Here is a 72,089-nt window from a genome sequence, read left to right as displayed (position 1 = left end):
AAGGGCAGCGCTTTTTCTCCTAATCTTGGGACAAACCTGCTCAAAGCTGCGACTCGCCCAGTCAGCTGCTGTATCTCCTTAAGCTTGGTTGGTTTTCTCATCATCAGGATAGCCTGTATTTTTTCTGGATTAGCCTCGATTCCCCTGGCTGACACTAAGTAGTTGGGTTCAACTTGAGACGATATTTGTCAAGGTTGTCGAAGGTTTCCCTAAGATCATCGATCAGAGATGACCCTTGCTTTGTTGTTATGACCACATCGTCGATGTATACTTGGACATTCTTTCCGATCTGAGTGGCGAGGCACTTCTGCATCATCCTCTGATACGTTGCTCCCGCGTTTTTCAACCTGAAGGGCATTGTTCTGTAGCAGAATACGCCATACGGGGTTATGAAAGCTGTTTTGACTTCATCATCTTCTTTTAAGCGGATCTGATTATAACCAGAATACGCGTCGAGGAAGGAAAGACGTTCGCAACCTACCGTGGAATCGATAATTTGGTCGATCCTCGGTAGGAGAAAGTGATCCTTTGGACAATGTTTATTGAGACACGTGAAATCGATGCACATGTGAAGGACTTCAGTGTTTTTCTTCGGGACCAGCACTGGGTTAGCGACCAATGTGGCCTCCGTGTGCAGCTCCTTGATGAAACCCGCTTCGTTGAGTCGACGGATCTCAGATAGCATGGCTTTGCGGTTTGGCTCGGAGAATCGCCGCAAAGGTTGTCGAATTGGTCTAGCTCTTGGGTCTAGATTGAGGGGGTGCTCAGAAAGTTCCCTGGGTACTCCTGGCATGTCAGCTGGACACCATGCGAAGATTTCCCAGCGCTCACGGAGAAACTTGACGAGCGCACTTCCCTATGCGAGGTCCAAGTTGGAAGCGATGGATGTCATCTTTTTTGGATCTATCGGGTGGATCTGTACTTCCTTGGAATCTTTGGAGGTGTCGAAAGCTTGCTCTTGCAAGGATCTTCCTCTGTCAGGTAACACGTCATAGTTGGTGGTGAGCTTGGATGCTTCGTATTCAGCCTGCATCCCGAAGGTTTCGGAAAGCTTGTGGAAATCCTTGTCGCACTTGTCTGCCAGAGCGAAACTTCCTTTGACTGTTATTGGTCCCTTAGGTCCAGGGATCCTCCACAATAGGTATGTATAATGCGGCACAGCCATGAACCTGGCATATGCGGGTCGCCCCAAGAGAGCATGATATTGGGATGGCCAGTCAATAACCTCGAACTCCAGCTTCTCCTTCCTGAAGTTTTCTCGTGTTCCAAACTGCACATCCAGTGCAATCTTGCCCATGGGATAATTTGGTTTCTCGGGTGTGATACCATGAAAATGCGTATCCGTTGGTGTCAAGTTTGCCAGAGAAATATTCATCTTCTGCAGTGTGTCTGCGTATATGAGATTTAAACTGTTTCCTCCATCTATGAATATGCACGAAACCTCAAATCCCGCGATCACCGCTGGTAAGATCATAGCTGACTGCCCTGGTCGTGGAACTTGCGGTGGATGATTGACATAGGCATGCCAAACAGGCATACCGAAGAAGGTACCCGGGATATATGGCAAGGATATGAAGCCCATGACTTGAAGTTTTCAGAGCCCAGAAGACCAATATCTCGATAAGGAATATAGAGTTGTATTAGGAAATATGAATCGTGTAACAATACGGGAAAGACCCGGAGTTTGTAACTTGTATGACACAAAATCCCTCGGCTCTCCCTCCTATATAAAGGGGAGCCGAGGGGAGGAGAAATCATCGAATCTATTGTCAGCGCACACCATAATTCTCGAGTCAAGCACCTTTTCGGCTGAACCTTTGAGATCTACTTGCCCTCTACTTTCCGTGAAACCCTAACTCTACAATCTGTAGGCATTGACAAGTTAATCCCTTATCAATTGGCGCCGTCTGTGGGAATTGGAGGCTGCAAGGAGGTGATCTCGATGGCATCATCAACATCATCAACGGCAAGCAATGCGATGGACGGAGGTAAACGGATCCAACCTAATCTCGACGCTTTTGTTCCTCACCCTCCCGCCCGTTTGCATGCATATGCCGATCTGGAGGAGTCGACGAAGATGACGTTCGGGAGTTTCCACTTCCTCATCGGGAAAGAAGGATCACATCGTCTGGCACCAATTTTTTCGGGAACATTAGCGGCCGGTTCTGATTTCTCGGGATCGCCAGCATCATCAATCGAGTCAGGCGACGAGAAGGCTTCACCACCAAGCTTCATCAAGCCCGCTGCCGGTGGGGAACTCGCCGATCTGTTCGGTGACATGACTTTCAGGTCGTTCACGGATTCTGATCTGGGCAGTGACTTCGAAAGCATCGACAACCTCGACTTCATCGACAAATCTACTTCTATTAGGGAGGTCTTCGTCGATCTATACGACGGTGTCACCGACCTTGAAGATGATGAAAACAAAGTTACAATATATCACCAAGTCTGCGCAATCGGGGAATCAAGCCGCCAAGAAGACGAAGCGTCGGAGGCTTTCGATGATGTGGGCAATCCATACATCGATCCCGCAGATCTTACGCGTGGAATAGGAAACAAATATATCGGGGCTACGCCGCGAGAAAAAGTACGACTGCCGCAGGAAGCTTGGGATAGAGCTCAGAGAGCCATGAACGGTATAGAGCCAATGACTACCACGGCTACACCGGAGGCGTTGCAAGCATATCAATATAAACTCACTCGTGCTGGACGAGCTAGAAAAGCAAAGAAAGATACTCGACGAAAGAAGAGTTGCAGCTTCTGCGTCAAGTGCGCGCAGGGCCAACCTGAGTCGACAATCAGGAACTTCGGGAGATAGTCACAGGGACGCCCGCGCAAGAGCAAGATCTCGATTGGCAAACGTGCCCAAGCATGAACGAGAAAACCTGATCCAAAACCTCGACATGTCCTTTATGTCGATAGACACAAGAGGGCACATCATCCCAAAAACTCCAGAAGTAGGATATATGGCGACACATGCTTTCATCATGGCATCTAAACCACCTGCGGGAGACCCCAGGGAAGCACTGTATCAAATGGCTATGGCAGGAGTTGGCGTTATGGGGGCAGCGATAGCAGGCTCGAGTACACCACAACCCGAAAGTGCCCCAAGAAAAAATAGTTCTCGACCCACTACGGTGGCGGTGCGAGATCCTCCACGAGAAGGTGATGCGAGGAACATGGTAACCCAGGCCCGAGTCAACAGAGCACGGGAAGAGAGGCACCGCGAAAATAGAACGTGAGAACATCGACACTCACCAGCAGTTAGCGAGGAAGATTTGTGCAGACTCCCTTGTTTCACCCGATGAGTTCGTAAAACTAAAGTACCTTCTAGCTTCAAGTTACCCGACAATTACAAAAAAATTGACGGATTGCAAGATCCTGAGGATTGGGTAGTTGATTACTTGGAGACAGTGAAGCTGATGGGCGGAACCAGGGCAACGGCCATGCAGAGCATTCAGGTCCACGTGAGCGGAGCCGCAAGATCCTGGTTGAAGAAGCTACCGAAAGGATCCATCGATAGTTGGGAAACTTTCGAGGACTTGTTCGTGAGAAATTTTCATTCCACGTGCAAGAAACCTGCGTCAATAGAGCAGCTAAGGACCTGCAGGCAGAAGTTTGATGAACCAATGAGGATGTACATCCAAAGGTGGAGCATCATAAAAAATTCGGCTGAAAACGTGTCTGATGAAAGATCAATCGACGCGTTAATGGCAGGAATCCGAAGAAGAGATTTAATCGAGGAAGTGGGCAAATCCAACCCAAGAACCATAGCAGACCTCATGGATATAGCAAATCGTTGGGCTGACAGAGAAGATGCTATTCATAACAACCGGCAGAGGTCACCCGAGGAGGATCGCAACAGAAATAACAATAAAAATAAGCGACGTTTTCACCAATACACAGACTATGACGGTCCCAGCCAAGTAGCGGCTGGCTTCCGAGGAAGCAGTGGAGGAAATCATTGGGATGATTACCAGCGGAACAATGACCAGCGCAATGATCATAGAGATGCGCCGAGTTCCAGCAGACAAAATAATCGGCCTAGGTTCCCAAGGCCATACAACGTGTCACCCGAAGATCTGTTGAACGGGCCATGCCAGATGCACTTCTACCTCGACAATGAGGGAAAGAGACAGTCGGGTCATCTTCAGAAGGACTGCCGAACTTTTCAAGCTCTGCGAAGGTACGCAGAGAACACCAACACGCAAGCAGCAAATAGGGGGTACGTGTAGGGGCCAAGGAGTGAAGTTCACCTACCCACCACCCGCAATTACCAGCTCAAATCAACATCAGCTGCAACTTGCGGCACCTCCGGGCAGTAATGATGGTTTCATAGACACAACGGGAGCAGTGTTGATGATACAGAAAGGTAGACCCTCGAACAGAGCGCAGAAGTTAATATCGCGGCAGGTGTTCATGGTAGAAAAGTCGCCTCCACCAACCATCGAGTACCTTAATTGGTCGGGACGGGCAATAGGATTCACCCAAGAAGACCACCCACCTCAAGTTCCACGACCAGGGCAGTCAGCTATGATCTTACCAGCAGCGATAGCGGGATTTGAGGTTTCCCGCATATTCATAGATGGAGGAAGCAGTTTAAATCTCATATACGCAGACATGCTGCGGAAGATGAATATTTCCTTGGCAAATTTGACTCCAACAGATACGCGTTTTCATGGCATCACGCCTAAGAAGCCAAACTATCCTCTGGGAAAGATCCTACTTGACGTACAGTTTGGAACACAAGAAAACTTCAGGAAGGAGAAGCTGGAGTTCGAAGTTATCGACTGGCCATCTCAATATCATGCTCTCTTGGGATGACCCGCATATGCCAGATTCATGACTGTGCCACATTACACGTACTTATTATGGAGGATCCCCAGACCCAATGGCCCAATTACAGTCAAAGGAAGTTTCGCTCTGGCAGACAAGTGTGACAAGGACTTCCACAAGCTCTCTGAAACCTGCAGGATGCAGGCTGAAATCTGAAAGCATCCAAGCTCACCACCAACTATGACGTGCTACGTGACGGAGGAAGATCCTTGCAAGAGCAAGCTTTCGACACCTCCAAAGATTCCAAGGAAGTACAGATCCACCCGACAGATCCAAAAAAGATGACTTCCATCGTGTCCAACTTGGACAGTGCATAGGAAAGCGCGCTCGTCAAGTTCTCCGTGAGCGCTGGGAAATCTTCGCATGGTGTCCAGCTGACATGCCAGGAGTACCCAGGGAACTTGCCGAGCATCACCTCAATTTAGACCCAAGAGCTAGACCAATCCGACAACCTTTGCGGCGATTTTCCGAGCCAAACCTCAAAGCCATGCTATCTGAGATCCGTCGACTCAACGAAGCAGGTTTCATCAAGGAGCTGCACACAGAGGCCACGTGGGTTGCTAACCCCGTGTTGGTCCCGAAGAAAAACACTGAAGTCCTTCGCATGTGCGTCGATTTCACGTGTCTCAATAAACATTATCCAAAGGATCACTTTCCCCTCCCGAGGAGAAGAAAAAATGTGGCGCTAGCTACAAAAGAGAAGAAAAAAGAGACACAGGTTGTCCTACTTGACCTCCGTCCGAGCAATGCTAGCAGAAGTGGAGGACGTCGGGTCAAGGAAGGCGATGCATTTCTTCGAATGAGGCTTGGCATCCTTCACTAGAACCTTCCACTTCTCTGAGTTTATGCCCTTAGGAGTGCCAGCTTTAACCCAGTCAACTTTCTGGTCGCTGGCCGCGACAAGGGCGATGGTCCCTTCGATGCCAATCTTCAGGCTAGCCTGACGATAGGCCAAGGCCGGATCTTCCTTCGCCAGGAAATGCTGGGTGAGCTGGGAGAAGATCTCCGGCTGGGTATCCTTGGGGAAAAAGTGGGGGAAAACACGCTTCAGGGCGGCCCGTGCGGAAGAAATGTTTGTGCACGCCAAGTCACAGTTCAATTCAAGAACATCGAGAGCGTCAATAAGACGATCATCGGATTCTTGGTTCAAAGTATACTGCTCACCCATCCTCCCTGCTTTGGAAAAGCGAGGAGTTCGTCAATACTAAAGACAAACAAACACAAGCAAAAACAGAAGGAAAATGAAAGCACGGCTTACTTGTAAACCTTCGGTTCTTCGTTTCGAAGCGCTCCACTATAGCATTTTCACGCTCGACTTGCTGGGCCTCTTTGTCGCTCAAAGCGTCTTCAGCGGTTTTGAGCCTCTGGCAAAGACCTTCGACAGCAGCGGCATCTTTCTCAGCCTTTTTGCGGGTTGTCTCGCTGGTTTTGAGCTTGGCCTCCAGCGCGTCGGCACGTTCTTCGGCACGGCGGAGCGCATCTGAAAGGAAAATGTTAGAAGACACAGAGTCAAGATGGGGATATGAAACATATTAAGAGCAGTGCAGCTTTACCTCTTAAAGTGGCGGCCTCGTCGCGGAACCCGATAAATTGGGAGCCTAGGTTGACCAGCTCTTTCATTAAGGGCTGCACAAAAGTCGACAAGATAAAAAAAACATCGTCAAGGGAGAAGAATTCGACAAGCAAAAGAGATGACATGTAGGAAAAAGGGAACTTACATCCTCAAGGAGAGGAGCCGATGTACTCCCAGTGGCAAGCTCCTGTGTGCTGCTAGCCCCGATCCTAGCTTTCTTCGACTTTGGCGCTCGGGGGCTGGGCACGGGAGTTGGCGCTTCTGAGTTATACTACGGGGGAGGCGAGGTTTTCGCAGCAGCACGGTGTTCTTCGGAAAGAACCAGCGTGTTGGAGGTGCTCGTAGGAGCTGTCGGTTACTCCTCTTCTTCTCCTTCATCAGCTCTGTCAACATAGCAGTAAAGTGAAAATATGAGAGTACCGAAGGAAAAAGAGATAGACAAAGACAAAAAAGAGCAACTTACGAGCTAACAGCACCAGTCTCAGCGAAGGGGTCGAAGGCATTTTGTTCCTCCGGGGAAGATTCTTCGGCAGCTGGTTCGGCGACCTTGGACGCACCGGAATCTTTGTCATTGTTTCTTTTCCTCTTGCGCCCATCCGGAGAAGTGGCAAGAGGAGGAAAGATGGAGTGGGCAGATTCAGATTGTTGTTCTGATTCTGTATCTTTTTTAGAGGAACCCGCAGATCTTTGAGATTCCATGGCTTCACTCTCAGGAAGGGAGGATTCCTGCGAATCGTCGGTAACAACGACTTGACCATCCACCTCCCCACCTTCAGGTAGTGGGGGAAGATAGGAGAAAGTTTGGTGGTCCTGCAAGGTACAAAACAAAGAGAAGACAAGAAAATGAGCACACAAGGGAAATCAACAACAGTCAAAAAGTGGGAAACACAACCCGAAAGAAAACACTTACTTCGGGAAGAGCGTGGTTACCACTATATGGCTCCACGTGATAGGACGACGGGACTTTGTGGTTCTTGTTCAAGGAGGTAAAACAGCGGACGAGCTTTTCCAAGTCCTTCACAGAAAGGTCCTTGGAAATACGGTCGACATCCTTAGCACCTGAATACATCCAAAGAGGATTTTTGCGAGCCTGCAGAGGCTGCACCCGAATCCGAAGGAAGTAGGCAATTATTTTTACACCCGAAAGTTCTTCCCCGTAGGTATTTTGAAGCTCGTGGATGTGGGTCATCAGGGCGTCAGTAGCCGATTTTTCCTCGGCTGTGGCCTCTGTGTCCCAAGACTTGCGCCTTTGGATTTCTTCGGTAGGATCAAAGGGTGCGAGACCATACTCTTGGGCGAGAGAGGACTCATCTTGGATGTACAGCCATTTCTTGCGCCAACCTTGGACGGAGTCAGGGAACTTCACGTCGAAATAATCGATGTCGGGATGGAAGCAGATACAAACACCACCTACATTGTAGGTGACATTCCTCGAATTGTTGCGCCAGAGGTAGAAGATGCATTTCCAAAGGCCCCAATGAGGATGGATGCCAAGGATACACTCGCAAAGAGTGATAAAAATAGAAATGTGGAGGAGAGAGTTTGGGGTCGGCTGATGTAGCTGGATCCCATAGATGAACAGCAAGCCACGAAGGAATTTATGGATAGGAACGGCAAGGCCACGAACAAGGAAGTCAACGAAAGTTACCCGGAATCCAATGGGAGGATGAGGAGAGCTTTCGTCTCCGGGCATCTTCAGAGCCTCTTTCTTCAGCAGACCCATCTTCTTCATCAGCTTCTGGTCTTGGGCGGAGATCTTCGACCGTTCCCATCCTGAGACCTTGACCTTCTCCGCGGGCTCGTCGGTGCCCGGAGCATGGTTCTTGCACTGCTTCGTGCGTGGAGCCATGGCGGAAACTTTGGTGGAGAAACAAGGGGCAAGAGAGCGTGTGCGCGAGGAGCTCGAGAAGCAGCAATGGCAGAGAGAGAGATGAGATGTGCGGCGCAGCGAAGGGGGTGAATGAGGAATAAAAGATGAATTTATAGGGAGAAGATGATGCGTCCAGCCGTTGGATGAAAAGGGGAAGTGTTCCAAACCCTACCCATGTCCAAAGGGTAAAAGGGTCTTACCGCTCCAAATTTACTGAAGGGAAGTTACTTCGCGCGTGCCGGAAATTACGGAGGACGTGTGTCCCCCACTTGCGCGACGTGTCGATGGCACAGAGTTTTGGACCCACGACCCAGTGAGATGACAGGAGTCGTGGCTTCCCAAGGTGGGCATCGTGGCTATCGTCGGCAGCGACGTCATTCAAGAAAACTTCGAGTGGTTAAACAAAAATAGTGACAAAGAAACGTCGAGTTCTAAAAAAGTGCAGGGATAAAAAGGAGAATTTCGAGAGCCTATGATCAAATGCAAATATCTGTTCATATGCTCGGGGGCTACTCTTATCAGAAGTATTATCTATACTTCTGATAAGAGGATGAAGCAAAAGAAAAAATACAGAGTTGACCAAAATAGCAAAAGTTGAGCCTACAGCCAAGTGCAAACACTCGGTTGTAGCCTCGGGGGCTACTCCCATCGGGAGCGCTGGTCGTGCACCCGATGAAATATGAGGAAGAAAAAACAAGAGAATGACAAGACAATATAGAAGTACAGATGAAGAATTTTCATCGTACATCTTCGAGTTACACATAACTCGTCATGTACTCCCATCGGGAGATCAAGATATTGTCATCAGACAACTCGAAGAAATTCATAATTCCAGCAGCCGACAAAGGCATTCGACAATATATTCTCAGAGCACGTCCACCGCGGTAAAAACTCTGAATGCCGTAACATTTTATGAAGGTAAGTCCCCAGGATCCGTCCTGTGTGGCGTGGTATCGCACCCGAATGCGCTCTACCACTTCATCCGTATCAACAGATGCGAAGAAAAATCCTAGCGGACACGTTAGGTACTCCATAAAACATAACTGGGATTCGATTCACGATAAGTCCTTAAGCGGTGCGTGTCGAATTACGCCAGTATCCCAAGTTCAAGTCCAGGGACTTGAGGTTGAAGTAGGTTTATGCGGGTTTGCCACAAGAGCAGTTAACTGGTACCTGATCCGTCAGATGAACCAGCCCCATCTACCAATATCCCTGCACAAAATAAATGTTAAGCAAAAATATTTGGCTTGTTGATAAATAAGGATACAATTCAATTCTACGATGGAGATTTTACTCGACTCTACGATTCAAGAAAAATCTCGGGGGCTACGGACATAGGCATGCCAAACAGGCATACCGAAGAAGGTACCCGGGATATATGGCAAGGATATGAAGCCTATGACTCAAAGTTTTCACAGCCCAGAAGACCAATATCTCGATAAGGAATATAGAGTTGTATTAGGAAATACGAATCATGTAACAATACGGGAAAGACCTGGATTTTGTAACTTGTACAACACGAAATCCCTCGGCTCTCCCTCCTATATAAAGGGGAGCCGAGGGGAGGAGAAATCATCGAATCTATTGTCAGCGCACACCATAATTCTCGAGTCGAGCACCTTTTCGGCTGAACCTTCGAGATTTACTTGCCCTCTACTTTCCGCGAAACCCTAAGTCTACAATCTGTAGGCATTGACAAGTTAATCCCTTGTCAATGATCCTCCTGAGTGAATCCTATAGGCTGTCCCGACCAATTGAGGTACTCGATGGTTGGTGGAGGTGACTTTTCTGCCATGTACACCTGTCGCGAGATTTATTTCTGCGCCCTGTTTGAAGGCCTACCCTTCTATATCATCGACTCCGCTCCTATGGTATCTATGAAGTCGCCATTATTGCCCGGAGGTGCCGCCAGTTGCAACTGGTGTTGATTTGCGCTAGTAATTACGGGTGGTGGTGGCAGGTGAATTTCACTCCTTGGCCCCTGCACGTACCCCCTGTTTTACTTGCGTGTTGGTGTTTTCCGCGTATCTTCGTAGAGCTTGAAAAGTTCGGCAGTCCTTACGAAGATGACCCATTTGTCTCTTTCCCTCATTATCGAGGTAGAAGTGCATCTGGCATGGCCCGTTCAACAGATCTTCCGGTGACACGTTGTATGGCCTTGGGAACCTAGGCCGATTATTTTGCCTGCTTGAACTCGGCGCATCTCTATGATCATTGTGTAAGGGTACATTGCCCCTATGTGTGGTTTTGGTAATTAATGGCAACCCCTATGGACTAATGTTTTCATTGAGTTTATATGAAGGAATATTCCATAGGTTCTACTTGTACTCCATGTGTTGGATTCAAGTATGGATGCCATGAAGATAAAGGTATACCTTGTGTATTGGCATCAAGATCATCGGTATGAAGATATATATGTGATATGATCAAGAAGAAGAAATGAAGATGGAGTTCTTATGTGGAACTCAATATTAGCCATGCTCTATCTTATGTGAGTATGAGAAGATACAAGGTTGAGTTGGGCAAGTTCAAGATGAGCATCTTGAGTGGATCACATTCTTGAAGCTTGCCGTCCATTTGGTGATAATGGACATGTGAAGATGTGCATCAATAGAGCTCTCCCATCATGGTGTATGGGGGAGCATTTGTGAGTCTTCACGAAGCGACGATGATCAAGTGAGGCATTCCGGCTTGAGTGGAGTTTGAAGAGCTATCATCAAGATCAAGCGGGATGCGCAAGGCAAAGGTATGGCCTTGCTAGGTTTTCCTTTTACCAGTCTCAAGGTGGTTGATGGGAGACCGGATTATAGGATAGATAGCCGCACTATCAAGAGGGGCTTTCGGTTGGGTAACTTGATCGCATCGTCTTAGGGAGCTCAATCATTTGCATACTTTGCATATCCCTATTGATTCTTGGTGTTTCTCTGTGTGAGGGTCTTGAGCTTGTTGCTAGCTTTACAACAAGCCCAAGTTCATCGAAAACGGAATCCACATGCATCTTCTATTGCGTTTTCGAGGTTGGGTGATTTTACCGGTTATTCATGATATAAGGTTCTACCTTTTATATTCATGATAAAATCCCCTCCTACAGAGTTGTGTGTTTTCACTTTCTATTGGATAGCATTTGTTGTTATCTTCCAAACAAAATTGGTTTCATTCGAATCGGAGTTCGGGAGCATTAGTTATTAAAGAAAAAGGAAAAAGAATAAAAGAATAAAAAGAAAAGAAAAAAAGGGGGAGGGGCTGCCGGCCGGCCGACCGGCCTGCCGGGCCAAGCGCCGGCCCACCCGGCCGAAACCGGCCCGGGCGCTCGTGTCAGCCGGGCGGCATCCGGTGGGCCTCGTGGCCTGGTCCGGCCCAGTGCCGGCCACGCTCCGGCCCGCCCGGCGCCGGCTCCGGCCCGACCGGGCACACAGCCGGGGCCTCACACCCCAGCCGCGGCCCACTCCAGCTCGCCCGCGCGCGCCCTTGCCTTTCCGCCGCACAGCGCGGTGCGCAGCCCCACCCGGTCGGTGGGCCGGCCCGACCGGATGCCTGCTGGGCTCCCTCGGCGCCAGTCCGGTTGGCCGGCCTGGCAGCCGGCTGGGCACTATTCTGGCCCGTTTTTCTGCGATTTTAAGTGTTGTTTTTTCCCCAACGGTTATTTTCTCTCCCCTACTATAAATAGCCTTCTTCCACCTTGAGCAAGTTTTAGTTCTTCCCATTCTCTCTCCTCCATTGTTGCATTTGAAGAACTTGCTCTCTCTCTTGTCTCCCCCCATGATTCTTGCTCATTCTTGAGGGATCTAAGAGAGGTGATCTAGATCTACACTTCCACCAATCCATTTATCCTCTAAGTGAGGGAAACTCTTGGGATCTAGATCTTGGAGTCTTTTGTTGACTTTCCCCATTGTTCTTCCTCTCCAATCTCATCCTAGCATTTGTTGTTTGGGTGGGATTTGAGTGTGAAGGACTTGAACACCTCTAGTGTTCTTGCTTTAAATCATTGCATAGTGTTGAGCTCTCCACCACGATTAGTTTGAGTGAGAGACCGTGAGCTTGTTACTCTTGGACGGAGACCTCCTAGTTGGCTTGGTTGGTGCCCCGGTGATCTCTTCGTGGAAGATTGTGAAGGGGCCCGGTCTTCTCCTTCGTGGAGCTTGTGAAGTGGTTGTGGAGCTTGCCATCTCCGGAGCGGAGGAAAAGCTAACCATAAGGAAAGGGCCATTATCCTTCGTGGGTGTGGTTCGGAGAATAGGGTGAGCCTTCGTGGCGCGGGGAATCCTTCGTGGACCTCCACTCCTCCAAACGTGACGTACCTTCTTGCAAAGGAAGGGAACACGGGAATACATCCTCGTCTCTGCGTGCCTCGGTTATTTCTATACCCGAGCTCTCTTTCCTTGTGATAGCCATCGTGCTTGAAGTACATATATCTTGCTATCACTTGTGCTACATATATCTTGTGCCTATATTGCTTAGCTCTAGTTGCTATTATTACACTTAGTTGAGCTTAGCATATTTAGGGTTTGTGCTTGTAAACTAAACGATAGTTTAATTCCGCATTCTTACAAGACAAATCCGCAAGAGTTTTTAATTGCCTATTCACCCCCCTCTAGGCGACATCTCGATCTTACAATTGGTATCAGAGCAAGGTCTCTCCTTGTTTTAGGCTTCACCGCCTTGAGAGTAAAGATGTCGGCTAGTATAGTGCACAATGACACAATTGTCTTTAATGGCACAAATTATCTTTTATGGAGAAATTGCTTGCTTTATAAACTTCGGACCTTGTGTCCAAATATAGAGCAATTTCTAGATGTAGGTTTTTCTCCTCCGATGGATTCTCAAAATCTATCTTTAGAGGATGAGAAAAACTTACATCTTGAAGCTCAAGTATCTAATGAGCTTTTATTCTCCTTGAGACCAGATTTTCGTAGGTTCTTGATATATATAAAGCGAAAGTCGTCTCATGAGATGTGGATCAAGCTTAAGGAAATGTTTGGTGGATCCATTTCTCATTTGGTCGGTGGTGTCTCCGAGGAGCTCTCTTCTCATTCACATCATGAAGAGCTCCAAGTTGCTTCCACCTCCGGCCGTGATGAGTTATCATCTACTTCCACTTCAGGTTGCAAGACACAAGGTAATGATATGGTGAGTGGTGAGGGAAATTGCAATGTTGATATTGTGCTCAATAGTGATGACTCTTCATCTCTATCTCATTGCAATGTTCCCTCTTTGGACTTAAACACATCTAGCATTGAAAATAATCTAGATGTGTGTGTTGATAGTCCTTGCATATCATGTACAAACTCCTTACATAAATCCCATGATGATATGCTTGCCTTGTCTTGTTGCCATAATCAAAATGCTTCTATTTCCTCTAGTTGTTTGTTGACTAACAATGTAGAGGAAACCGAACACTCTATGGATCAAGACATGTTTTCAAATGAGGATTCAAGAATTTCTTCATCTTCATCCTCCGGTATGCACATGTGCCTTATGGCAAATGGATCAAAGGTATCTCCTACTTTGACTCCTAACACTTCCTCTAATGATGAGAGTGATGATGATGATAATGATGAAGACTATAATGCCTTGGTGCATAATATGGCAGTGGTATATGCTTCTCTTCATGGTAATAAAGAAGCTCGTGCTAATCTCGAACACTCTATGGAAACCTTGAATAAATATAAGGAAACCATAGTGGAGTTGGAGTCCCATGTTGAAAATGGGAGAATGAGATTCAATCTCCTCAAGCAAGAGCTAAAAGATGAGAAGCATACTAATTTTATGCTCACACAAAAAATTGAATCCTATGAGCTTGAAAATGAAAAATCTATTGATGATGCTTGTGCCACTAACTCTATTTCTTGTGAAGCATCTACCTTAGAGGAGAATGTTGAGCTTAGGGCTCAACTTGAGTTGCTAACTAGCAATTATAGGAAATTGGAAGAAAGTCATGAAAAGCTCTCGGGCTCTCATAATGATCTTCTAATCTCCTATGATGGGCTAAAATTAGCTCATGAGGCAAGTATCACTAAGGTAACATCTTGTGAGCCTCATGAGGACATTAGCACAACCTCAACTCAAAATGCTATTTTGCCATGTGCTAGTCCTTGTAATCCATCTAGTCAAACTAGTGATACACCTTGTGTTGGATTACTTGCTTTGCCTTGTTGCTCTAACAATGAAGCTTCTACTTCCTCTAGTACTTGTATTTCTACTAACCATGTAGAGGAAATCAAAGAGCTCGAGGCCCAAGTCCTTTCTTTGAAGAAAGACTTGGAAAAGCGTCATGAAGGGAAATCCGCACTTGATAAGATGCTAAGTGTGCAACAATCCCCCAATGACAAGAGTGGGCTTGGATTCAACTCCAATAATAAGAACAAGTCCAAGAACAAGAACAACAAGAAGAAGAAGGGCCAAGACAAAGTCAAGGATCCGGCCAAGTTGGTTTGCTTCAAGTGCAAGGTTGAAGGGCACCATGTTAGATCATGCCCATTGAAGAAGAAGAAGCACTTGAGTAAGAAACAACAAGGGAAACGGCAACAAGGTCAAGGTCAAGCTCAAGCTCGACCACAAGTTGAAGATAGGCCACTTCCCAAGAAGAATCAAGATATTGTTCCCCAAGAGAAGAAATCAATAAAGAAGAAAAAGGGGAACACTTGCTACTTATGCCGTAAGAAGGGGCATCTTGCTTCTTCTTGCTTAGGTGGTACCTTATCTAACCCTATAATTGTTGATGATGATTATTCTCTAGGGAAGGATAAGGATGGCAATGTGTTTGCCAAGTTTGTTGGAACTCAAAGTGGTTTCAAGAAAAGAACCATTTGGGTTGCCAAGCCTATTGTGACTAACCTCTTTGGACCCAACTTAGTTGGGGACCAACAAGCTCAAACTTGATCAATAGGTACATGTGGAGGTCATTGGAGACTTGGCTACCTCATGAAGAATTAAGGGATCTTCATATATTATATTTTGACCAAGCCAAGTCATATGGATCATCATCTATATCTTATATCCAATGTTCCTCCTTGCGGTAACTTATACTTCAACTTTTCATGTTTATTGTAAGTTACTTGCCCCCTTTGCATGTTTGGTTTGGTATCAAATATGTGTTTGTATATGTTGTATCTTACTTGCCTATCTTGTGTATTCAAGTATGCTTGTTTGACTCATCATATACTTGTGTATTGTTTTGAGCCTAATGCATCTTGATGATATCTTATTTGGCTCTCTTTGAAGTGATTAATGGAACATCCCATTTTGGGGGAGTGATATGCTTTGTGCATCTCTCTTTCTTTAAAATGTGTGTACATGGGTACCACCACTTAGTATTGATATTGCAAGATTATCTAGTCACTATGTGGTGTGTCATACTCATGAGAAATTCAAATTCTAAATGTCCATTAATCATCTCTAGTCGAATTTCAATTGCCTCTTGATTAAGAAGAAATGTTTTATCACATTATGGGGGAGTAATATGTTTTGTACATATCACAAACCTAGGAAATATGAACATATGAGGTTTTGCCACTTATAGTTGATACTCTTAATTATTTTGTTCCTAAGTGGCATATTTGCTCAAACAAGCTCCACTTCTATTAAAAATATTTTATTGGCTCATCTTATGGATTCTTGTTTGAGTAAGAAATTCTTGGTACGGTTTTCCCTCAAATACATATCTCTATATCTTATTTGGGACACCGTTTGCTTCAAGTTATTCTAATCATTGCCGTGCGTGATTGTTTTACTAATTGAAGCTATCAAGAATCTTCATCCGTGCATAGTGCTTAATTCTATATATTTATCCTATGTCCTTTATTGTGAAGTTGATCCTTACTATCCTTGTTGAAATATACCACCGGAAGTTAATTCCAATATTCTCATTGTCTTTGACAATTGATAACCTTGTATGTGGTTGAATTTATGGATCATCTTCACCTTGGATTATTTCTTATTGCCATATTTTATTTCCAACAAATCCTTGTTGCTCCCATATGTCTTCCTTGTCGCTTTGAAAAATCTTTTGATAAATCCTCTTGATTCATATCAAGTGTTTGTTTTGGAATACATACCTTTTCCTTACGGTACATTGTGCCATTGTGAAAAGTGTGGAGGGTTTGGTTTATTTGTTCGAACCTTGCTCTTTTGGGGAGTTTGCTATCACATTCCTTCTTACATATTTTATTAGCTTGAATGAGATAAATCTTTGAGCATGTTTGCTTTATTTCATCCTCTATGCTCAATGGTTTCTTCTTAGTTCATTTGTTGAACTTTGTTGAACAAATCTTTTGTGATTTGCGTCTTTGATATAATTTGGACAACAAATTTGTTTGGTGACACCTTTATGTCTTATTCAATTCATTTGGTGTTTTGTCCAAAGTATATCTTTCTTGGATCTTTAAAGTCTTTATAGCATGCTTTCTTTCTTTGATCCATTATGTAGGGTATACTCCATCAAATCCTAAATGGCTAAGATGTGCATGAAATTCAAATTTCATCTAAATATGCACATATTTATATGGAGTGTGTCCTATATATTGTGGTTAGTCTAACCATGTTGGACCCAATAAGTTTGGGGGCCAAGATGTACTTGAATGATGTTTTAGGTACATTGGAGATGCAATGGAGGCTTGTCTCATCTATAAAGAAGGTGTTGTCACCATTTGAGAATTGGAGCCAAGCTAGGATGATCGATGAACTCTTATCTACTACATCATGCCATTGCTACCTCGGTAACAAGTATCTTATTCATGCATACTCATATAGCATCCAACCTCTTGTAGGTTGCATCTTGGCATGAAATTCTTTATTTCGAAAATATTGCGGTTATTGAAAAATCATTTTAAATAAAACTTCTTATTGTACATTTGAGTAATTTGAGAAGATGCATATGATGGGAATATATATATATCATGTTTATGATTCACCTATCCCAAATATGCCCTCTAGCAATCTATTGCATATCAATTCCTCAAAGAACTCTTATGTGCAATATGGATGAAATTACGAAATAAATCCCTATTTGTGATACTTGTTGCCTTTCTCAAAATATTCCAACTAGCTTTACTTCCCTTATTGTTAGTTGTGATGTTTTTGAGATTTTCTTGGTTAAAGCTCATTCATATACCATAAGTAAAAATTGGAGCCATAGGCTATATATGCTTTATTAAGCAAACATCTTGTGGTATATTTTATGACTTCATCTTGGATATCTTGTCTTATTTATCTTATTAACCTCTTATGTGTGCATGTTCCTTTGTGGATCACTTTGTCCACTTTAGAAACTTATATACATGAGAGCGTTAATCCATCACCTTGATATCCTTGTTCTTTGCCGACCATCTTTTTATCCTTTGACTTTAAGTGGTGTTGGTAAAGAAGATTTATGAGTGCTTGGTTTATTTGTTTTTCTTCATGCACTCATATCTCGTATTTGTTGGACACAAGTTATTCTTCATATAGAGGGAGTGAGGATTCCATGTTTGTGCATATTGTATTCAAATGCAAACATTGTAAATTGTGCACGAACCTTGGGGAGCTTTCTTACTTTATTTAGAGCACCATATCTCTCTTATCTTGATATTGTTGTCCAATTGGATCTTTGATTGCTTGCCTTATTTGTTGAAGCTCTCTTCACCATGTTATCTTTATGCAATCTTTGGTCCTCAATATAGTTTGACTTCCTTCAAGTATTCATCATTGGATATGTGCACTTGATTCCACTCAAATTATGAGGAGTGCACACCTTGGGGAGGATCTCACATTATATTGGCTTTCTAAATTTTTCACCCATTTTGGCACTTGTTGCCAATGGGGGAGAAGTTTAGAGGGTTTAAGGGAACGGTTTTATACTTAAGCTTGGTTTGTGCTTAAGTGTTTTGCCTCTCATGCATTCCATATTTGTATGTCTTGCATGGTTGTATATATATAGTGAAAATTGTCCCAAAGGTTAATCTTGACAATGTATGCAATGAATTCATGTTCATCACACGTGCATACATTGTGGGGGAGCTTGCTCTATATATATTGGTTCTACTCACATCCCTTGCATTTGTTGTAGTTGTGTGAGTAGAGCCGGTTTTGATATGGGCTAGTAGCTTTGTGTTACTTGACCATATCAAATACAACCTCTTGTATACAACTTATTCTCGGATAAGTTGCGTACTTGTTTCTAATATTCATTATATAAACCCTCTTATTGTGATTGTCATCAATTACCAAAATGGGGGAGATTGTAAGGGTACATTTCCCCTATGTGTGGTTTTGGTAATTAATGACAACCCCTATGGACTAATGTTTTCATTGAGTTTATATGAAAGAATATTCCATAGGTTCTACTTGTACTCCATGTGTTGGATTCAAGTATGGATGCCATGAAGATAAAGGTATACCTTGTGTATTGGCATCAAGATCATCGGTATGAAGATATATATGTGATATGATCAAGAAGAAGAAATGAAGATGGAGTTCTTATGTGGAACTCAATATTAGCCATGCTCTATCTTATGTGAGTATGAGAAGATACAAGGTTGAGTTGGGCAAGTTCAAGATGAGCATCTTGAGTGGATCACATTCTTGAAGCTTGCCGTCCATTTGGTGATAATGGACATGTGAAGATGTGCATCAATAGAGCTCTCCCATCATGGTGTATGGGGGAGCATTTGTGAGTCTTCACGAAGCGACGATGATCAAGTGAGGCATTCCGGCTTGAGTGGAGCTTGAAGAGCTATCATCAAGATCAAGCGGGATGCGCAAGGCAAAGGTATGGCCTTGCTAGGTTTTCCTTTTACCGGTCTCAAGGTGGTTGATGGGAGACCGGATTATAGGATAGATAGCCGCACTATCAAGAGGGGCTTTCGGTTGGGTAACTTGATCGCATCATCTTAGGGAGCTCAATCATTTGCATACTTTGCATATCCCTATTGCTTCTTGGTGTTTCTCTATGTGAGGGTCTTGAGCTTGTTGCTAGCTTTACAACAAGCCCAAGTTCATCGAAAACGGAATCCACATGCATCTTCTATTGCGTTTTCGAGGTTGGGTGATTTTACCGGTTATTCATGATATAAGGTTCTACCTTATATATTCATGATAAAATCCCCTCCTATAGAGTTGTGTGTTTTCACTTTCTATTGGATAGCATTTTTTGTTATCTTCCAAACAAAATTGGTTTCATTCGAATCGGAGTTCGGGAGCATTAGTTATTAAAGAAAAAGGAAAAAGAATAAAAGAATAAAAAGAAAAGAAAAAAAGGGGGAGGGGCTGCCGGCCGAGCGGCCTGCCGGGCCAAGCGCCGGCCCACCCGGCGAAACAGGCCCGGGCGCTCGTGTCAGCCGGGCGGCATCCGGTGGGCCTCGTGGCCTGGTCCGGCCAGTGCCGGCCACGCTCGGCCCGCCGGCGCTCGGCTCGGCCCGACCGGGCACACACGGCCGGGTCTCACACCCAGGCCGCGGCCCACCCAGCTCGCCCCGCGCGCCCTTGCCTTTCCGCCGCACAGCGCGGTGCGCAGCCCCACCCGGTCGGTGGGCCAGCCCGACCGGATGCCCTGCTGGGCTCCTCAGCGCCCAGTTCGGTCGGCCGGCCTGGCAGCCGGCTGGGCACTATTCTGGCCCGTTTTTCTGCGATTTTAAGTGCTGTTTTTCCCCAACGGTTATTTTCTCTCCCCTACTATAAATAGCCTTCTTCCACCTTGAGCAAGTTTTAGTTCTTCCCATTCTCTCTCCTCCATTGTTGCATTTGAAGAACTTGCTCTCTCTCTTGTCTCCCCCCATGATTCTTGCTCATTCTTGAGGGATCTAAGAGAGGTGATCTAGATCTACACTTCCACCAATCCATTTCTCCTCTAAGTGAGGGAAACTCTTGGGATCTAGATCTTGGAGTCTTTTGTTGACTTTCCCCATTGTTCTTCCTCTCCAATCTCATCCTAGCATTTGTTGTTTGGGTGGGATTTGAGTGTGAAGGACTTGAACACCTCTAGTGTTCTTGCTTTGCACCATTGCATAGTGTTTGAGCTCTCCACCATGATTAGTTCGAGTGAGAGACCGTGAGCTTGTTACTCTTGGAGGGAGACCTCCTAGTTGGCTTGGTTGGTGCCCCGGTGATCTCTTCGTGGAAGATTGTGAAGGGGCCCGGTCTTCTCCTTTGTGGAGCTTGTGAAGTGGTTGTGGAGCTTGCCATCTCCGGAGCGGAGGAAAAGCTAACCATAAGGAAAGGGCCATTATCCTTCGTGGGTGTGGTTCGGAGAATAGGGTGAGCCTTCGTGGCGCGGGGAATCCTTCGTGGACCTCCACTCCTCCAAACATGACGTACCTTCTTGCAAAGGAAGGGAACACGGGAATACAACCTCGTCTCCGCGTGCCTCGGTTATTTCTATACCCGAGCTCTCTTTCCTTGTGATAGCCATCGTGCTTGAAGTACATATATCTTGCTATCACTTGTGCTACATATATCTTGTGCCTATATTGCTTAGCTCTAGTTGCTATTATTACACTTAGTTGAGCTTAGCATATTTAGGGTTTGTGCTTGTAAACTAAATGATAGTTTAATTCCGCATTCTTACAAGACAAATCCGCAAGAGTTTTTAATTGCCTATTCACCCCCCCCCCCCCCCTCTAGGCGACATCTCGATCTTACACATTGCGCTGGTCATTGTTCCACTGGTAATCATCCCGATGATTTCCTCCACTATTTCCTCGGAAGCTAGCCGCTACTTGGCTGGGACCGTCATAATCTGTGAAGTTGCGGAAACGTCGTCTATTTTGATTGTTATTTCTATTGCGGTCCTCCTCGGGTGACCTCTGCCATTTATTATGAACAGCATTTTCTCCGTCAGCCTAGCGATTTGCTATATCCATGAGGTCTGCTATGGTTCTTGGGTTGGATCTACCCACTTCCTCAATTAAATCTCTTCTTCGAATTCCTGCAACAAAAGCGTCGATTGCTCTTCAATCAGACACGTTCTCCGCCGAATTTTTTATGATGCTCCACCTCTGGATGTACATCCTCATTGGTTCATCCAACTTCTACCTGCAAGTTCTTAGCTGCTCTATTGATGCAGGTTTCTTGCACGTGGAACGAAAATTTCTCACGAACAAGTCCTCAAAAGTTTCCCAGCTGTCGATGGACCCTTCCGGTAGCTTCTTTAACCAGGATCTTGTAGCTCCGCTGAGGTGGACCTGAATGCTCTGCATGGCCGTTGCTCTGTTTCCGCCCATCAGTTTTACTGTTTCCAGATAATCAACTAGCCAATCCTCTGGATCTTGCAATCCGTCGAACTTTTTATAGTTGTCAGGCAACTTGAAAGTAGTGGGCGCTCGAGTTTTGCGAACCCGTCGGGTAAAGCAAGGGAGTCTGCACATGTCCTCCTCATCCACTTCTGGTGAATGTCGATGTTCTCGCGTTCTGTTTTCGCGGCTTCTCTCATCACGTGCCCTATCGATTCGGGCCTGAGTTACTGTGTTCCTCGCGTCGCCTTCTCTTGGAGGATCTCGTGCCGCCACCGCAGTGGGCCGAAGACTATTTTGTCTTGGACTATTTCTGCGTGGAGCACTTTCGGGTTGTGGTGTACTCAAGCCTGCTATCGCTGCCCCCATAACGCCGACTCCTGCCATAGCCATCTGGTACAGTGCTTCCCTAGGATCTCCTTGAGGTGGTTTAGATGCCATTATGAAGGCATGTGTCGCCATATATCCTGCTTCCGAAGTTTTTGGGATGATGTGCCCTCTCGTGTCTATCGACATAAAGGACATGTCGAGGTTTTGGATCAGGTTTTCCCGTTCATGCTCGGGCACATTTGCCAATCGTGATCTTGCTCTTGCACGGGCGTCTCTGTGACTATCTCCCGAAGTTCCTGATTGTCGACTCAGGTTGGCCCTGCGCGCACTTGACGCAGAAGCTGCAGCTCTTTTTTCATCGAGTATTTTTCTTTGTTTTTCTAGCTCTCGTCCAGCACGAGCGAGTTTATATTGATATGCTTGCAACGCCTCCAGTGTAGCCGTGGTAGTCATCTGCTCTGTACCGTTCATGGCTCTCTGAGCTCTATCCCAAGCTTCTTGCGGCAACTGTCTTTTTTCTCGCGGTGTGGCCCCGATGTATTTGTTTCATGTTCCACGCGTAAGATCTGCGGGATCGATGTATAGGTTGCACACATCATCGAAAGCCTCCGACGCTTCGTCCTCTTGGCGGCTTGCTTCCCAGATTGCGCAGATTTGGTGATATATTGTAGTTTTGTTTTCATCATCTTCAGGGTCGGTGACACCATCGTATAGATCGGCGAAGACCTCCCTAATAGAAGTAGATTTGTCGATGAAGTCGAAGTTGGTGATGCCAACGTTGTTGATGCTTTCCGAGTCACTACCCAGATCGGAATCTGTGAACGACCCGAAAGTCATGTCGCCGAACAGATCGGCGAGTTCTCCGCCGATGGCGGGCTTGGTGAAGCTTGGTGGCAAAACCTCCTCGTCACCTGACTCGATTGATGATGCTGATGATCCCGAGAAATCGGAATCGGCCGCTAACGGTCCCAAAAAAAATCGGTGCTGCGAGATGATGCGATCCTTCTTTCCCGATGAGGAAGTGGAAACTCCCGAACGTCATCTCCGTCGAATCCTCCAGATCGGCATATGCATGCAAACGGGCGGGAGGGTGAGGAACAAAACCGTCGAGATCAGGTTGGATCCGTTTTCCTCTGTCCATCGCATTGCTTGCTGTTGATGATGTTGAGGATGCCATCTAGATCACCTCCTTACAGCCTCCAATCCCCACAGACGGCGCCAATTGACAAGGTATCAACTTGTCAATGCCTACAGATTGTAGACTTAGGGTTTCGTAGAAAGTAGAGGGCAAGTAGATCTAGAAGGTTCAGCCGAAAAGGGGCTCGACTCACAAATTAGGGTGTGTGTTGACAATAGATTCGATCCTTTCTTCTCCCCTCGGCTCCCCTTTATATAGGAGGCAGAGCCGAGGGATTTCTTGTCGTACAAGTTACAAACTCTGAGAAGCCATCCGAGACTTTCCCATATTGTTACATGATTCGTGATTCCTAATACAACTCTATATTCCTTATCGAGGTTGACTGGGCTTCTGGGCCTTGAAAGCTTCGGGTCGTGGGCCTCCAGATAACCTCGGGTACCTTATTCAGCAGGCCCATTCGGCATTCCTATGTCAGCAAGTGCTATTAAAATGAATCCATGCAATGTGTTTTCTCCTTCTGTTTTAAATGGTGCAAAGCTTGATGATGTTGCAGAAGGTCATGAACGTGGTGACGCAGATGTACAGGATGTCACTGATGCAGGAATTACAGTTCCAGAATTTGATGTACCTGACGAGATCACTAGTTGGTGCAGAAATGATGATGAAGGAACACACGTTGATGTTTTAGTCATTAAAAGTCTAAGACCTGCTGAGTTCGACGAAGATCAAGTCGAATATGATGCTGATACGGATGATGATGATGAGGCTTATGTAAATGATGGCCATGTTGCTCCTTTGGGACAAGATGAATTGGATGATGACCCAAGATTCTATGTGTAGGCTGTCTCTACACTGTTTGGCTTCAATGTTTTGCCATGATCATGGACACATTTATGCGCTTGAAAGATCGTGTAACAATATAATTTGAGTTTAAATGCTCCAAAGTTTCAGTGTTTAGTATTTATGAATTTCAATGCTAAATGTACTAGTGAAATTGCGTCTTATATGAGTTCTTGATTGATTATTCAGTATTGTCACTTTTGCAACATAAGTAAATGGTAAGAGGTTCAGCTTGTGGATATACCAAATTTTAACATCATATTTATTTGTTTCTCCTGCTGACTGGTGGGACCAGAATAATTTGTTAAAAAAAATGGTGACAGAAGTGAAGATACTGGACCATATATGAACATATCTCCTAAATAAATTTCAATTATGCTCTGGTGCCAAGCCAAGGAGGTCTGTTTAAGGTTTATGGTTGCCAAAAACTTGCAAAAAATGGCTCACCGAACTGAGATACTGGACCATACATGAATTATTGTCCTAAGAAAATTGCAATATTGATAAAGGGCCACGGCCCAGGAGGCCTATTAAGCTACTCTGTGAACTTTTTCGTTGCAAAACATTTACTATTTTCGCAGCAGCAGCTGATTGTTACAGTATGGTAAACCTATTATCATACGACCCAAATTGTCGCAGTAAACAATAGTTATTGCCGCAAGACACAACTGAGGCAAAAAATCATATTTTTTTTCGTTGTAAGACCTAGCCCTAAGGCAACAGAATGGTTGCCTCGCGCAATGGAGCTTAGTTGTCGCAAAATCGCGATTGTATTCCAACCACGATACATTTTGTTGCAATAGGAGTCCTCTACCACAACAAAATGAAAATTTATCGCGACCAAAAAGAGTCGTGGAAATATGGGCGTCCTACTACCACGGCCGGAGAGTTCTTGGTAAAATTGGAATATATTCCCACGAAAAATAGACGTAGCGACAGATTTTGTGGCAATAGACCGGATTTCCTGTAGTGACCCCAACGGCGATGAGCTCTATATCCGCCGCGACGGAGGAGGCGCCTTCTACCGTGGCCGATCCTATTCACATTTGAATTTCCTGTAATATTCGCTGAACCGTCTACTTTTTCTTTGGATACGCCGAGACAATGGACGGCCATTTTGGGGTGAGCAGGCTTGAGCCTCGCCATGATGTGATGAACGAGTTGTGCTGATGGCGGCGGAACCTGTTTCATGCTGGAATTTTGCCTTGGGCCTTAGCCCATGTCCCAATACAAATTCTGAAATTCTCTTGGCCCATGTGGGAATGGCAAGGGGTGGGACTAAAGTTTAGTCCCACATTGCTAGTTGGGAGAGAGTTGGAGTGGTATATAAGGTGGGATGTTCTAGTCCTAGTAAGTGAGTGAGAAGAGAGAGAGCCCTCGCGCACTCCTCCTCCTCCGCCGCCCGCCACACCTCGCCTCGCCTCGTCACGCACGCCACGACGCGCCGCGGGTTGCGGGAATCTCGCCGAGCCGAGCTTATCTTTTTGCTGTTCGGGAAATTAATTGTGTAATCAATTATGAGTCATTAACGGACGCGTTAACGCAGCCGTTTCGTTCCAGTTTTTCTGGATCGTGTACTCGTACGTGGGCTGCGTCCCACGACCTTCCCGAACCGCACTATATAAGTGCGGACGCAAACCCTAGCATGTACGAGACACCATATGCGGCCGCCTCTTTCCAGTTCATTGCGCCGCCGCCTTCGTCTTCCTCATCCCGTCCTTCGGCGTGCACTGAGCAGCGGGATAGTAGGCCTCCGGAACCCTGCCTCTCGTAGACCTGTACGGGTGAGGGGCAATCAAGTTTTTGGGGAGCGCTCATGCGCGACTACTGGCAACACGACGTCATCCGATGACAACTTCCCGAACGACGACTTCTTCCCGGACATCAACAACCTCTTCGGCAACCTCAACATGGGCGACAACCAGGATGCTGCTGCCGCCAACATCGCTGATGCTGCGGTTGCTGCCGCCAACGCTAGACGGTACACATTTCTGTCCTCGTCGTATCAGATCTTACTGGAGTTTCTAGTACTGTTGTTTGGAGTAGATACAATAGGTTTATCTTGCCTAGATACTATATGTTCATCTACTCTGTTGATCTGCATGATTAGTTCATCTGCTGTTTATGTAGTCATGATTTATCAAGTATTGATTCAGATTAATTCATATGATAATTTGCTTATATATTCAACAATCCAAAAACCTGATTATAGGCAAATGAATTCAAGTGGCATTGCCGCTGCTACAAGGCCGCCTCCCTTTGATGGTTCGCACTATAAGAGGTGGCGCACGAGGGCAGTTCTCTGGTTTGAAAACCTGAACTGCGATAGCGCCCTTCTTGGCAAACCTGAGGGTGATCTTTCTCCTGCTCAGGAGGAAGCTTACAAGAAAGTCGATGCCATGTTTAAGGCGGCTCTCTTCAGTATTCTTGTGGACAACATTATTGACCCGTACATGACTTTTGAGCATGGTAAGGATGCGTGGGATGCACTCGAGGCCAAATTTGGGGTCTCGGATGCTGGCACTGAATTGTATGTCATGGAGCAATACTATGACTACAAGATGACTGGTGAGCGATCCGTTGTTGAGCAAGCTCATGAGATACAGTCACTTGCCAAAGAACTTGAGCAGTTTAAGTGTACCTTACCGGACAAGTTTGTGGTCGGTGGCATTATTGCCAAGCTTCCTCCTTCATGGAGGAACTTTGCTACTTCTCTGAAACATAAGAGACAAGAGTTTTCCGTTTCGGATCTCATTGGGTCTCTTCATGTGGAGGAAAAGGCGAGAGCAAAGGACACACGTGCTCGAGACTTTGAGGGAGGTTCTAGTGCCAATGTGGTACAGAAGAAAAACTTCCAATCCCACAAGTTCAAGAACAAGAATAAATCTGAAGGCAAAGGCAAGTTTGATGGCAAGAACAAGGCCTCACACTCAACCAACTTCAAGAAGAAGACTGATAAGAAGAAAGGGGCTTGCCACGTCTGTGGTGACCCTAACCATTGGGCCCCTAATTGCCCTAATCGCTATGATAAGCGTGGGAACGGCGGCAAGACCGCTAATGTTGTTATTGCTGGCGATATTGAGATGAAGGACGCTGGGTATGGTATTTCCCCTACTGTCCTTTCAGTATGTAACTCTCCTGATTGGTGGATTGATACGGGTGCCAATACACATGTATGTTCTGATGTTTCCATGTTTTCTTCTTATCAGGTCGCAAGGACTTGCTCCATGCTGATGCGAGATGGCTCACGTGCTTCTGTTCATGGTGTTGGTATGGTAAATCTGAAGTTTACTTCGGGGAAGACCATCCAGCTAAAGAATGTGCAGCACGTTCCCTCCATCAATAAAAATCTCGTCAGCGGATCGCTCTTATGTCGAGATGGTTTTAAGTTGGTTTTTGAGTCCAATAAAGTTTTAATTTCTAAGTATGGACAATTTGTTGGAAAAGGTTATGAGTGCGAAGGCTTGTTCCGCTTATCTTTATCAGACTTATGTACTCAAATTATTAATCATGTTAGCAATGATAGTGAGTCCAATATTTGGCATTCACGACTTTGTCATATTAATTTTGGGTGCATGACGCGGCTACCCAATATGAATTTAATTCTGAAATTTACTACTGTCAAGAGTTCCAAGTGTTAAGTGTGTGTGCAAGCTAAGCAACCTCGCAAGTCTCACAAGACTGCTGAGGTAAGAGATTTGTCACCGCTGGAACTCATACATTCAGATCTTTGTGAGATGAATGGCGAGTTGACAAAAGGTGGAAAAAGATACTTCATGACATTAATTGATGACTCCACTCGATATTGTTATGTGTACCTTCTGAAATCTAAAGATGAAGCTTTTAATCACTTCAAAATTTATAAAGCTGAAGCAGAAAACCAACTTGATCGAAAGATTAAACGGCTTAGGTCTGATCGTGGTGGAGAGTATTTTTCCAATGAGTTTGATTCTTTTTGTGCGGAGCATGGTATTATACTTGAGAGGACGCCTCCCTACTCACCTCAATCTAATGGGGTGGCCGAAAGAAAGAACCGTACTCTAACTGATTTGGTTAACGCCATGTTAGATATATCGGGTCTATCCAAGGTATGGTGGGGGGAGGCGATAATGACCGCATGTCATGTCCTAAACCGTGTTCCCACAAAGAACAAAACCATTACTCCATTTGAGGAATGGGAAAGGAAAAGGCTGAAACTCTCCTACTTACGTACTTGGGGTTGCTTGGCGAAAGTAAATGTGCCAATACCCAAGAAGCGCAAGCTTGGACCAAAAACCGTGGATTGTGTTTTTCTGGGATATGCATTTCATAGCATTGGCTATAGATTTTTGATAGTGAAATCTGAGGTATCCGACATGCATGTTGGTACAATTATGGAGTCGAATGATGTGACTTTCTTTGAGGACATCTTTCCCATGAAAGACATGTCTAGCTCATCAAATCAGGAGATGCCTAGTTCATCAAGTCAGGAGTTAGTTACAATTCCTGAACCTACCATTGCGATAGAACACTATGATAATCCTGTGGAGGACGACAATGAAGCTCCCAAAAGGAGCAAGAGACAGAGGACTGCAAAGTCCTTTGGTCATGATTTCATTGTGTACCTCGTGGATGATACTCCCACTTCTATTTCAGAAGCCTATGCATCTCAGGATGCTGACTACTGGAAGGAAGCTGTCCGTAGCGAGATGGATTCCATCTTAGCTAATGGAACTTGGGAGGTTACTGATCGTCCTTATGGGTGCAAACCTGTAGGATGCAAGTGGGTGTTCAAGAAAAAGCTTAGGCCCGATGGTACTATTGAAAAGTACAAGGCACGACTTGTGGCCAAGGGTTATACTCAGAAAGAAGGCGAAGACTTCTTTGATACATACTCACATGTAGCTCGACTGACCACTATTCGAGTACTACTTTCCTTGGTTGCCTCACATGGTCTTCTCGTTCATCAAATGGATGTTAAGACAACTTTCCTAAATGGAGAGCTCGATGAGGAAATTTATATGGAGCAGCCTGATGGATTTGTAGTAGATGGTCAAGAAGGAAAGGTGTGTAAGTTGTTGAAGTCTTTGTATGGTCTTAAGCAAGCACCTAAGCAGTGGCATGAGAAGTTCGAAAGAACCTTAACCGCTGAAGGCTTTGTTGTAAACGAAGCTGACAAGTGTGTATACTATCGCTATGGTGGGGGCGAGGGAGTTATCCTCTGTCTCTATGTTGATGACATATTGATATTTGGGACCAGCCTTATTGTCATTAAAGAGGTCAAAGAGTTCCTATCTCGTTGCTTTGGGATGAAGGACTTAGGAGTAGCTGATGTAATCTTAAACATCAAGCTTCTCAAGGATGACGATGGTGGGATTACATTGCTTCAATCCCACTACGTGGAAAAGATATTGAGTCACTTCGGGTATAGCGACTGCAAGTCTTCTCCAACGCCTTATAATCCTAGTGTGATAATTTGAAAGAACAAAAGAGCTGCTAGAGATCAATTGAGATATTCTCAAATCATTGGCTCGCTTATGTATTTAGCCAGCTCCACGAGGCCTGACATTTCCTTTGCTGTAAGCAAATTGGCTCAATTTGTATCAAGACCTAGAGATGTTCATTGGCGTGCTCTTGAGAGAGTGTTGCGCTATTTGAAAGGCACTGCGAGCTATGGTATTCACTACACTGGGTATCCGAGGGTACTTGAGGGTTATAGTGATTCCAATTGGATTTCTGATGCTGATGAGACTAAGGCCACGAGTGGTTATTTGTTTACACTTGGTCGTGGCACTGTTTCCTGAAAGTCTTGCAAGCGGACCATCTTAACGAGGTCAACAATGGAAGCAGAACTCACAGCACTAGACACTGCCACTATTGAAGCAGAGTGGCTTCGTTAGCTCATGATGGACTTACCTGTGGTTGAGAAACCAATACCCGCTATTCCTATGAACTGTGATAATCAAACTGTGATCGTCAAAGTAAACAGTTCTAAGGATAATATGAAGTCATCAAGGCATGTGTAACATTCCAAAAATTTCAAATCAATAAAGAGACACTTTCCCATATTTCAAATTTTGGAACTAACAAAAACTTTAAATATGTGCATAGTACAAATGCATATATGTTGTGATCTTGCCATGATGCTTGCTTGAGTGTTTACCAAAGTTGCTAAAACCCTAAACCATGAAACTTGATCAAAGAGAAACAAAAGAAAAAAAGAAAAGAAAAATCAAAATATCACCACATATGTGTTTATGGCCATTTTTGCCAAATCTTAACCTAGGCCATTTTGACTTGTGCCAATGGTTTGGAAATGTTACTAAACACTTAAGAATCACTTTTGAATCAAAGAAATGCAAAGCAAAGCAAAAGAAATAGCAAAACCCACTCACATGTGATAATGGTCATATGTGACATTTTTAACAGGATACCCACTTTGAGCCCCTGTATTAAGCAATTCTTAAACCAAACTCTCCCAACTCTTTGCACCTCATCCAAGACCTCATCAAGTGGAACAACTTTGGTAAAAACCAAAATAACAAATTCTTTTTCCATTGCTTAATATAAGCAAGCAAAGATGCAACCTCAAATCAGATTCTAGATCATACCCATTTTGGATTTCACAAAACCTTGTCCATTTTGCAAACCAACACCACCACTGTGTGCCAAACATTAGTTGATTCACACCCATGAAATATTTTGCCAAAATTCAAATTTTAGTTTCTTGCGGCCATTTCATCGAACACTTGGTGGGCAGGAACCAAATAAAACATAAACCACTATTTCAAATAGTGCTTTGGCCAAATTTTGATTTCCATTTGATCTTCCCCTGTCCCTTGGTCCCCTCCAACATCTTGCCCCACCTTGACACCCTGGACATTGCACAATATGGCATGGCCATGTCCATGCCGGCCATGAATGGCATGGCACCATGCCAACCCTAGCATCTCCCCCCTCTAGCCATGCCCACCTTGTCCCCCTGCTCCCCCTTGCTTCACTGGCCCTGCCTATACTTGCCCTTGGCCAAGGAGAGCATGACATGACCCAGAACGCAACGTGTCCGCGGCGCCCAGAACGCGCCAGAGCGTGCATGGACACGCCCTGGACACGACAGAGCCCGCGCTCGACCCGTCGCCTCCGCCCTCGCCTCGCCATCAGCGCCCGCCCTGAGCATCGCCACAGTACCAGGAACACCACGGACACCCTCTTTTCCCCAACCGCAGCCCACCGTCGACGGAGAAGGAAACGAAACCCGCCACGGCCGCGCAGACCCTCGCTTGCCCCCGACCATGTTAGGCACCGCCCAGCCATGCCATGACCACCAGGAGGACCACCAGGACACGCTGAATAGCTCCGCGTCCTCGCCCACTCCTCTCTGCACTGTAGCACCGTCGCCATGGTCGACCTGCCCGTGCCGAGCCGCCCCCTCTCACCCGCTATAAAAGGAGCGCTCCCCCGTGCTCAATCGCCACACCAATCGCCTCCCCTCCTCTCACAACCCCTCCTCGAGCATCGCCCCGCCTCAATTTAGCCCGTAGACCACCAATTGCTTACCGGAGTACCGCGGAGCCGCCGCAGAAGGAGCCGGAGCTAGGAGCCACCCCAGGAGACACCGCCGGTACCAGGAGCTTCGCCGTCGTCGACAACCTCGCCCTGCATCAACACCGACCATCACCGAACCTCCGGTGAGTCGCCAACCCCCTGGTGCTCACTGCCAGTGTGCTCGTGCTCGTCATCGACGACGATGCACGCCAGCCGTTAGATCTGATTCTAATCCAATGCTCCCCCTCATGCGTACCGTTTCCGTGTTTTAAAACCCGCTGACAGGTGGAGCCCACCCGTCAGGTGGCCTGCTCGTGCGAGACACGTATCTGGGCCAGCCCATTTTCTTTTCTCTCCCTGGCCCATTAACTTTTCCCGCCTAAGCCCACGATTTGAATTCTGTTTAATTCGTTTAAATCAAATCCAATACTGGTGCTGTTTTCAAAATTAAATAACTTCAAATCTACGAACCCAAATTGGGTGATTCCAATTTTATGTGAAAGCTTATGAAATTATCTAGCAAACCCCACTAGTCTCAAACCCTAGTTCCTTGTAGATCAAGTGCACCAAAAATAGCAAGTCAGTAACTTTTCCAAATTCAACCAATTTTATAAAATCAATCATAATTCATTTTGAGTTGATTCCAATTCTCATAATTCACATTTCAAAAACTCTAATTGTTTATGCACAAATATGATATAGTTGTTTCATATGATCATGGGCTAGATTCAAATAAGGACTATGTAGTCATTTCTAGCCCTTTTAAATTATTTTCAAATTTAGGATTTTAAATCTATGAGGTGTAGTACCTCATTTAAATCATCTTCCCAAGTAATGTGAGGTGAGGTGATGACCTTAGCTACATTGCCTCATACTTCCTTAATTGTGGATATTAAATCTTAGTATGTATAAATGAGAGGAAATTATTTTCTTAACCATAATGAAGTAAAACCCTAATGATTAAGTGGAGTGATGATTGTGATGAGGCTAGGTCATCTTGAGTGAGCCATTAGGGCTAAGTAGCCTCATTAAGTATTGATTGGTGTTTGTTGCCTCGTATCCGTTGATAGACGCTAGTACCGAAGGCTACGAGGAGGAGGAGGAGGTCTTCTACGGAGAAGAAGAAGAACACTTTGATCAGCACACCAACCAAGGCAAGCTCTACTAATGCCAAGCTACTAGTGCAAGATACCATGGGCACTAGTATTGTTGTTTAAAGATTTATTCTCCCAAGCCCAAGTTTATATCTTACAATCTTTTACTTGGTTTATCAAAGCTTATTTTTATAGTTAACTTTGGTCTGAGTTTAGATTACTAGAGCATCAAACTTAGCCTAGATAGCTAAAACTTAGTTAGCACCTCTCATGACTAGTGGCTAGTGCTAAAACTAAAGTTGACTACTCTAGGTGGGAACTGGTGATTTCAAATGAATTGAAAACCTTGGAATGATGAGTCATTCTATTGAAAGTTTTGAAGGTGAATATGACCACTGAATGACAAGGTGATTTTGACAAAAACTGATGGTTGGGTTCGGATGCGATACCATTTCCAACTTTAGAGTACCCCCACAATACCTGATAATGGGTAAGGCTTTAGCTGGAAATTTATGTACTGTAGTATGGGTTCCCTCTGAACAAGCATTATAGAGGTTATGCTGAGGTTGCCTCCGTTGAAAATAAAATGACGTGAAAAAGAGATGAATGTCCTACCCAAGCCCTCTGCAGTTCCTAGGATGGCAGTTTGCCATCACTAGGAGGCCAAGCTCATAGGGGAGGTGCCTATACTAGGGTATATAATTGAAAAGTTAATGGTTGATGATCCGCATACTGAGTTATGATTATTCAGGGTTACCCCTGACGGATGTAATCAAATGTTGTGGCACAAGTGTACAACCTCTGCAGAGTGTTAAACTATTCGAATAGCCGCGTCCGCGGTCATGGACGGTTGGATGGCCATACTGTTCCGTTGTCAGATGTTTTTTTTCTAAAAATTGAAAGGTGACTGGAAATTTGAATTTGACTTAATCACAACAGAGTTGTGGGAATGACACTAATGTTCCCACTTGGGTAAGTCTAGGTAAAATAAAGAGTCTTATCTAGTAAGTGCTTATGAAGTAAAACTAGCTTGATGCAAATGAACCTAGAGCTTAGAACCAACTTAGAGCTATGAGTACTTCTATTAGTATAGTTTGCGAGTACTTTAAAAGTACTCATGGCTGTGTCCCTGGCTATTCAAATGGCCAGACTATGAAGAGGAGAACCAGTACCCGGAAGGTGGACAGCAGGACGTCTACGATAACTAGGACTACCTCCTGACGTCAAGCGTTGCCTGTGGAACAAATGAACCACTACTACGTATTTTCCGCTGTGTGTTATGTATTTGATCTCTAGATCACTTGTTGTAATGAGACTGGATCATGTGATCCTTTGTTGTAAGACTATTCTGGATTGTAATGAATGATGCTCTGTGATATCGACTGTTATGTCTCGCAAAAACAATATTCCTGGGATTGCGATGAACAGCATAATAGGCATCTGGAATTAAAAATCCGGGTGTTGACAGCATGTGAAGAGGAGATTGAAATCTGTCAGGAAAATGAGAAACTCTGGAGTTATTGCGTTGGATTATATCCAAACGTCTAGAAACTTGGCAGATCCCTTCACAAAGGGTCTATCACGAAATGTGATAGAGAATGCATCGAGGGAGATGGGCTTGAGACCCACACTATGAGTTGCCTACAGTGGTAACCCACTCTATGTGATCGGAGATCCCGTGAATTAGAGCTGGGAGACAAGCTGTTAGTCAGCTGGGAGGAGAGTATCCCTATACTGAATTTACCCTCTCCGTGAAGATGCAATACTCTCCTGATCTGCATGGCAGGTTGATATTTATCTTAATGTGTTCTAAGTGGCTTATTCAAGCAAAGATGTTGTCCTGCAGAACATCTTCTGAAGAACACACCTATGTGAGTCTGATTGTTAAACGTTGCAATCTATGAGAGTTGGGTGCTCTCTAATAAACATATGAAAGGCCTTGGAGTATGACGTATAAGCTCCACACCGCGAGGAAGCCTCGCGGCAGCCTTGTATCGGTCTAGGCTTTGTGTGAAGCTAGTTCGCAGAAAACTTGTAATTCAAGGCGTAGTCCACTATTCAAGTTGCAAACTAGTGTAACCTGAAGTTCTTAGTGGAAGTTCAACTTAACACTCTCCACCGTGCACCGGTATATAAAACAATGATTCTGGAATAATGGTATTAGATGTGCCAATGAGACTTTGTGGGGGATTACTGGAATTTTGCCTTGGGCCTTAGCCCATGTCCCAATACAAATTCTGAAATTCTCTTGGCCCATGTGGGAATGGCAAGGGGTGGGACTAAAGTTTAGTCCCACATTGCTAGTTGGGAGAGAGTTGAAGTGGTATATAAGGTGGGATGTTCTAGTCCTAGTAAGTGAGTGAGAAGAGAGAGAGCCCTCGCGCACTCCTCCTCCTCCGCTGCCCGCCTCGCCTCGCCTCGCCACGCCACGACGCGGGTTGCGGGAATCTCAAGATTGACTGGGCTTCTGGGCCTTGAAAGCTTCGGGTCGTGGGCCTCCAGATAACCTCGGGTACCTTATTCGGCAGTCCCATTCGGCATGCCTATGCCAGCAAGTGCTATTAAAATGAATCCACGCAATGTGTTTTCTCCTTCTGTTTTAAATGGTGCAAAGCTTGATGATGTTGCAGAAGGTCATGAACGTGGTGACGCAGATGTGCAGGATGTCACTGATGCAGGAATTACAGTTCCAGAATTTGATGTACCTGACGAGATCACTAGTTGGTGCAGAAATGATGATGAAAGAACACACGTTGATGTTTCAGTCATTAAAAGTCTAAGACCTGCTGAGTTCGATGAACATCAAGTCGAATATGATGCTGATACGGATGATGATGAGGCTTACGTAAATGATGGCCATGTTGCTCCTTTGGGACAAGATGAATTGGATGATGACCCAAGATTCTTTGTGTAGGCTGTCTCTACACTGTTTGGCTTCAATGTTTTGCCATGATCATGGACATATTTATGCGCTTGAAAGATCGTGTAACAATATAATTTGAGTTTAAATGCTCCAAAGTTTCAGTGTTTAGTATTTATGAATTTCAATGCTAAATGTACTAGTGAAATTGCGTCTTATATGAGTTCTTGATTGATTATTCTTGCAACATAAGTAAATGGTAGAATAATTTGTTAAAAAAAAACGGTGACAGAAGTGAAGATACTGGACCATATATGAACATATCTCCTAAATAAATTTCAATTATGCTCTGGTGCCAAGCCTAGGAGGTCTGTTTAAGGTTTATGGTTGCAAAAAATTTGCAAAAAAAACGGCTCACCGAACTGAGATACTGGACCATACATGAATTATTGTCCTAAGAAAATTGCAATATTGATAAAGGGCCATGACCGAGGAGGCCTGTTAAGCTACTCTGTGAACTTTTTCGTTGCAAAACATTTACTATTTTCGCAGCAGCAGCTGATTGTTACAGTATGGTAAACCTATTATCATACGACCCAAATTGTCGCAGTAAACAATAGTTATTGCCGCAAGACACAACTGAGGCAAAAAAATCATATTTTTTTTCGTTGTAAGACCTAGCCCTAAGGCAACAGAATGGTTACCTCGCGCAATGGAGCTTAGTTGTCGCAAAATCGCGATTGTATTCCAACCACGATACATTTTGTTGCAATAGGAGTCATCTACCGCAACAAAATGAAAATTTATCGCGACCAAAAAGAGTCGTGGAAATATGGGTGTCCTACTACCACGACCGGAGAGTTCTTGGTAAAATTGGAATATATTCCCACGAAAAATAGACGTAGCGACAGATTTTGTGGCAATAGACCGGATTTCCTGTAGTGACCCCAACGACGATGAGCTCTATATCCGCCGCGACGGAGGAGGCGCCTTCTACCGCGGCCGATCCTATTCACATTTGAATTTCCTGTAATATTCGCTGAACCGTCTGCTTTTTCTTTGGATACGCCGAGACAATGGACGGCCATTTTGGGGTGAGCAGGCTTGAGCCTCGCCATGATGTGATGAACGAGTTGTGCTGATGGCGGCGGAACCTGTTTCATGCTGGAATTTTGCCTTGGGCCTTAGCCCATGTCCCAATACAAATTCTGAAATTCTCCTGGCCCATGTGGGAATGGCAAGGGGTGGGACTAAAGTTTAGTCCCACATTGCTAGTTGGGAGAGAGTTGGAGTGGTATATAAGGTGGGATGTTCTAGTCCTAGTAAGTGAGTGAGAAGAGAGAGAGCCCTCGCGCACTCCTCCTCCGCCGCCCGCCTCGCCTCGCCAGGACGAGCCGCGCCGCGCCGCGCCGCGGGTTGCGGGAATCTCGCCGAGCCGAGCTTATCTTTTTGCTATTCGGGAAATTAATTGTGTAATCAATTATGAGTCATTAACGGACGCGCTAACGCAGCCGTTTCGTTCCGGTTTTTCTGGATCGTGGGCTGCGTCACACGACCTTCCCGAACCGCACTATATAAGCGCGGACGCAAACCCTAGCCTGTACGAGACACCATATGCGACCGCCTCTTTCCAGTTCATTGCGCCGCCGCCTTCGTCTTCCTCATCCCGTCCTTCGGCGTGCACCGAGCGGTGGGACAGTAGGCCTCCGGAACCCTGCCTCTCGTAACCGCACTATAGAAGCGCGGACGCAAACCCTAGCCTGTACGAGACACCATATGCGACCGCCTCTTTCCAGTTCATTGCGCCGCCGCCTTCGTCTTCCTCATCCCGTCCTTCGGCGTGCACCGAGCGGCGGGACAGTAGGCCTCCGGAACCCTGCCTCTCGTAGACCTGTACGGGTGAGGGGCAATCAGGTTTTTGGGGAGCGCTCACGCACGACTACTGGCAACACGACGTCGTCCGACGATGACTTCCCGAACGACGACTTCTTCCCGGACATCAACAACCTCTTCGGCAACCTCAACATGGGCGACAACCAGGATGCTGCTGCCGCCAACATCGCTGCTGCTGCGGTTGCTGCCGCCAACGCTGGACGGTACACGTTTATGTCCTCTTCGTATCAGATCTTACTGGAGTTTCTAGTACTGCTGTTTGGAGTAGATGCAATAGGTTTATCTTGCCTAGATACTATATGTTCATCTACTCTGTTGATCTGCATGATTAGTTCATCTGCTGTTTATGTAATCATGATTTATCAAGTATTGATTCGGATTAATTCATATGATAATTTGCTTATATATTCAACAATTCACATGCGGCAAACGGCTTGCGTCGAACGCTGAATGGGGGCGGCATGAGATGCTAGCAGACACCCAAAACTCCAAAAGCACGTATCCAGGCCACCCCAAAGCATATTTGGAGATTGAAAACGAACGCACAGACCAGAGATACGCTAAATAGAACTGCATATTTAAAAAAGATTGAGGCTGAAGATAAAAATGCATTGCATCAATAGTTCATACATAATATTAGCTACGATCATACAAAAGCTACTCGAATTGGGCTACTCTTCGAGCTAATTCTCATCGCCACGGCAACCTACTACAAGAATTTGGCTCCGGCATGCTCATCAGAGTCCTGTGCCATGCCAGCGGCGCGTCGACGGCCTCCTCGCCGTCGCTGCCGAGGTCAACGAAGATCTTCCCCTGCTCCTCCGCGACCAGCCGCCACTCCTCCTCCTTGTCCACTTCATGGTGGCTCGTCTACGAGACGAGCCCGATGACGGGGTCGAGGTGGCGCTCGTCGACGAAGTCGCCAGGCGCGAGGCCAGCTTCCTCGCCGAGCTTCGGGAGGAGCCGCTCGAGCTTTTCGTTGTCGAGGTAGTCACAGGGCGCGAACACAGGCGCCGACGTGTCCTCGGGCTCCATCTTCACCACCAATGCCGTTGACGGCGGCTGGCGGGAGCTCGAGGACGACGAAGCGGCGGCGGAAGAGGAGGAGCCACGGCAGCGGTACGCAGCGGACTCACGCTTCGAGAACGCAGGCGGCGGGGCGACGTCATACCCGCTGAAGCGGTACGATCCCCAGATCCGCGTCGGAGCGGACCTTTTCCGCCTCCGTCTTCTCACCGGCTCGCTGGCTCGAGCTCTCGCCGCACTGGAGACCGTTTCTGCCGCGGCCAATCTGGCCGCCCCCGCGACCGAACACCATGGCTCGCAGGCGGGAGGAGGGGAGGCGGAGGAGCTGTTGGATCTACGCGCGCGTCGCCGATTGCTCGCTGGTGGGAAGAGGATTTCTCGTCGGCGGGAGGCGGGGAGGAGGTGGAGCGGATGGGGTTTGGCCCCCATCGGCCTCTCCGACCGCCATATATACAGGCTGTTTGGGGTTTTGGGCTGCGGCCTGGATTCATTTTACTGGCCTAAAAAACGCCCCAAATCCGTATATCAGTTCAAACTTGCGTTTGCACTTTGCAGGTCGATATGCGGTGTCTACTGGAGATGCTCTAATACTTCTTTTTATTACAAACTGTAAAGAAAATATCCTTGAAAAAATTGTCACAAAACGCACAATGCATGCCCACGCACGGCGACACACCAACTGCTCACAGAGAGTACATCAAAGAGTAACATGAACTGCACGTACGGTGAGGAATGTCGCACCAGAAAACGTAGTAGTAGAAGAAATAAGCTCAACCTGAGAAACAAGATCGACGGCCAATAACAACCCGCACTGCCTCTTCCCCGACACGATGCACCCCGAAGACCGACGTCCGTCGATCAGAACAGCGCGACCTTGATCAGAGCCCCCGCCGCCGCGGCGACGACGGCGCCCATGGCCGGAACCTGCAGGACGGCGCCGGACGGGGTGATGCTGCCTCCTCCCGAGGACGATCCCGAGCCGGACGAGCCGCCCCCGCCGACGGTGACGGCGACCTTCATGCCGCCGGCGCAGTGGCCGGGGATGTTGCAGATGTAGTAGTGCGTGCCGGGGGTGTTGAGCGTGACGGTGGTCGCGCCGCTGTCGTCGTTGGCCAGCGCGTTGCTCCCGGAGCAGGACGAGTAGTCGCTCTGGCTCACCTCTGTCACCGTGTGCGCCTTGCTCGTGTAGGTGAACACTGCAAGAGAACAATTTTCCCAAAAGGTTCACGTTACTTTTTTCCAGCACGTACACCCGGTGAGCATACTAGCTAGTAGTGCTGACGCCATGAAGCTGAAGCGGATCGAGCTCGCTCACCTAGTTTGTCGCCGACGGCGAACGACTTGCCGCTGGTCCAGCCGGAGTAGTCAACGCCGATCACCCAGCCCTTCCCGTCGCCGACGGTGTACGACGTGGCCGCAGCCAGTGCGGCACAGCTCGCCACGAGCAGCGTGACGAGGGCGACAGACGAGGACGCCATCGGCAGGCGATCTTTGCCTTGGGATAGTTTGGACGACCAAAGGAGCGACAGAGAGAGGATAGTGCAGGAAGGGAGACAGGGATATATGGCGATGAATGTACCAAACTCGTACTGTCGATGTAACAGTGGTGCACACCTCACCGGAGGTTGGAAGGTCTATTTATACACATCCGATTCGCACGTCCGCTCACAAAATTTCCGGGTGATAAAGTTTGAAAAAAGAACTACTTAGCACATGCAAATTTCCTTTTTCCTGATTTGATTTCTCATCGACAATATGCTTTCCGCGTAGCTGCAGTGTGTGAAGGGAATGGAACCGCAATGCCTTGAGTGCGACTCAAAGCTGCGCCGGCCGGCCGGGGGCTTAGCTGGTTGGCATCTCTGCGCAGTATTGTTAGCGCCGCTCGCGCATTGCCGACCTCACGCATATGATATGTTTGCCTCTCAGTGATCGTCGGAACATATGAGTTTTCTTCGAGCTTTTGGACAAACAATTCAGGGGATCAAGACTTCGAGGGCATTGAAAACGTAAAAGGAGCCGAGAGTTTGTTAGCTTTTGAACAAACAATATGGTGAGTGGCTGGCCAGGGAATTGATGCCAAAGTGTATTGTGAACATAGTCATGGGTTGTTAGCAAGCTAGTTCCCCTTCGACTCAAAGAAAAACAAAACAAAAAAGAAAGCTAGTTCCCCTGCTCTTTGCTCAATCATTTTCGCACAGGTGCATGATGATGTGCTTTGTGCAAGAAACGAACGGACGGAGGCAGCTTGGGTGCTGTTTCACCTAATCCATTGACCTGAACGTGCTAGCTTCACCTAACACGCACAACTGCCCAGCGAGCGCAAGAACATGAACTGTCACCGGGTCACGTACGTACGATTCAGTTTCAGACTCGTCTCAAACAAGGTACAGTACATCACAACCTGTTCATGTGGGTACAGTCATACGTCTTCAATCTTCAGATGTACGTTCATCCTCAAAAAAAATCTTCAGATGTACTGCCGTAGACTCTTTTAGAAGTTTTTCGATAAAGAGAATATATTAATATCAAAAGATAGCAATTACATCAAGCCTCTGCAGCAACAATGGCAGTACGGATGCACACAACCAAAAAAAAAACTAAGAAACAAAAGTCCCGCTATAGCAACCTAGGCTTAGCAACAACAATACAACCACCACCGAGACAACACCTGAAATACAGAATTTTCAAAAGTGATGCCTCCAAGAAGGAAACGGTGCACCAGCGCCGTCGTTACCCGACCAAAGATCTCAGGTTTTCGCCCTGAAGATAGTCCCCGCTCTCAAAACAATGCCTCCAACAAGGTCATTGCCATGCACAACCAGTTAAGGCCAGACCTTAGATTTTCACCCTGAAAAGTTAGGACTCTGAACTTCACCTGTGCTGCCACCCCCACTTCCATACCACAGCAGCGGATCCCGGGACACCAACCAAGTCCCTCAACAACGCGGAGATTTGAACCTCCCTTAGCTAGTCCTCCGCTCCGCCTTCACGTTATTCCCTTCATCTGACTGCATCATGGACCAAAATGTCTCTTGATGCCAATACAGACCAGAGCTTTGTGCCGCTCCCTTCAGAACCAATCGGTCGGAATAAAAGCATGGGTTCGCACGACCGAATACCACTGTTACATTTGTCGGCGGCGCCTTCCGGAACTCAACACTCCTGCTAGATTGAGAAGAGCAAACCTCAGGTCAGTCTTCATCTTCGCCCAAGAAAGACCCTAGGATCGCCGCCTTTATTCAGGTCTGGCCCCCACGCCGACGAACATCCCAGGCTGGCCACAGTTGCCGCCGGAGACACCAAGCACAGATCGTGTTGTCCGAAGACACCGCACACGCCCTGGGCACCGCCGCAGCCGAACGCCAGCCCTCCACCGGCGACATCAGCCGTCACCGGCTTCCATGTCTCTCCACCTCGCCGCCGGTACGCGGTGACAGATCGAAAGACCCACCACCATCCGCAAGCTAACCATCTCCAGCGAAGAAGAGGGCCGCCTCCACCGTCGAACCCAAGGATGTTGCCCTGGGTGACCTCGTGCCGCGGGAGAAGCCCAAGATTTGGGGGTGCGGGAGGGAGGGGAGGTGGTTTCGTACCGACAACGTTCTGACTAGAGCGGAGTAGTAGCCAGTAGGCACTTAACTGCAGAATGTCCTGGGTGGAGCACGATGTACGCAGATACATATCCATTCTTCAGATATGGTGTTCTTATTAGGGTCCAGGATGCTTCAGATTCGAGCACCCAGCAGCCAGCACATTTACAATGTCTTGCTATAACCATGGTGTACATCTAGTTCATAGGGCAGAACGAACATATTTACACGTTGGCATTCAGAACGAAGGAAACAATACAAACAACAATATTTACAACAGGGAACAATCTCATTCCTGTGCATCTGATCCCGCGTCGGACGCTGTGGTTGGCTTGAAGTCCTTCTCGAGTTCTTCGATGACAGGCTCCACTGCCGCGTCGATCTGGTCGCTGATCGTTTCAATCTGCAACAGCGTGCAGGTCAGCTACGATGTTTTATAATCAAAGTTAACTAGATGGGGTAGAACTGAAACAGGCTTTGTTAACAGGATGAAAGTGAACTGTACGTATTCATCTAGATTCTAGAATCAAGATACAACGTGTGCTGCACATTTACTTTTAGCAGGAAGCCGACAGTGAATTAGAGATTGGGCTACCAAAACTGTGTTTAGAGAGAACCCAAAGAAGCAGTCTATTTTCACTGCCAAGCTACCACATGCTTTCCCTCATCTGAAAGTCTTCTGATACTATCCTTCCAAGAAGCAGCAAAAACCGCAGAAGTAACATGGAATCTTCCTAGGCCTAGGGTCCTTACAAGCATCCAATAGTAGTATGGATTGGTCAGGGAAATAATGCTCTTGCGTATGTTATTCCTAGGAGTGGCTTTCACTAACATCCAATGAGAAAGCACGAGTAATAACGATTACGTTCACACATTCACTTGTTTATTATGCTTAACATTTTACATATATACAGAATAAACAAGTATTAAACCCAGGACTAGTCTGAATTGGTCAGAAAATTGCTCTTGCCTATGTTATTCCTAGGAGTAACTCACACTAAATGCAATTGAGAAAGCATAGATAATTACGATTGTGTTCACACAAGCACTTGTTTATTATCCACAAGTTTACATGAATGCAATATAAGCATGAATCAAATCAAGGAGTAGTCTGAATTGGTCAGAAAATTGCTCTTGCATATGTTATTCCTAGGAGCAACTCTCAATAAACACGGTTGAGAAAGCATAGATAAATAAAATTGTGTTCACACAAGTACTTGTTTACTATCCTTAACACGTAAGCAAGAATTATCACCAAGTAGGAACAAGAATAAGTCATCTGGACGAACCTTCTTAATGAAGACTTCAACCTTCTGTGCATCCTTATCCACTACCTCAGCAATGTACTCAATCTCCTCGGCCACCTTGTGCAGGGATCCATCCTCTGGTAGGGAACTAGCCACATTAGCAGCTAGCTTCTCTGTCACCTCGGCAGCATGCTCCAAAACCTCCAAAGCAGTTTCCACGTTTTGTATCACCTGGTCTAACATCAGAACCCGAATTTTTTCAGCAAGAACTTTATTCCCAAATGTCAATAACGAAAAAACTACTCATGAGCTAAGGGGCTGTGCAGGTGCAACTGGTTAATTTAGGCGTTGTTTGCAACATTAGTGATTGTACAGTACAATCACTAATGTGGTACTGGTGTCTGTACCTTCAATCTGCCTGGCCCTCTTGTAGAATGGCACGGCCGTGTAGACCACGCCTCCAAGCACCATCTGCACCCTGAGAAGAGAACATCAGACACGAGATGATCAGTAGCATTTCATCTCACACGAACCCTAGAGATTACAGAGTTACACTATGTTGTTACTGCAATAATTCGGTAAATCCCTACCAGATAGGCAACATCGGCAGCGGTGTGAAGCCGAGGCGTCGGCGGCCCGCGGCGGCAGCGGCGGCCGTATCCGCCGGAACTACATCTGATTCCCCGAGAAAAACCCACCTGCCCACCGAGACCAAAACCATCTTAGTACGTAACACAAATCCACTAGTTGAGCCCTCGAGAAACAGTCAAACGCTGCAAAATAACCACAGTAGCTGCTCGGAGGAGACGTACCCGGAGTCGATGTCGCTCTGATCCGCAGCAGAGCCGTCGAAAGCAGGCGTCTCGCTCGCCCTGCAACGGAGGACATCTCAGAAATCAGAAAAGGGTCAACGGATTCCATCCATCCGCAAATCAGCCTTGAACTGAGACGAATCAGAGAGAAAATCTGCCGTACTGTGGTTCTTCCTGCGCGGCGGGCAGGGTGGTGGCGGCGGCGGTAGGCTGCAAGGCGAGCGTCGCCATGGAGGGATCGATTCGAAGAGTAGAAGTGTAGTTTGGGCGAAGGGGAGGAAAGGAACCAGGGGTCGAATCGATTAGCTCAATGGAGTAGCTGCTGTGGTTAATCATGTGAGGGGCCGAGTCCGCATTAAATTGCTAGCGTGGGACCGGCGGTGGATTAGGAAAACTAATCCTATCTGCAAACGTGCATGGTACCGTGGCCCGACGCGCCGACGTGGCGTGCCTCAGGCCACCGGATTTGAAACCTAGTATGGGCTGGCCCGTCGGCCCGTTTGCATGCCACAGTGAACGCAGATCACGACGCCGACAGCTACACGACAGGTCCAGCCCGTACGAGGCAAACTTGGGCCTTCCTCTGAGCCCAGCCCGAGTTCAGATTTACGTAACGTTAAGCTCGGCGTGTTCTAAATTGGGATCATATGGCGCGAAAAATTCAGAACCATGAATGAGCTGTATCTCTACTACTATAATGTAGCAGTTTTGAATTTGAATCTAAACTCTTCCCCGTTTCCCGCCAAAACAACTCTAAAGCAATTCTAGCCCTTGATCTGTGAAACAAATCAATCTCTTCCGTTCATCAAGTATTGTTGTGCATAATCCAACGGTCGCTCTGTGCTGGATTCGCTTCTCCATAGGCGCGCCAAATTTTCTATCTAGAGGCTCGAGCCTGCACGTGCGACTATCCGGGAAGCTGGCCGAAATTTCTAGAGAAACAATCAGACTTGAAACGTGCACATGAGACCTTCAATGCGAAACCCACCACGACCATGACTTGTTCAAAAAAAAAAAAAACCACGACCATGAAGTGCGATGGCCAGGCAGGTCCTCTCTTCTCTCAGGATCTTTTGCGGCCAATTACATCCACAATTGCGTTGTGTCCAATACCTGGTAATGTTCGCACCTCTCCAATTCTGTAACGAAGGTTTCTTTAGAGTTTAGACCATTAAATAATTATTAAACAGAATCATTTTCTTTAGCGGAACGGAATTGACACACTTCTAGGTGCTATATAAATAAGAAACATACTACATGGTTATATTGAAAAGTTAAATACTTTTTAACGTTTATATTTTCTGGATTGTTTGACAAACAATTTTTTGTCTACTTCCTCTATCCATGAAATATCATATTTCCAGCTTTTCTTTGGAGAGCATAAATATTTTATACTTCGACTGAATTTACACAAAATTATAACAATATGTATTTTACCAAATAGTTATATGATGAAAAAGTATTTTATTATGAGTCTAATGATACTTATTTGATGACATAAATGTTGGTGCTTTTTTATATAACCATGTTTAAACATACAAGGCTTTGACTTCCAAAAAATTTGGAAGTACTTCACTCTCTCTTGGACGGAGGGAGTATTTAGAACTCACTTAAATTAAAAAATCAAATTCAGTAAAAACTAGAACACGTAAAACATACTTACTACCCGTTTCAATGAATAAAGTCTATCTTTTTGAGAAGTCAAAATTTTGACCATGTTATTAGAAAAAATCATTACCTTGTACATTAGAAAATCAATATCGTTAGGCACACTGTGAAATATATTTTCATATGATATTATATAATATCATAGTTGTTGATATTTTTCTCTTAATGTTTAGTCAAACTTTACTAGCTTGATCTTTTTTCAAAAAAAAATAGGTTCATTGGAATAGATGGGAGTACTTTTTTTTATCATCTAATCACGAACATATGCATATTCGTATGGAGCAGTCTATGAAAAAATTGTGTCACTACATGTTGGAAAAATACTTTGATTTCATATATATTACAAGAATAACTGCAATGGTCTTGCTTTGAGCACTTGTGTTACCTTTGTTTTAGATGTGCTCTTCTACTTTTATGCCGTAACGTGCAAAGCACGTGATACTTACTAGTAAATTCATAACGACCTGGTTCCGTTTATCAGTTTTTCCACATGTACAACAATACAAGAACAAATCTCATAAATGGAAATTTATTCATGTGCGGGTGTGTGCCATGTTACACTGGAGAACCTGCACTAGGTGAGTTGGTTTTTCGCGGCAACGCAGGGTGACTTCGCTTTCTGCGGCAACACGGTGTGACTTCGTTTCTGGCGGTGTTTTTTCGAGCACTATGTCTTAATCTCCCTGGTAGAACATTTATTGGTTTTGTTTTGCGATTGCGGATTTCTAGCCGTGCTTCTTTTTGAAGGCATTGTCTAGAGGATGCTCTAACTTTTTTCTAGCGTAAAACCTATGATTTTCCTTTCGTGCTGAGATCGAACATCCACAACGCATGTGCGTTGTTCTCTTCCCATGGGCGCAGATCCACGACAGAATTCTAGAGTGGGCAAAAATGTGTTAAGCTGGAAAATTCTTCTTTCTAAGTGGGGGCAAATGACTATTTAGCTTAGAATATTACAGAGAGTATGAAAATTGAGTGGGGGCAGTTGCTGAGTTCTATCTGGAGATAATAGTTAGCAAGTTGCTGAGTTCGCCTGTTAAACAACATCTCTTTATATAGTCATTGGGCCAAATATGGAGTTTAATCATTGTAGCGGTGCTGAGCTAGTGAAGCCTGTGTAGGTGCGTTTTTAGTGGTAAATGTATGTACATATTTGTGAGCGACCGTATGTGAACATAAGTAAAAAAAAAAAAAAAAACTGATTTAACCCGATTACACAGCGCATGTTTGAGCGTTTTGAGTGCCGTAGACCAGAGTGGCCCAACGTGCTAGCTATGGCCAGGTCCAATTTCACAGCTGGCGTGAGGCCACATAAGATACCACCTCCTGTGGATAACTCGATGGTATCCTCCAAGCCTCGAAGTAGCAAATCGGCTGATGGGTGATGGCTTTATTTGTAATTAAACAACTCATGAACCGGCACAACTAGTGAAGTGAAAATATGCACTCTGCGTTGCCTCCGCGGTCAACAACGAGTCGTGTAATCTGGAGCTTCCCAAGAGCCGATGTTGACACATAGTGAGAATACAAATTAACCAATAAAAGTCCACTCATTTCTGTTCCACGGAGAAAAATGCCCACAAACAACCGATTAGTCAGAAAACGACCAATTTATTGTTACAGCGTCGTTATCTCTGGTTCTACATTGTTAAGGGATGTAGAATGCTAGGGAATGCACGGCTTCTCTTAGTGCATGTATAATGATAGAGATCGTCTTTCGTTAGCACTTCACATCATCACATCTAGAGAAGAAAATAACTATAACATGTATAATGCATTATCTTTATTGTGAAATCTTACAATTAATGCGAATTAATTGAATTTCGGTGAAAAAATATGTTTCGAAGGAAAGACATAAATACAATGGCGAAAATGGCATTCTCTTATTTTATTTTCTAAGGGATCATCCGTTAGCTAAGAGAACACATCATTCTTTTTCTCTATTCTCTCTCCTCCAACTCAGCAAAAAATCCTTGGTGACGTCATTCCATTATACATGCATACCCTTATTTTTTTATTACTATCTCTTAAAAATGATGATAATTAATTAAATTTTGGTGGAAAATTATATTGCTAAGGAAAGATATATGGTACAATGAAAAATCTATGTCACCAGCCCAACCCCACAAGGTATCCTCTCCAACAACGGACCGTCTCAAGCCATCATGGAGAAGACCAAGGCCTAGCCCACGAGGAAGAAGAGGTTCCCCGGGTGACTAGATGGACCACAATGGGCCAATTAAGGCCATGTAACGTGCGAGAGGTGTTGATGTTGTACTTTTTTTTTGAAAAGGCAAAAACCCGGCTTCTGCATCGTGGTGATGCACACAGCCTTTTATTGAGAAAACAGTAATCTTTGTTCACTACTTATTACATCTCAAGGATCGCGTAAAGTCGATACAAGAATCAACCAGCGAAAAAAGGAGAATAGCATGAATCGACTAAGCATCCTCTAGTCGACTAATATGCTGCTAGCCAGTCCGGCACAAGATATCCTGAGCGACCATCTGGAGCCGTGTGCATCCAGAAGCCATGACATCCCGCTGCTCTGGTGGTGATAGGAGAGCCCAAAGTTGGATCCAATGCACCATGGAGAAGATAACCTGTAAAAAATTGAAATTTTTCTTGTTAAAGATTATATCATTGCGGCATCTCCATATTGACCAACATAAGGCTGTTACACCAATGCGAATTAAAGCCTTGGATTGTTTGTCAACTCCATTTAACCAATTTCCAAACATATTTGTAATATTAGTTGGCGGAGGGAGATTATGAGTAAAATTAACAGTTCGCCAAATTAATTTAGCAAAAGGGCATGTTAAGAATAAGTGTTCTACCGTCTCTTGCTCTCCACAAAAAAAACACATTTAGTACACCCAATGTATTGTCTCTTTGCTAAATTATCTTTTGTCAAAAGCACCTTATTACTCAGGAACCACATAATTTTTTTGATTTTTAGGGGGATTTTCATTTTCCAAAGATATTTCCGCAAGTATGGTGTATGATCATTCATAAGATCCTCATACATAGATTTGACTGTAAACAACCCACTAGTTGTTAGTTAAAACAGTCCGGTTCATCATTTAAATTTACCATCATTAATCTTTGGCATAAGTGTAACCATGATGTCCACTTATTTCCAGATAGCACCCGTCTGAAGCCAATGTTCAGCGGTGTTTGTGCCAATACAAGAGCCACTAACACATTTTTATGGTTCACGATATTATATAAGGATGGGTATTGAGTAGCTAAAGAGGATTCTCCTAACCAAATATCTTCCCAAAATCTTGTCGTTGCACCGTTTCCAATTTTAAAATATCCTTTTTGAAAAAAAATCATCTTTTACCCGCATGAGTCCCTTCCAAAAGGGGGAATCAGTCGGTTTTGCCTACACCTCAGCAAGGGTTTTTTGACTTAGGTATTTATTCTGTAGCAACTCTTGCCACACCCCTTCCTCATTTAGTATTTTAAAGAGCCACTTACTCAATAAACATCTATTTTTGAGCTCAAGAACCTCAATACCTAAACCTCCTTGACCTTTTGGTCGGCAAATTATGTTCCATTTTGAGAGTCTATATTTTCTCTTAGCTTCATCTGATTGCCAGAAGAATCTATACCTATAAAAATCCAGACGCTTCCTAACTCCAACGGGTATTTCTAGGAACGATAACATGAACATTGGAAGACTTGTTAAAACAGAATTGATAAGTACTAATCTATCGCCATACGATAGCAATTTTCCTTTCCAGCATCCCAATCAGATGAAGCTAAACTTGGCATTGGCAAAACTTGGCATGGATGATACGAAAGAACAAACACTGCTCGTCTAGCTGGCGAGGATAGGTTGGATCTGAGGATTGGCTTGGTTCGAACCATTCCTTGTATCTTATGAACTAGAGAAATCTGAAAGAGATCCACCATCACCTTAATCTTGGCATCGGGCACCAATTTGATCTCCAAATCCTATAATTCCCCATCCACTAATCTGTGATCGTGACGTGGTTTTTACTACTCGTTTTTGGAAAGGAGTTTTCAAAGCTATTGGAGCTGAGTTAAGGATGAGAAATGACCACTACTCGGAAATCGACAACCAAACTAAGCGTGTCAACCAATCTATTGAATGCTATTTAAGATGCTTTATCACTGCCCACCTGCATCAGTGGTCTAAATGGTTGAGTCTATGTGAGTTTTGGTACAACACTAATTAGCACTCTTCTCTTGGCAAAACCCTGTTTGAGGTGATTTATGGAAGGCAACCACGGTACTTTGGGGTTACGATAACTGGAAGTATTCTTGCGGAAGACATTCAAACTTAATTGGCTTGCTGATAGGGGACTGGTGATTGCTTCTGTGCGACAACATTTACTCCGCATGCAACAATGTATGAAATACCAGGCTGACAGATGATACGTCCAATTTGCATCACTATTTTATATCATAATTTGCTGTTATTCATTGATATATTTCATATTGGGACACAATACTTATGTTATTTCATCTATTTTGCATGTTTCATCATTATTGGAGGATCGAACACCGGAGCCAGGATTCTGCTGGAAAAAGCACCGTCAGAACGCAATATTTCGGAAGATCAACTCTGGAAGGAAATTATACCAAAAATCCTATTTTTCAAGATGACGGAGGAAGCCAGAAGGAGGAGCCAGGAGGAGCCAGGGTGGGCCCACACCCTAGGGCGGCGCGGCCCAGGCCCTGGCCGCGCCGCCATGTGGTGTGGAGGGCCCACGGCCCCTTTCGCCTCCTTTTCTTCGCCAAACCCTTCGTCCCGAAGACCTAAGCCACAGAGGGTACCTCGCGGAGAGTTACAGCCGCCTCTGCGGGGCGGAGAACACCAGAGAGAAAAGAGCTCTCCGGCGGGCAGGAATCCGCCGGGGAAATTCCCTCCGGGAGGGGGAAATCGACGCCATCGTCACCGTCATCGAGCTGGACATCATCGCCATCACCATCATCATCATCTCCACCATCATCACCGCCGTCATCACCGCTGGACACCGTCACCGCCATAGCAATTTGGGTTTGATCTTGATTGTTTGATAGGGAAACTCTCCGGTATCGATTTCTACTTGTTGTTGATGCTATTGAGTGAAACCATTGAACCAAGTTTATGTTCAGATTGTTATTCATCATCATATCACCTCTGATCATGTTCCGTATGATGTCTCGTGAGTAGTTCGTTTAGTTCTTGAGGACATGGGTGAAGTCTAAATGTTAGTAGTGAACTATGGTTGAGTAATATTCAATGGTGTGATATTTAAGTTATGGTGTTATTCTTCTAGTGGTGTCATGTGAACGTCGACTACATGACACTTCACCATTTATGGGCCTAGGGGAATGCATCTTGTATTCGTTTGCCAATTGCGGGGTTGCCGGAGTGACAGAAACCTAAACCCCCGTTGGTATATCGATGCAGGAGGGATCGCAGGATCTCAGAGTTTAAGGCTGTGGTTAGATTTATTTCTTAATTACTTTCTTGTAGTTGCGGATGCTTGCAAGGGGTATAATCACAAGTATGTATTAGTCCTAGGAAGGGCGGTACATTAGCATAGGTTCACCCACACAACACTTATCACAACAATGAAGATTATTTAGCCGTATGTAGCGAAAGCACTAGACTAAAATCCCGTGTGTCCTCGAGAACGTTTGGTCATTATAAGTAAACAAACCGGCTTGTCCTTTGTGCTAAAAAGGATTGGGCCACTCGCTGCAATTATTACTCTCGCACTTTACATACTCGTACTTTATTCAACTGTTACATCAAACCCCCGAATACTTGTCTGTGAGCATTTACAGTGAATCCTTCATCGAAACTGCTTGTCAACACCTTCTGCTCCTCGTTGGGATCGACATTCTTACTTATCGAAGATACTATGATACACCCCCTATACTTGTGGGACATCAAGACTATTTTCTGGCGCCGTTGCCGGGGAGTGAAGCGCTATTGGTAAGTGGAATTGGTAAGGAAAACCTTTGTTGTGCTGATTTTATTTCTCTTTGCTATAAGTCATTATGGAGAGATCTTCTCTTCAATTTCTATTTGGGAAATCTACTACTACTGCAACGGTAGTGGATGAGGCGCCAGGTGAGGAAGTGATACCATATAAAATACCTATGAAAATTATTGAACGTGTTATGGATAACCGCTATGAAGGGGATGGAACCGTCCACCCGGTGATCATTTACTGTTTTTGCATGAATTATGCGGGTTATTCAAATGTGCAGGTATTGCTATGGATGAAGTGAGGAAGAAACTATTCTCTTTATCGCTGTCCGGTAAGGCGGCGCATTGGTATAAATTATTGGATAATGGGGATTCTCTTGAATGGAATGATATTGTGCCCCGGTTTTATTCTAAGTTCTATCCTCCAAGTGAAATTCACAAGGATCGGAATCGCATATATAATTTTTGGCCTCATGATGGAGAGAGTATTGCCCAAGCTTGGGGGAGATTGAAGTCTTTAATGCTCAAATGCCCCATTCATGAGCTTCCTGGTAATGTTATTATTGATAATTTCTATGCAAGACTTTCTTTTCAAGACAAGACCTTGCTGGATACTTCTTGTTCTGGATCATTTACACGCAACAAAGAAGAGTTTAAAAGGGACCTTCTTGATCGAATCCAAGAAAATACCGAAGGTTGGGAGAACGACAAGGATAGAGAATCAGTATAATTTATGATTATAAATGCATTGAAGCTTTTATGGATCTTGATAAATTTCGTAATATGAGTGCTACATATGGTCTTGATTCTCAAGTTGCTGTAAATCTTTTTAAAGCTTTTGCCTCTCATTATGAATTGCCAAAGAAGAATTTTGATAAGTATCATGAACCGTATAAAGATAAAATTGATTCATCTATTAATAAATGTGTTGTAGTTGAAACTGCTGATCATGTTATTCCTGAAGCTTATATTGAAAAAACTCCTTTCCCTGCTAAAATGAAAGATTACTCTGTTATAAATAGTGCGGTTCATAAAAGTGAAAAGAAACCTGTAGAACCTGAAGAACAGATAAAAGTTGAACCTGCTGTTGCAATAGTTAAAGATCTTGTGACTGAAAATGTGGAGGATGGTCATATTATTTTCTGTGAAGATGCTTCACATATTGTTTCACATCCTAATAAACCCAAACAAGCTAGTGTTCCTATGCTATCTGTTAGAATTGGTGATCATTGCTATTATGGATTATGTGATATTGGTGCAAGTGTTAGTGCTATTTCGTATGAGCTTTACACGGAGATTATGCACGAAATTGATTCTTGTGAACTTGAAGATATTGATGTGGTTATTCAGCTGGCTAATAGAGAAACTATTTCTCCAATTGGTATTGTTCGAGATGTGGAAGTTTTATGCGGTAAGATTAAATATCCTGCTGACTTTTTGGTACTTGGTTCTGCTGCTAGTGATTATTGTCCTATTATTTTTGGTAGACCTTTTCTAAATACTTGTGGAGCTATTATAGATTGCAAGAAAGAGAAAATTTTGACTAAATTTGCTGGTGAATCTTATGAGTTTAACTTCTCTAAATTTACTAAAACTCCTTATAAAGCTGATTTGCCTAGTAATGATATTAAAATGGAGCAATGTGCATCTATTGTTCTTGTTCCTAATAATCCTTTGCAGCAACATTTGGAGGATAGCGAGAGCGAAATTTTTAGGAAAGAAAGAGATGAGCTTGAGGAAATTTTTCTTCGCCAACCTATTCTCAAGCATGATTTACCGGTAGAAGATTTGGGTACAACACCGCCACCTAAGGAAGATCCTGTTTTTGATTTAAAGCCTTTGCCTGATAATCTTAAATATGCTCATATTGATGATAAGAAAATATATCATGTTATTATTAGTTCTAAGCTTTTAGAGATTGAGGAAGAAAGGTTATTGGAAATATTGAAGAAGCACCGAAGCGCTATTGGCTACACTCTTGATGATTTGAAAGGGATTTCTCCTTCTATTTGCCAACATGCTATTAATATGGAAGATGATGCAAAGCCTGTTGTTGAACCTCAGCGTCGTCTAATCCCGAAGATGAAGGAAGTGGTAAGGAATGAGGTATTACGACTCCTTGAAGCTGGTATTATATATCCTATTGCTGATAGTAGATGGGTTAGTCCTGTGCATTGCGTTCCCAAGAAAGGAGGTATGACTGTTGTGCCTAATGATAATGATGAGCTCATTCCTCAAAGAGTAGTTGTAGGGTATAGAATGTGCATTGATTTTCGAAAAGTTAATAAAGTTACTAAAAAAGATCATTACCCTTTACCATTTATTGATCAAATGCTAGAAAGATTGTCTAAAAATACTCATTTTTGCTTTCTTGATGGTTATTCTGGGTTTTCACAAATTGCTGTTAAAGCTAAAGATCAAGAGAAAACCACCTTTACTTGTCCTTATGGAACTTATGCTTATAGACGCATGCCTTTTGGTTTATGTAATGCTCCTGCTACTTTTCAAAGATGCATGTCTGCTATTTTTAATGGTTTTTGTGAAAGTATTATAGAGGTATTCATGGATGATTTTTCCGTCTATGGGAATTCTTTTGATAGCTGCTTGCGAAACCTTGATAAAGTTTTGCAGAGATGTGAAGAAACTAACCTTGTTCTTAATTGGGAGAAATGCCACTTTATGGTTAATGAAGGAATTGTATTGGGACATAAAATTTCTGAGAGAGGTATTGAAGTTGATAGAGCTAAAGTTGAAGCAATTGAGAAGATGCCCTATCCAAGGGACGTTAGAGGTATTCGTAGTGTTCTTGGTCATGCTGGGTTTTATAGGAGATTTATTAAAGATTTCTCTAAGATTTCAAAGCCTCTTACTAATCTTCTTCAAAAAGATGTACCATTTGTTTTTGATGATGATTGTAAGGAAGCGTTTGAAACTCTAAAGAAAGCCTTAACAGCTGCTCCTATAGTTGAACCCCCTGATTGGAATTTACCCTTTGAAATTATGTGTGATGCTAGTGATTTTGCTGTAGGCGCTGTTCTTGGACAGCGAGTAGATAAAAAACTGAATGTTATTCATTATGCTAGTAAAACTCTTGATGCTGCTCAAAGAAATTATGCTACAACTGAAAAGGAATTATTAGCTGTAGTCTTTGCTTGTGATAAATTTAGATCTTATATTGTTGATTCAAAAGTTACTATTCATACTGATCATGCTGCAATTAGATACCTTATGACAAAGAAAGATGCTAAGCCGAGGCTTATTAGATGGGTACTTCTGTTGCAAGAATTTGATTTACATATTGTAGATAGGAAAGGTCTTGATAATCCTGTTCTTTGATAATTTGTCTAGATTGGAAAATATTGCTTATGATCCTGTTCTCGTTAATGATAGTTTTCCAAATGAACAATTGGCTGTAATAAAGGTGAGCTCGCGAGACAAAGTCCTTGGTATCTTGATTATGCTAACTTTATTGTTTCCAAGTACTTGCCTCCAACCTTTTCATTTTCGGCAAAGGAGGAAATTCTTTTACGATTTGAGGCATTATTTCTGGGATGACCCACACTTATATAAAGAAGGAGTGGATGGTATTATGCGAAGATGTGTTCCCGAATATGAACAACAGGAGATATTGAGTAAATGTCATGGTAGTGCTTATGGAGGACATCACGCCGGAGAAAGAACCGCGCAAAAGGTTCTACAATCAGGTTTTTATTGGCCAACTCTCTTCAAAGATGCGAGAAAGTTTATTTTATCTTGTGATGAATGCCAAAGGGTTGGTAATATCTCCAGACGCAATGAAATGCCCATGAGTTATACTCTTGTTATTGAACCGTTTGATTGTTGGGGATTTGACTTCATGGGACCTTTTCCGTCTTCGGAAGGTAACACTCATATACTTGTTGCTGTTGATTATGTTACTAAATGGGTGGAAGCTATACCTACAAAAAGTGCCGATGGTGAGACCTCTTTAAGAATGCTTTTAGATATTATTTTTCCTAGATTTGGAGTGCCTAGATATATTATGACTGATGGAGGTTCTCATTTTATTCATGGAGGATTTAGAAAAACTCTTGCTAGGTATGGTATTAATCATAGAATTGCTTCTGCTTATCATCCTCAAACTAGTGGTCAAGTAGAATTATCAAATAGAGAGATTAAATCTATTTTGGGAAAGACCGTTAATAAAACTAGAAAGAATTGGGCTAGTAAATTGAAGGATGCACTTTGGGCTTATAGAACTGCTTATAAAAATCCCATGGGAATGTCACCTTATAAAATGGTTTATGGGAAAGCTTGTCATTTACCTTTAGAACTAGAGCACAAGGCTTACTGGGCTGTTAGAGAATTAAATAAAGATCCTAAACTTGCCGGTGATAAGAGGTTGTTGCAATTGAGTTCTCTAGATGAATGGAGAAGTGAAGCTTATGAAAATGCTAAACTCTTTAAAGAGAAAGTTAAAAAATGGCATGATAGGAGGATTATCAAAAGAGAATTTAATATTGGGGATAAAGTCCTATTGTATCGGTCTCGTCTCAGATTCTTTGCAGGGAAATTACTCTCGAAATGGGAAGGACCATATGTTGTCGAGGAGGTGTATCGTTCAGGAGCAATCAAAATTAGCTCTCTCCAAGGCAATGCTACGCAAGTGGTGAATGGACAAAGACTCAAGCATTATATCTCAGGTGATTCTTATAATGTTGATGTTGATATTATTCAAGTGGAAACACCGGAAGCTTTCATCAAAGGGCAAATTGACATCCGCGAACTTCGACTTTGAATAGGTAACAAGATCTTGGTAATGAAAAGTACGCAATTTACTTTCCGAACTATATTTTTGCTGTTTTTGGAAAATATGAGAAATTACGAGTTCGAAACGGAGTGGAAAGGACGCACGAGGGCGCGGCACCATAGGCCGGCGCGGCCAAGCCTGGGCCCGCGCCGCCCTATGGTTTGGCCGCCCCGTCGCCCCTTTCCGACTCTAGTTCGATCTGGTATTTTCCTTATTTCGCGAAAATATTTGCTATATAATCTCCCGGACCCCTGGAGGTCTGTATATCGTGTTTTCGACGTGTTTTGTTTCGAGCTGTTTCTGCCAGGATCTGTTTTCAGTTTAGAAGCACCATGGTTTCCAAGAACAAGGGCAAGGGGCTTTCGGAGGAAGAAGTGAAGGAGGTGCCATCAAGACAAGATCAGCAAGCCGGAGGGAGCAAGCAAATCTTGGTGGGATCTGTTGACACTCGACGTTCTTTTTCTCATAACTTGCAGGGACCTCTACCACCCGCTCTCAGCCTCGACTCCTTCCCCATGATGGAAGAAGTTCTACGGGTTACCGATGAGTTTTGTGATCAATATCGGGCTCTGAGAAGAGAAGTGGAGATACTCCAGGAGGAGAACTGCCGTCTCCGAAGATTGATTGAATACCACTCGATTCGCGTTACAAGGTCGTCATCGCCAACTTCGGATAACAATGAATCTCTTCGAATCTTAGTGCAGAATTATCAAGCTGAGAAACTGAAGACGAAGGAGCTTATTAAGAAGCTCGGGAGGAATTCATCACCACCATCTCCGCAGGAGTAATTCATCATCGGTATTGGCATCCCCTTGGTTTGTTCCAAGCTTGGGGGAGTGCCGCGGTATCACATTATCACTACCTTTTACTTTTATTGTCAAGTAGTGTCATATCATGAGTAGGGAAGTTATCATATGAGATGGGTTGCGTTTGGAAGTATCTCTCCTTTAGTTGGTTATCTATGTATCCCTTGGTGTGAGTTATCGTTATGGAATATTAATGAGAAGTCTTATCATTTACATATTGCACATCTTATTCTAGTTTGCAATCTCTACTATATGATTCACCTTGTTGTTAGTATTGGTATCACTTTGGGGAGCATTGAATAAATCTATTTGGTTTTGGCAAACATAGCATTGGTCAATAGCAACAACACTTTGAGATTTAAATAGAAAAGAGAAATACATGTAGATGTTTCATTTTCTTTCTTGTTAGCTCATAGCTTATTATTCTGAAGTTAAAATTGTTTGTGCTTACAAGGAAGATGCATGATTGTTTCTATCACATGTATATTTGTTTGTTTCCTTCAACTCTTATGCTTGCTAATTAGCCTTGCTAGCCAAAGACCTGTACTGAGAGGGAATACTTCTCGTGCATCCAAACCTTAACCCAAACCTGTGTCATTTGTGTCCACCATACCTACCTACTACATGGTATTTTCTGCCATTCCAAGTAAATACTTCATGTGCTACCTTTAAACAATTCAAAACTTAGTATCTCTTATTTGTGTCAATGTTTCATAGCTCATGAGGAAGTATGTGGTGTTTTATCTTTCAATCTTGTTGGGCAACTTCCACCAATGGACTAGTGGCTTCATCCGCTTATCCAATAATTTTGCAAAAAGAGCTGGCAATGGGATTCCCAGTCCCAAATTAATTAAACTAAATAGACACTCCTCCATGGTATGTGATTGATGGACGGCACCCGAAGGATTCGGTTAGCCATGGCTTGTGTAAGCAAAGGTTGGGGGGAGTGTCATCATCATAATAAAGCTAAAATAAAAAAGGCACTCCTTCATGGTATGAGATTGTTGGCAGGCACCCGAGGATTCGGTTAGCCATGGTTTGTGAAAGAAAGGTTGGAAGGAGTGCCACACAAGATGAAAATAATATGGAAGCCGCTCTTAGGAGGTTGTCTGGCAAGGGGGGTTAGAGTACCCGCTACCAGTCGTTGACAACAACAAACACCTCTCAAAATGTTACTTTTATTCTCTTTATATGATTGCAAAACTGAAAAAGCTCTAGCACATGATTTAATCCCTGCTTCCCTCTGCGAAGAGCCTATCTTTTACTTTATGTTGAGTCAGTAAACCTATTTCCCTCCATCTCAAGCAAGCATTTGAGTAGTTGTGATCAAACCATTATATTGTGATTTGCTACATCATGTCTTTTATTCTTCCTTGTTTAGTACAAGTTTTATCTGAATGAATATAGCTTTGCAAGTTATCAATGATCATGAGAAGACCATTATGATTGAGTATGCAAGTTGTGCTTTATAAACTCTAACATGAGAGCGCTGCTCAATAAGATAAATATAATCTGTTAGTTGTTCTCTGACCAAGAACAAAGTTTGCCATCACCAATCATGATTTCTCATGCACCTTTACTTGTGATTACCCTATACTTGTTTCAATATGAGTTATAAGAGGTTGTCTACTATAATGTCCTGTGTGAATGAATATGATGCTTCTTGTCCGTATTTTATTTATCGACTCTTCACTCCATAAACATGTGGTCATGTCTATCGAGCTCAGTTTCGCTTGGGGACAAGCGAAGTCTAAGCTTGGGGGGAGTTGATACGTCCAATTTGCATCACTATTTTATATCATAATTTGCTGTTATTCATTGATATATTTCATATTGGGACACAATACTTATGTTATTTCATCTATTTTGCATGTTTCATCATTATTGGAGGATCGAACACCGGAGCCAGGATTCTGCTGGAAAAAGCACCGTCAGAACGCAATATTTCGGAAGATCAACTCTGGAAGGAAATTATACCAAAAATCCTATTTTTCAAGATGACGGAGGAAGCCAGAAGGAGGAGCCAGAGGAGCCGGGGTGGGCCCACACCCTAGGCGGCGCGGCCCAGGCCCTGGCCGCGCCGCCATGTGGTGTGGAGGGCCCACGGCCCCTTTCGCCTCCTTTTCTTCGCCAAACCCTTCGTCCCGAAGACCTAAGCCACGTAGGTACCTCGCGGAGAGTTCTGACCGCCTCTGCGGGGCGGAGAACACCGTAGAGAAAAGAGCTCTCCGGCGGGCAGGAATCCGCCGGGAAATTCCCTCCGGAGGGGGAAATCGACGCCATCGTCACCGTCATCGAGCTGGACATCATCGCCATCACCATCATCATCATCTCCACCATCATCACCGCCGTCATCACCGCTGGACACCGTCACCGCCATAGCAATTTGGGTTTGATCTTGATTGTTTGATAGGGGAAACTCTCCCGGTATCGATTTCTACTTGTTGTTGATGCTATTGAGTGAAACCATTGAACCAAGTTTATGTTCAGATTGTTATTCATCATCATATCACCTCTGATCATGTTCCGTATGATGTCTCGTGAGTAGTTCGTTTAGTTCTTGAGGACATGGGTGAAGTCTAAATGTTAGTAGTGAACTATGGTTGAGTAATATTCAATGGTGTGATATTTAAGTTGTAGTGTTATTCTTCTAGTGGTGTCATGTGAACGTCGACTACATGACACTTCACCATTTATGGGCCTAGGGGAATGCATCTTGTATTCGTTTGCCAATTGCGGGGTTGCCGGAGTGACAGAAACCTAAACCCCCGTTGGTATATCGATGCAGGAGGGATCGCAGGATCTCAGAGTTTAAGGCTGTGGTTAGATTTATTTCTTAATTACTTTCTTGTAGTTGCGGATGCTTGCAAGGGGTATAATCACAAGTATGTATTAGTCCTAGGAAGGGCGGTACATTAGCATAGGTTCACCCACACAACACTTATCACAACAATGAAGATTATTTAGCCGTATGTAGCGAAAGCACTAGACTAAAATCCCGTGTGTCCTCGAGAACGTTTGGTCATTATAAGTAAACAAACCGGCTTGTCCTTTGTGCTAAAAAGGATTGGGCCACTCGCTGCAATTATTACTCTCGCACTTTACATACTCGTACTTTATTCAACTGTTACATCAAACCCCCCTGAATACTTGTCTGTGAGCATTTACAGTGAATCCTTCATCGAAACTGCTTGTCAACACCTTCTGCTCCTCGTTGGGATCGACATTCTTACTTATCGAAGATACTACGATACACCCCCTATACTTGTGGGTCATCAACAGACACATATGTGAGCGCTCCTTTTCAGTAAGGGATTGAAAGAACATTTCCCGCCCTCTTGGGTTTTGTGTGTTTGACGTCAACACTATGTATATTTTTATGTGTGTTGATGTAGACAGGTACAAGCCATCAAAAATTATGTTGGATCGGTGTATTGGTTTAGCTGTTCTGAAGTTCTGCAGGTTTTACGTATCCGCGGAAGTTCCGGCCTAATCTGGCGGAAGTTCCGGCCGACTTTTCAGCGAAGCTTCTCGGCGACGTGCGTGCTCGGGTTTTCTCTTCAGACGGAAGTTCCGGTGGAGCTGGCCGGAAGTTCCGGTCAGCGGAACTTCCGCCCAACTTCCGGCAAGTTCCGAATTCCGTGTTTGTGGCTCGATATAGTCCAAAGAAGGTTTTCGCAAGTTTCCGGAACTTGGCCGGAACTTGGCCGGAACTTCCGGCCATCGGAAGTTCCGCCCAAGTTCCGCCCCTTCTTTTGCTTTGCAGGAATTTTATCAAGGGCGGAAGTTCCGGCCCGAATGGCCGGTACTTCCGGTGGAAGCCGGAACTTCCGGCCGTCCTGGCCGGAACTTCCGGTGTAAGTGGAATTCGTCCCCAACGGTCAGATCTGAAAGCTCCACCCATATAAATAGCTTTCTTCTCCAAAGGGACAAGTTGCTCAATCATTGCAAGAAAAATCTGCCAAGCTTCACCACCATTAGAGCCACCTCAAGAACACAAGATTTGCAAGATCTCCTTCCTCCCCCAACCAAAGCTCTTGATCTTTGGGGATTCGAAGGAGAAGACACCGATCTACATCCTCACCGAAGCGTTCTTCATTTCCCCCTCTCTTGTTTGAGGGATCTCATGCTAGTGTTCCTATTTGGTTCCCTAGTTGATTTGTGTTGATGTATTGTTGTTGATTGTTGTGTTGTAACAGATTTGGGAGCCTCCAATTTGGTTGTGGATGTGTGCCCCAAGAACCTTGTAAAGGCCCGGTTTCCGCCTCGAGGAAATCCCTTAGTGGAAGTGGGCTAGGCCTTCGTGGCGTTGCTCACCGGAGATCTGAGTGAAGCCTTCGTGGCTGTTGGTTTGGCTTTCGTAGCAACCACACTCCTCCAAACGTAGACGTACCTTCTTGCAAAGGAAGGGAACTACGGGAATCATCTCCGTGTCATCGCGTGCTCCACTCTCGGTTACCTCTATCCTATTCTATCTCTATATTGCTTAGATATATCTTGCTTAGTTGTTAGCCTTGTCATATAGGTAAATTCACTTAGTTGCATATCTAGAGAATTTACCTCTTGTGTCAAGCCTAAATTGAAAAAGAACTAAAAATTGGTTAGCACCTATTCACCCCCCCCTCTAGGTGCGGCATACGATCCTTTCAGGGATGAAGTGTTCTTGAAACTCCAGCCTTACATTCAGTCTTCAGTTGCTCGCCACGCTAAGCACCAACTTGCATTCAAGTTCTTAGGACCCTTTTGAGTTATTCAACGCATTGGTGAAGTCGCGTACAAGATCCAACTTCTTGATTCCAGTAGAATCCATCCCTTCTTCAATGTATCTCAATTGAAGCCATGCGAAGGTCCAAAGCATCACATATCGCCGCAACTTCCTAATCCTGGTTGTGTATTCCAGGTCCCTGTTTAGGTCCTTCAGCGCCGAGTTCACCAAGATGGCCTCCGTACGGTGGTCTAGGTGCTTGTACATTGGACTAGTTCTTCGAATGCAACAATGACAAGGGACGACTTGGAAGAACTTCAACAACGCTTCCTACATTTGCTTAGTTGGGGACAAGCAGACAATCAAGAGGGGTGTGGGGGCGTCAGTAGCCTGATCTCACAAGGCATCCTCTCTAACAACAACCTGTCTCTCAAGCCATCATTGAGAAGACCAAGACCAAGCCCACACGGAAGAAGAGGTTACTAGGGTGGCTAGATGGACCGCAATATGCCAAGTAAGACCGTGTACGTGTGAGTGGTGTTGATGTTGTACTTAAGCCGTTAAGCGTGTGTGTGCCATTGCAGGAACTTGGCTTGGATGATACGAAAGAACGAACATAACTCGTGTAGCTTGTGCGGTAGCTGACGAGGATAGGTTGGATATGAGGATCGGCTTGATTCGAACCACTTCTTGTATCCTATACTCCCTCCTTTTTAATGGTTAGGGCGTAAATATATTTTCAGTTTTTAGCCACAAAGTAAGGCGTGGTGCCTAAAGATTTGTAACTTCCCGAAATTGTGCCTCCCGAGCGCTAAAATCCAGGAGACGTTGTACGCATTAATTAGTTTAATCTGGTTGGAGTTGTGTGTTGATTGACTGTGCATGTCCATGCCACCATGCGTAAATCAAGGGAAACCCATTGTATGAGAGAGATAACTGTGTGTAGCGATAGGAAGGATGATGTGATTTTTTTTAGCTCACTGGCTCTCCTTGATCCACACGCCGAGAGATTTACACCTTAATCTACGGAATGAATGGAGTATGAACTAGAGAAATCTGAGAGAGATCCACCGGTCCTTTCAGTCCCATATCTAAGAAAAGAAGACATGTATTTCAGTATTATCTTTTCTCTAACTCAGCAAATATCTACATGATGGATTTAAATAAAAACGTGACACTGTTGTACATGCCTTTACCCAATCGATGTTGTATATTCATGGTAAACCTAGCCTTCGACTCTTTCTGCACGAGAAACCCCTCCCATTCCGTGACATCAGGCTTGAGCGTGACAAATCAACGGCCAGTGTATGTGATAGCAGGCCGTGACATTCTACGAGCACCGGAGAGTCTCTGGACGCACATGCACGACCGAGTATTTTTTTTCCACAGTTTTGTTTGGCAAGAGTAATTTTCCACCCATTAAGAACCGGTACTGACCTTGCGTAATCCAAGCCCACTGCTCCGCTATGTACACCGGCGGCCGTTATGGCCACATCGTTTATCACGCTGGCACGTGGGCCTCAACGCTCGGTCCGTTCGCTCGACCCAGCTGTCAGTGACCCCGTGCATGTGAACTGGTTGGCACTCGCTGTGTGTGCTGTCCAGCTCCACCCGGAGTTGGCTGCTACAACGCCAAACTTTTACCAAACCCAACAAGGACCAATCCACTCCACGTCTCCGTCCAGCCCCACCACTGCCCACTCGCGCACGCGGCTCATCTTCCCCCACCGCACCAATGCGCTGCTGCACGCCGCCGATCCCACGCACCAGCCGCCGCCCTCACCTCCGGTCGCGGTAGCCGCACCGTCACCGAGCCATGTACCCGCCGCTGCCGCCGAGCCCGAGCCCGAGCCCGAGCCCCAGCGGCGGCTACGGGACCGTCACGCTCAACTGCACCGACAACGCGTTCTGGTGCGTCCCGCGCTGCCCCGGCGGCGACTGCGTCGACTACGCCTTCGCGCCCCCGCCACCCCTCCCCCCGTTCCCGCGCGCCACCATCGCCGTCGACCACCGCCTGCCCGTACGCCTCCTCCTCACCGTCTCCCTGCTCTCCGCCTTCCTCTTCCTCTCCTTCGGCCTCGCCACGCTCCTCCTCTACCGCCGCCGCCGCGCCCTGCGCCGCCGCCGCCGCCGCTCGGCCACCGCCCCCATCCCTCACGGCCAAGGCTTCGACGACGACGACGAGGAGGCGGGCGGCGGCGGCGGAGGGGTGGTGCACCACGTCTGGTACATCCGCACGGTGGGGCTCGACGAGGCCGCCATCGCGTCCATAGCCGCCGTGGAGTACCGCGGCGCGGGGTCGGGCGGGGACTGCGCGGTGTGCCTCGGCGAGTTCAGCGACGGCGAGCTCGTCCGCCTCCTCCCGCGCTGCTCCCACCCGTTCCACGCGCCCTGCATCGACACCTGGCTCCGCGCCCACGTCAGCTGCCCCGTCTGCCGCTCCACCGTCCTCGTCCCCTCCGACGTCCTCGCCGCAACCACCGACGTCACCGAATCGCACCAGGTGTTCGACGAAATGTCCCCGTCAGAGTCACTGCCCGAGGATTCCGACGCCTCTTCGGACACTCAAAGCGAGGACACGGAAGCCCCAGCAGAGGAGAACGGGAGCGCGACGCCCAAGCCGATACGGCGCTCGGCCTCCATGGACTCGCCGTTATACCTCCTGCCCGTGCCTGAAGTTCAGGACGCCGCTGGGCAGTCCAGCCGCAAATTATTGCCGAGTGGCCGAGAGATGAGGATCTTCAGGGTGAAGGACAGGGAGGCAGCAGGGGCGTCCTCATCCTCCTGCCAGGCAGGCAAGTTTGGGATCGGCAGGTCGATGTCAAGCAGTGGCCGGGCTTTCTTCTTCTCGCGGAGTGTTCGCTCTACTGGCGTCGCTCTGCCGCTGTGAGCTGGTGTCATTTTGCTGTCAAGAGGGGGTGCAGCCTCAGCAAAGCCGGGAGCTGGTAGTGTGTCTGTGTGTGTTAATAGGAAGTGTATACCGGAGAGTTCAAGTGGCTCCGACAGAAAAAAACTTATCTGAAATCTGTGAGTTGACAAGAGCAATTACGGTGTGATAAGTATTTCTTGAGTCGATGTGCTCGTGTTAACTTGCACGCCCAAGCTTCCTCTATCATAATGTCAACTTGTGTCAAGCTATGGCCGAGGGAATTTCGGGGAAGAAACTGAAGATTGGTTTCTTCATGTAATATTTGTGTACCAATCTTGCAAAGAGTGGACCACTGCATGCCTCAATGTTTATTGTTTCCACAAGGGGGTGGTGCAAATGTACTAAGATCAAGAATCTGTAGTTGGACCAACACTTGATGATAGCTTGCAAATATTGGTGCACATGTACTACTACATCCGTTCCATAATACAAGCCTTTTTAGAAAGCTAAACTAGCTTGCTAAATAGGCACATATTTCGGAACGGAGGTTATAATAACTGAATATCTTAAGAACTAGTTAGCAGCATTCGTATTTGGATGTCTTGTGAGCTAACGTATACCAATTGTTGTGTGTGAGAGCTCTTCTTGTTTGCAGGCTATTTGTGAATTTCAAAAGTGCAATGCTGTTATTTGCTCCTGTGAGAAGCTGCACCAGATTGAGGTACCTGATTTCTCTTGTCAGTCCATTCACTTCTCTATGTTTGCACATTTTTCTTGAATACGTGTCAAAAAAATGTGTTGTTCCGTGTTATTAGAAGAGTGCCAGGAAGGTGTTAAGGCTTGCAAGGGTAAACCTGCAAAACAAAAGAACTAAAACCCTATGCTAGCCAAGAGATTAAAAGCTAACAAACGCATGTTGGTATTTCTTGGAACATGTGAAAAAGTTTATATAGTTTACAAAGTTCGTGTACAATCTGAACATAATGTGTATTGGGTACTGTTGCATTGCAATATTTTGGGCTGTTGCCTTCGTCAATGTTTATTATTTCCAAAAGGGGATGGTAGGTAGGCATGTGTTCAGCATGGAACAATGGATATCATCAAGCTTCGTATGAAATGAAAATAATAACTACACCAATGTTTATTATTTCCAGCAGGGGATGTTGCAAATGTAATAAAATCATGAATCGCTAGTTTGGGGAGACCAACCCTTGCTGATTGTTTGGGGGGATCAAGTTTTTTTTTGGGGTGAGGAGGGATCAGCACTTGCTGATAGTATAGTATTGTTACAAATGTGTTCGACTGGAACAATGGATACCATCGAGCTTGTTTCACATGCTTCTTATGAACTAGTTAGCATAATTGTTAATTGAGTGCCTACTGGCCTAACATACATCAGTTATCGGTGTGAACTCTTTTTGTTGGCAGCATATGCATGTCTTGAAAATGCAATACTATTGTTTGCTCCTGTGGTTAGAGAGGAACGGTGAAAATGCAATACTATTGTTTGCTCCTGTGGTTAGAGAGGAACGGTGCACCAGATTGAGATACCTTAGGTTCACTCTTACGTGTTGATATTTCTTTGAGCATGTGAAAACTTCCCTATAGTTAACAAAGTTTGGTACATTACAACCTATATATTTGATGGTATTGCAAAATTTAGTTCCTGTTTGGATAGGGATGATTTGATTCAAATAAGTAACGAAAATTCCAATGCAATCCACCTTGCCCAAAAACCCCCTTGGACACTTAGATATAGTAAGTTTCCCTAAGACCGGCCATACTTTTTCCGTTTCTCCACAGCCTTTTTAGTATCTGACAGGTTGTATTTTTGCCATGCAATGTCAATTTGATTAAAACTTGTATTTATTCGCTGATAAAATCATGTTTTTGGTTCAGGTATGGAAAAAAATATTTACTTAGTGATGAATGGATTTTTTTTGACAATAATTACTATGAATCATTAAGTTTCTGTTACACATGTGCCATTTTTCTCTCAACAATTCAAATAACAGTAAATTCCACTTCCTCTGTTCCATATTAGTGGTCGCTCATTTAGTACGAGAGACTAATGAACTATTCCCAAATCCTGCTTCAACTACCAGGGACAATCCGTACCCTGTTTGCAGGTTTCAATGGTTTCTGGAATAACACACTGAAATAAGCGAAGATAACGCATCCTTTAATCTTTATGTGTTTTTTCATTACAATTATTTTGTGCCTATCAATGTGCTAGATAGCTAGGTGCGTGTTTATCTTCTATATTTATTGTAAAAATTATTCAACAAATTACATCCTGCCAAAAAAGCAAATCTTGAAACTAGTTACTGAAATGTGCTTTGGGTAAATATATAAACGGTAAAGAAAATGAGGAGAATCAAGACGGAGTTGACACCAGATGTTAATTTGGTCCATTATGCGTTGGATACTATATGCTATATTTGTCAATTAGATATTTTCAGCAAGTAGTTTTTTTGTAATGTCTAGGCCTCATTAATCCTTCAATTTATAATACTAAGTACTACCTCCGTTCCAAAAAAAGCTTGTCAACCTTTTCTGGATACGGATGTACCTATAGCTAAAACATGTCTATATACATCCGTATCTAGACAAAGTTGAGAAGCTTTTTTAGGAACGGAGGGAGTACTACTAGTTAAGAATGTTGGGGGCTCTGTGCAGCTGCTCTGCTTGCACAAACCCATATACGGGCCTGATATCTCTCTGCTGTTCAGGCAGCATACTGGACAGGCACGGAGCTAGGCCTAGATAGATCGGGGTCCACTAGATTGTGTCCTTTGAGTATTGAATTTTGAGCCACCGGGGGTACATTTACATGGTCTAGGGTGTTGCACGGTTTGATCTTTTGGCATAATTTCTTAGAAAAATAATTTGTACCCAGGTGCAGCATGTGTAGCTCCACCCGCCCCTGCTACTAGATTGTACGGTAGATGCACAGCAAGGAACAAACTTCCAAATTCTTCGATGAGTTGAGCATGAAATTTTTTCTGAATTTGGTAGGTAAAATATGTCTAACGTCATTTTGATTATGGGAAAGCATAATGCGGTTACATCAAAAGTCTAATCCATGCCTCTGCTCTACAAGTTATATTGCACATTTACACTAGAGAACTCATGAATATCAGTTCCAAATTAAACGTGCTCATCTGTTCACCTAAGTATCAGTAAGTTTCTCCTTCAGAATTCAAGCACTAATTACTATCTTCACACATGAAACCTTATTGTTCACTTGTATGCACCTCAGCATTCATACATGGGGTTTGGAAAAGTGAGTTAAATCCTGGTTATGAAATATCTAAAAGATATCATCTTAAAAGAAAACATCTATAAGACCTAAAATTTTACCACTTGCTTCGTTTATTGTTATTCATGAGAGAGATTTTGTCACTTTAATTTTAGCAGTGTTACTATGTTCTCTTCGGATGATAGTACCTCCAAATTCCATTCTTGATACTCCAAATTTTGACAAAGTTAAGACAACTTTCATGGAACGGAGGGAGTATATGAAATATCTGAATAGGGAATTTCGGTGCCTGATAGAAATTTGAACCATCAATATGTTGAATCTTCAGGCGCCTTCAGCAACAAACTCCTTCAAAGTTATGATTCACCATTCATGTACCTCCAGATTCCTTTTTTAATAAATGTAGGAAAGCACGTCATTTTGTTCTGGAGCTAAAGCATGGAGGAAGTGTTTTACATGTGCAAATGTTACACCAACCAACATTGAATCATATATTTTCATTTGTGTTTTGCCAAGATGCTGCTGCTGGTCCTTTTTTCATCCTTTTTCTTTATTGTTGTCTTTCCCTATTCTTATTCCCACACCCAGTCCCTTTAAGTGGAGTTATTTATTAAGAAACCGGGCAAATGAAATTGCACATCTGTTAAGCTGTCTATTTGCTTGCTATTCAATGGGGGTCACTGCTGCTGATCTCCAGTTGTGTATAGGCTATTTTGGTTGATGCCTTGATGCGACCCAGGATGTATTTTTGAACTAACATGAATGCATTTCGGTGTTCATGTTTTGGTTCATGCCTTGCGGCGACCGAGGATGTATTTTTGAACTAACATACACAGTAGATCATATGATAGAGCATCTGGCCCTCTTGTGAAGACCATGAAAGCTGTTCATGCTGTGTATCCTTCGGTGATTTGTGGGTGTGCGTTGCTCCCCTCTAGTGATTTCCTTGAGACTAGTGGAACATGGAAGTTAAGCATATCCCATCCAATATCTGAAGGGTAAGCCACAAGTATCATTCTTGATTACTGAGTAAAAGCTTTGGTGAGGTTGTCAGCTTAGAAGTGATGGTTAACTAGTCATTATGTATGAGAAATATCAAATGCCCTGAAGACATGATTAGAAGTAGCGGGTTCTTCAAAGGTTTTATACAAGGTAAAATTCTAGCACTGTTATCTTATGTGTGGTTAGTTTGGTGAGAATACGCTCTGAAGTGAAGTCAGCGAGGGACTATTATATGAAATGGTCGCCTCAGACAAGTTTATTAATTTACTGTGTATTACTTAACTCAGAATTGATTACAGTTTTCCTGATACGCGTTATCGCTTCTACCAAGGTTCAAGTATTCAACTGAGAATACTAATTAAGGTTGTTCAGTCATGATCTTTATTATGAAGTCCTGGAACAGGTCCACAACATCTGTAGGTCGTTTTACTATAGCTGTTGAAGAGATGTGATCTATGCCATGGGGCTGAGAACTTGAGATTGGCTGTCCACCATTCACTACCATATTAAGCTATGGTTCTTCTAGTACTAACCAAATGAATAACAACAGTCTTGAACGTCATGTCTTGCTGTTGAGACTGGTTAATTAGTACTAGCAGCTTTGTCTTGGAGTACAACCTGTTTTGGCATATCCCCAGCCATGATGATCTACTTATTCTTGTCCCTATTGCTACAAAAGGCATCAAAACATACGGACCGTTAATAATCTATCTATCATCGATGCATCGTACTAATATACTAGTACCTGGGTGCAGCATGTGTAGCTCCAACCGACCCCTGCTACCAGATTGTATGGGAGGTGCACAGCAAGGAACAAACTTCCAAATTCTTCGACGAATTTAGCATGAATTTTCTGAATTTTGCTAGGTAAAATATGTTTATCGTCATTTTGATTGTGAGAAAGCATGGAGCTGTTACATCAAAAGTCTTATCCATGTCTCTGCTGTGCAAGCTATATTGCACATATACACTAGAGAACCCATGAATATCACATATAAACATGCCCACTTGTTGACCAAACTATCAGTAAGTTTGCCCGTCAGAATTCAAGACTAATAACTATTCACACATTACAACTTATTGTTCACTTGCATGCACCTCAACTAGGGAAATTATCATACATGTGGTTTGGGAAAATGTTTTAAATCCTCGTTATCAAACATCTAAAAGATATTTTCTTATAAGAAAACATCTATAAGACCTAAGATTTTACCACTTGCTTCGTTTATTGTGATTCACGAGTGTGTCACATCAATATTAGCAGTTTAATATGTTCTCTTTGTATGATATTACCTCCAAATTCCATTCTTGATACTCCCTCCGATCCATAATAAGTGTTGAGGCTTTAGTTCAATTTAGTCCATATTTGAACTAAAGCCCCAACACATATTATGGATCGGAGGTACTAAACTGAACTAAAGCCCTGGCACTTTTTATGGATTTGGAGGAAGTAGATGAAATCTCTGAACAGGGAATTTCGGTGCCTGATAGAAATTTGAACCATCAATATGTTGAAGCTTCAGGCGCCTTCAGCAACAAACTTCTTCAAAGTTATGATTCACCATTCATTTACCTCCAAATTGCTTTGTTAATAAATGAGCAAAGCACATCATATTGTGCTGGAGCTAAAACATATAGGAAATATTTTACATCGGAAAATACTGTATCAACCAACATTGGACTATATATTTCCATTTGACTTTTGCCAAGATGCAGCTGCTGGTTCATCTTTTATTCCCATCAGTAACTTCTGAAAAATCTAGTTATGCTCAACTCTATGTCCCTTTTCCATCCTTTCTTCATTGTTGTCTTTCCGTATTCATTCCCACTCCCAGTCCCTTTAAGTGGAGTTATTTATTAAGAACCTGAACAAATGAAAATGCACATCTGTTAAGCTGTCTATTTGTTGCATGTTTGCTATTTGATGGGGGTCAATGCTGCTAATCTCTCCAATTGTGCACATGCTACTTTGGTTGATGATTTGATGGTGACCCAGGATGTACTTGATCAAACATGAATTCATTTCGGTGTTGGCATGGGTCATTCTGTTTCTATGTATTGAATTGCATTAGCTTTATAACCTTCATCATATTCTCACATATATACATGTGTGAGGCTTTCATTACATTAAAGTTGAGATATAACTCAATACACAGTCGATCATATGATAGAGCATCTGTCCCTCTTGGCAATCTCTATCTGAAACCCATGGAAGCTGTTCATGCTGTGTATCCTTCAGTGATTTGTGGGCGTGGCCTTTGCTTCCCTCTAGTGATTTCTTTCAGACTTCGGTTTAGTCATAAAGATTAAGCGAGCTGGTGGAACATGGAAGTTAAGTGTATCGCTTCTACTGTCTGAAGGTAAACTATTACTATCATCCTTGATTACTGCAGAAGTGTTTGTTAAATGGTCATCATGTACGAGAAATTTCAAATGCCTTGAAGACATGATTACAGGTAGCTCCTTTTCCAAAGGTTTCCATACGAGTTGAAGTTCTAGCACTGTTATCTTATGTGTGATTAGTTTGGTGGGAACACCCTCGATCTGGGACTGGGTCAATGATGGACTGTTATATCAAATGACCCCCGCCAATGAGTTTATTAATTTACCGTTATCTACATTACTTAAATCAGAATTGATTATAGTTTTCCTGATATGCGTTATCGCTTCTACCCAAGGTTCTGGTATTCAACTGAGAACACTAAGGTTGTTCTATCAGAGCATCTCCAGTCGCGTCCCCCAAACCGTCCCCCAAAGGGCGCCGGATCGAGCGTTTGGGGGACGTGTTTTGTTCGTGCCGCGTTTGGGGGACGTCGCTCCCCAGCCGCGTCCCCCAAACGCCGCCCCCAAACATTAAAAGTATTTTTTTTGGCTAGAAAGAAACTATTTAATAATATTCAAATCGGTTGAACATAAACAAATTATATATAAAACTTCGAAAAAATATAATTAAATACATATAAACTATCTACTTCTTCTTCTTCGCTGATGGCCCCGCCTCGTCGTCGTCATCGCGGTGGCGCTTCCTGCTCGCCACCTCTTCCGAAGAGGCGGTGTCGGCGCTCGACGCGTCGTCGTCGCCGGTGCTCGTCGGCTGCGCCTTGGCCTTGGCCTTGGCCTTGGCGGCCTTGGCCTTGGCGGCCTTGGCCTTGGCAGCCTTCGCCTTGGCCGCCTTCGCCTTCGCACGGGCCACCGCC

At 44.6% G+C, this 72,089-nt stretch overlaps 3 protein-coding genes across 3 annotated transcripts; 1 reads left to right on the top strand and 2 right to left on the bottom strand.

Moving 5' to 3' along the window:
- Nucleotides 1-38,794: 38,794 nt before the first annotated feature.
- Nucleotides 38,795-39,812, bottom strand: LOC127301933 (mavicyanin). Its single transcript, XM_051332230.2, has 2 exons — nt 39,502-39,812; nt 38,795-39,382 (listed from the first exon to the last, which is right to left on the bottom strand). The coding sequence occupies exons 1-2, from the start codon at nt 39,662-39,664 to the stop codon at nt 39,045-39,047; spliced, it is 501 nt and encodes a 166-aa protein (XP_051188190.1). The 5' UTR covers nt 39,665-39,812; the 3' UTR covers nt 38,795-39,044.
- Nucleotides 39,813-41,854: 2,042 nt separating this feature from the next.
- LOC127301932 (uncharacterized) lies at nt 41,855-44,175 on the bottom strand. Its single transcript, XM_051332229.2, has 6 exons — nt 43,999-44,175; nt 43,836-43,895; nt 43,614-43,721; nt 43,431-43,501; nt 43,066-43,259; nt 41,855-42,179 (listed from the first exon to the last, which is right to left on the bottom strand). The coding sequence occupies exons 1-6, from the start codon at nt 44,169-44,171 to the stop codon at nt 42,066-42,068; spliced, it is 720 nt and encodes a 239-aa protein (XP_051188189.1). The 5' UTR covers nt 44,172-44,175; the 3' UTR covers nt 41,855-42,065.
- Nucleotides 44,176-63,400: 19,225 nt separating this feature from the next.
- LOC127301931 (uncharacterized) lies at nt 63,401-65,079 on the top strand. Its single transcript, XM_051332228.2, has one exon. It carries the CDS (start codon nt 63,576-63,578, stop codon nt 64,647-64,649), a length of 1,074 nt encoding a protein of 357 aa, XP_051188188.1. The 5' UTR covers nt 63,401-63,575; the 3' UTR covers nt 64,650-65,079.
- Nucleotides 65,080-72,089: the final 7,010 nt, after the last annotated feature.

Source organism: Lolium perenne, chromosome 5 (assembly GCF_019359855.2).
Source record: "Lolium perenne isolate Kyuss_39 chromosome 5, Kyuss_2.0, whole genome shotgun sequence".
Lineage (NCBI taxonomy): Eukaryota > Viridiplantae > Streptophyta > Magnoliopsida > Poales > Poaceae > Lolium > Lolium perenne.
This window is presented reverse-complemented; position numbering and strand designations above follow the sequence as displayed.

Bases quoted from the DNA above. Each gene is read 5' to 3' on its own strand.
- LOC127301933 (XM_051332230.2), bottom strand. From the start codon at position 39,664: ATGGCGTCCTCGTCTGTCGCCCTCGTCACGCTGCTCGTGGCGAGCTGT. The intron at 39,383-39,501 runs GTGAGCGAGCTC...GTTCTCTTGCAG, and splicing joins CGCCGTCGGCGACAAACTAG to TGTTCACCTACACGAGCAAG.
- LOC127301932 (XM_051332229.2), bottom strand. From the start codon at position 44,171: ATGATTAACCACAGCAGCTACTCCATTGAGCTAATCGATTCGACCCCT. The intron at 43,722-43,835 runs GTACGTCTCCTC...CTCGGTGGGCAG, and splicing joins CAGAGCGACATCGACTCCGG to GTGGGTTTTTCTCGGGGAAT. The intron at 43,260-43,430 runs GTACAGACACCA...TTCTGATGTTAG, and splicing joins GAGGGCCAGGCAGATTGAAG to ACCAGGTGATACAAAACGTG.
- LOC127301931 (XM_051332228.2), top strand. From the start codon at position 63,576: ATGTACCCGCCGCTGCCGCCGAGCCCGAGCCCGAGCCCGAGCCCCAGC.